Here is a 72,089-nt window from a genome sequence, read left to right on the forward strand (position 1 = left end):
GCTGTTATTACTGTGTTTGTTTTACTTGTATTTTTCAATTTATATCTCTCATGTATTTTTCGTAAACGTATTCAAAAAATTATTTCACATGCTCAGTCTGAACAACTTAAGCTTATTTATGCTTCACTTATGTAGTCACTTTTGTGACTAAAAGGGGGATTGATAGGGTTTAAATTGCTTAATGCTGAATTTACACAATTTTGTTTTGTATCATGAAGGCCTGTGAATGTGTTACTTCAATTGTTATGATTATCCTCACTATCTTGTCTTTGTCCAAGTTGCTTTTGGCCTTGATTATCTCAGCTAATATTCAAGGCTAAGAGATCATAATAAAGCTTCAGCAGCTAATTAAATAATTTCTGTATTTCTACTAATAATTGCAATGTACCCACCCATGATACGTAAGCATAATGGGATGTGTTTTTCTATCTACTATATAAGTAATAACAAAACAAAATAAAGTGGTACTTGTTTGCAATACACATACTGGTTGTATCGTTTGTACAAGTTCCCTGATCAGCGCACATGCGCAGACGATATCAGATGTTACGCCGACGCACAGATTAAATCGAACCGGTTCGTGACTGCTTAGATACAGTGCAGAGAAGCACAGACAGAGTTAAAGAGATTAACCCTTACAATCTGACCAGGATAGAGTGTCATCAGGGTGCACCTGTTGAAGTAAGTCTAACAGAGGTCTGGTTAATTCAGAGTAATTAGCAATCCACTGTCTACAATATTCTAGCATACTTAGGAAAGTGCGTAATTGGGAAGCTTGTTAAGAAAGGGGTAAATAACGAATGGCTTGTACACACATGGGATTTAAATGACGTAATCCAGCAGAAATGCAATATCCTAGGTAATGGACCTTAGGCTTACAATCCTGTCATTTTTGGAAAGATACTTTATGGCCTAGTGCAGCCAACTGTAAGTAACAAGTAAGGCATGAGTGTCAATTTTGCAAGCCTGTTCTGTGGGGGAGGCAATCAAAATGTCATCTACATATTGGATTACAGCAGAGCCTCCCGGCAGTGTTAGAGAGTCTAAATCATTCTTAAGAGCACACGAGTGGCCATACTCTCAATATAGCCTTGTGGGCATCGTGTGAATTTATATTGGCGGTGGTCAAAGGTGAAGGCAAATAACCACTGCAAATCTTTATCAACCTCTATACTAAAAAATGCTGAACTTAAATCAACTACTGTGAAGTACGTTGCTGTAGGAGGCATCTGACTGAGTATAGTAGCTGGATTTGGTACTACTGGGAACCGTGGAATGACAATATTATTGATGGCTCTCAGGTCTTGAACAAACCGATAGGTATTTTTACCAGGCTTTTTGACAGGTAAAATTGAAGCTCCAGTGTCTACAAGGCAGGAAACAAGTGAACCATTAATAACACAATTAATGACAGATTCAGTAGTTGAATTTACATACTTTGAAAGGCATTTGCATGAATAAGTATAAAGCATCTGCTTCAGTTCACTGCGCAGCTCCCTGCTCATCAGGCTCATCAGTATTGCTCTTAGAGATGTAGCGAACTGTTCGCCGGAGAACTAATTCGCACGAAAATCGGGTGTTCGCAAGTTTGCGAACTTTTAGCGATGTTCGCAATTTTGGGTTCGCCTTAGCTGGAGCCAAATTTTGACCTCTCACCCCAGAGCCAGCAGATACATGGCAGCCAATCAGGCAGCTCTCCCTCCTGGACCACCCCTGGACCACTCCCTTCCATATATAAACCGAAGCCCAGCAGCCATTTTACATTCTGCCTGTGTGTGCTTGATGAGTTAGCATAGGGAGAGAGCTTTGCAGGGATTTGAGGGAGAGTTTAGGTAGCTTTGCTGACTAGTAATCTACTTTCTACTGCTCTGTATATAGCTGCTGTGGGCAGCTGTCCTGCTGATCTCATCTGCTGTAACCCAATAGTCCTTGTAAGGACTGCTTTTATTTTCTGATTACTGTTACTCTTCTTTTCATTGTGTACTGCAGCTCCATCTGTGTGTGTTGGAGACAGGTGTGCTGCTCATAGTAGTGCACTAAGCACCAACAAGAGATCACTTTTTTTTTATTATTAATTTTTTTTAAATTTAACTTACTGTTCTTTAATCTGTCCAGTGCTGTTTGCTGTTATTCATAGTAGTGCACCAAACACGTTACACATAGTAGTGACATTGCTGTCATAGTAGTGCATTGCAATAAAATCACCTGAGCGACGTTTTTCCACCAGCAATAATATATTCCGTATCCACTACTGCGGTGTTTTGTCTTTGCGTGTGAACCGGCGGTAACCTTTACATGACTTGATTGGCATGTAGACACCGGACGTTTTAAAGCAGTTTATTACACAAGTTTAGAAATGTAGTGTGCTTTACAGCACAAAACGCAATGCTGTGTCAACAACGTATTTTATCAGAGAAATTTTTGCCCTTGATCCCCCTCCTGCATGCCACTGTCCAGGTCGTGGCACCCTTTAAACAACTTTAAAATCAATTTTCTGGCCAGAATTGGCTTTTCTAGTTTTTAAAGTTCGCCTTCTCATTGAAGTCTATGGGGTTCGCAAAGTTCGCAAAAGTTCGCACTTTTTGGCAGAAGTTTGCGAACGGGTTCGCGAACTTTATTTTTGAGGTTCGCTACATCTCTAATTGCTCTAGCCCTGATACCCTGTCAGTTGTGGACAGCTACACTTAAGGTGTCCCACTGAGGAGGAAGCTGAGGAGGTAAATTGGTAGGCTGATCTAATGTAGGAGGTGGTGGGTGGGAATGCTGGTTGTGCAGGGATCACTGTTTGAGGAGCTTGTGAAACTGGAGCAGGAATGGAATTTGGTATTTGTTGCAAGGGGCCACTCCAATTGTTATAATAACCCCCGCCCTCTTTCTCTACTCTTCCCACAATATTAATGTCCTGGCTTATAGCCAAAGTACTGGCAAGGGTTAATTTGGGCAGGCGCAGTAAATTGAAACTGGGGACTAGGGACATGGGAGTAATGGCATTGGCTGCAAGTTAAGGGTAGTAGACAAAGCATTCATCATTAATTGCATGCTTTGTTTAAGTCTTTCAGGTCTCTTTCCAGTCTGTCCCTGATCTTTCCCTGAATAAGGAGGAAAATTTGGATCTCTTTGCACAAGGTGAACATTGCCCATTCACTATCATAGGGAACCTTACATTGCATTAACAGAGTTTCTAGAAACCTTATACAAGCTACATTATACATTATGGCCAAATCATATCTGGGTCATTGGTAGCCCATGTTGTCTGCTTATGCCATGCTGACATAAACGGTTGCAACCTCATGTTTCTTAACCTCTCGGGACCGTATTTACTACTTGGGCAGGAAACTAATGCCATTCCTTTATAGTTAACTTTTTGCCATCTGGGTATTCAGCAACCCTAGATCTATTGTTCCCCATAGTTGTCCCTGCGTAACTACCTTCTAGGCTCTGTTACTTTCTCTCTTATTAGAAGATAGTTCAGTTCAACCACCTGACCCTCTAATTTTCTCTTTATAGTGGTTGATCAAATTCTCTTTTCATTTCTCTTTTTCTTCTTATACTCTTTAACACTTCTTTTTCTCTTATTCTCTTTAACACTTTACTCAGATCATTAAAGGTGGCATTAATCCACTTCAAAACACACCACCTTTCCTGTTACTCTTCCGTCAGTGCGGTTGCAAAAACCGCCGAACCAATAGTTATAATAACTTTAGGCAAATGCCTCTGACCAATAGTGACGGGTGCAAGCAACAGGTCTGTCTGCAGCAACTATAATTTGGTGTAACTCAAGACAGTGTTATAGCCTAGGGTGAAATTCACACCAATAATTTGGGAAAAACTTTCAATTTTAAGGCTTTATAATTAACACTTTACAGTCCTTTGCTACACCCTAATGCAATTACCGAGCTGGCCTAGCAACACATAAGTTTCAAACAGGACTTCAGAAGACACCAACCGTAACAATCAGACAAAGCACAAATATAGGGTCATATACAGACAGTATACACAGAGCCGCTTATTTTCACTTTTTCACTTCTTTTTTTTAATTTTTTTATTTTCTCTCAAGCAGCAGATGATCTTTCCCTTCCTATTCTCATGAGGCAACTTAATCCAGAATCTCAAAATACCCAGGGGGCAAAGATTACATGTAAATTATTCAATAAAGTTGCATTTTCTGAGAGTAGCGATTAGGATGCAGCCTTACCCAAGGACAGAAAGAATAGTGAACAACTGAGGACAAATATAGGTAAAAGCTTACCTTTTGGGCCCGGTTTGTACACAGTTATGGTCAATAATTCCAGGTTCCGTCCCAAGGTATGGTGCATCCCATCCTCGTCGCCAACTGAAAGGTCTAAGGTCATTTCCAAGGAATGACAGAACAGGAGATTTTAAAATGCTCACTCAGAAAAGGAAATTTATTGATGCGGTGCACCAAGCATAGAATAGCAGTACAGCATTCATCAGCTTCTCACAAATTTGTGTGTGACCTACCCTGTGACATAATTTTTTATACCTTTGAATAAACATCATTAGCATAAGTAATTACGTATTATTACCTTTGTAATTTCATTGGTTAACACATTAATATACAGAATAAGACAATTATTTTATTGGATTAGGTAGTTAAGCGTCACCTGTGGTAAGGCAAGATGCCTAGAGAAACAGGACTATATCTTGTCCATTTTCACTTCACTACCTACTGTACCTAAAGCTGTTGGACCACATCCTGGCCATCAGACATGATTTCCTGATGAGCAGAACATTTGCAGAAACGTTCCAGACATGGAAGTCTGCCAGGTATATTATTATGTAGGTAAAAGTTTATCTGAGCCAATCTTCTGAGCAATGCAAGCTCAGGTCTAAGAAGCAAAGCAAAAATCAGATCTAACACTTATATTTGCTAAAAATTAATTTAAACATTAAATAGACCCAATAGGATTGTTTTGCCAATAAGGATTAATTATATCTTAGTTGGGATCAAGTACAAGGCACTGTTTTATTTTTACAAAGAAAAAGGAAATCTTTGAATTATTTGATTAAAATGGAGTCTATGGGAGATGGTTTTCCCGTAATTTTGAGTACTTTAGTACTGCTCTTATAGGGTTCAAGTAGATTCTATTATTTGGCACCACAATGAAATCACACAGGGGGACATAAATGTGTATTTAATTAAACACCAAAAGAGAGTAAAATCTAGGATAACATTTATCACATTTCGACATCAAACTTTCTTTAGGCAAAAATTCTGTGTATAAAAACTTTGGGTGTGCTTTTTATAAAAGTACATACATCAGAATTAGACAGGGGTTAATGCTAATTTACACTAACTGAATTAGCAAAGTGTTTTCATGCATGTATCAAAAACTTGAGTACAGTCTGCCATAATTATTATTTATGGATGACTACTAATTATTACACTAGATTTAACTTACATTATTTGTTGTTCCTACATAACAAAAAAACACTAATTTAGTTTGTAGGCAAAATCAAATAATTGTTACTTGCCTTTGGCACTGACATAAATGGAAAGCACTGCAGGTCCCCCTAGAACTTGGTGCACCTCTGAAAATGTGACAACTACCTAGTTAACCAGTTGGGTTGTATGATGTTTTGATCACTTCTAATATTACTGCCATAGCTCTAACTTCTTATCATTATGAGAAGAGTTTCATGGGTTCATTAACAGATGTAAGTCATAAATAAATCAATTTCATTCTGGATGTATTCTGGAGGAGGATGAACATCTTTTGCATCAAATGCAGCAGTCATGTCCCATCCATTTACAAATCCAACATTTAGATCTTTAAAGATGAGTTCAAATACAAAGTAGTGAATGAGACCATGGAAATCTGAATTTGTTTCATGAGTAGTACTTGTAGCCACAAGGTTCTCTGTTTTAAGTATAACCTTAGTTTCAGGGCTTCGTCGAAAAAGACGCACCAATGCCCTTCGTATGTTGATGAGTCTCCTGATGAAGTGGTGAACTGGATAAGGCCTAAAATGATAACCTACATTAAGGACAACCACAGTTTTATCATGCCCCCCAATCAAGTCGATTTCTCGTGGAATGGTGCGATCCTCTCTGCAAGACTGGTATGAACTGCTAATAAATGGGTTGCCATGTCTTTTCCAACTTACTCTCATATTCCTCTTTAGGTCAATGCCCCAAATCTTTTGTGCCCAGCCACTTTCATAAAGGTTCAAAACTGTCATTTCTAAAAAAAAAAAAAAAATAGGTGTTGTTAAAGGAGAAAGAAAGGTAAAAACTAAGTAAGCTTTATCAGAAAGGTCTATGTAAATACATTCATAAGCACTCACAGAAATACTGCACTGACAAAATATTTGTTGTGTCTGTAATTCATGTGCCAGAGACACGCAGCTCTCTGCTCTCTCCCCTCTCCTGCTCCCCCCTCCTTCAAGAATGCTAAGAACTCACTCCCCCCCTTAGGAATGTGGATCTGAGCCAATCAGTAGGAAGCTGACTTATAGTCTTACAAACTGAGCATGTACACTTGGTGCAGGAGTGAGGCATTATAGTTACATAGTTACATAGGGTTGAAAAAAGACCAGAGTCCATCAAGTTCAACCCATCCAAGTAAACCCAGCACACACAACCCACACCTACCAATCTATACACTCACATACATAAACTATATATACAACCACTAATACTAACTGTAGATATTAGTATCACAATAGCCTTGGATATTCTGATTGTTCAAGAACTCATTCAGCCCCTTCTTAAAGGCATTAACAGAATCTGCCATTACCACATCACATCATTATGGGAACTTTCTTTACACAGCTTAGCTTCCTGTTTGGCTTCTGATCATCTGAACGGGAGAAATATGGGGAGACTTAAGGGCACTATTGAGACAACTGAAGGTATGCCTGCAGCTTGAGATTAACTCTTTATTAGCCTTTCCTTCTCCTTTAATGCATACACTTACCAGGGGAAATTGCTAAATGGCTTACTGTCTCTGAAATATCATCAGGTAATCTATAAAACATTATATAGCAATCATTATATAGCAATATAGCATCATTTAGCTTCTAATGAGAAGCAGGCTGCTGGTCACAAAATGGATTGAGGGTTGCCACCATTACATTTATTACATTTACATGACATGGTCTATCAGCAATTAAATTAGATGCCTGTTACAGATGATATTGGTTTTTATGCAGGTGTTTATCTGAACTGTGAATTAACTATCTTTCAGTATGAGGATATTATATGGGTGCAGTTTTAAAGGGGTTAGGTAAGAAAAAAACAAATAAGAAGCCTGTTGTGTCTCATTGGGCAGGATAAGAGAGTATTCTATGTGTACCATAGAACCTGAAATCAACTCTTTTAGGAGCCCATTAGTAATTGCTTTATAAATAAAATACTGGCATTGGATCTCTCATGTGGAAACTCAATATTCACAAAGCTCCATGTTACAGGAACTTCATATACCACAGAGTTTAAGTGCATAATTTTAGTTTAAAAAATATATATTTTTATCAGTACTACAACAGTGTCTGTATGTGTTTGAACTAAGCCACATGAGTCCATATTTATAGCAAAATATTCCTATTGGGTTTATATAATGTTAAAATATTTTGAAGAAAAAAAAATCCCTTATCTTGAAAATCCTCGGTCTCAAGCATTCTGAATAATAGATCCCATACATGCACTATGTATTGTTTGTGTATTGTTTGTATTATAGATACTGTACCACTAAATTTAAGAACAAAAGCACCTTCTACCCTACTTATTTTAGAAGGCCTCTGGTAGAGGTTTACCAACAGAGGGTGGAGGAGGGCCTTTGGTTACGACATGATGAGGGAATATGGTTGGGCCACATTAGATGTGACCTCCCTGTATTCCTCTATCCCACATGGGAAAGGTTTAGAGGCCATTAATTATTATCTAGAGAAATATAGTCAATATCCTAGAAATTTAAAGGATTTTATCCTTAAGGCAATTCAGTATCTTTTTGAACATAACTATTCCATATTTGATTCAGAATTTGATCTGCAGAGGTGTGGGACCACTATGAGAGCAAAATTAGCTCCCTCCTTTGCCAACCTTTACATGGGTTGGTGGGAGGAGTCCCACCTCTGCAGATTTGAGAATCTATCTAGTGCTATATGTTCTTTACATTGATGGCCTGCAGTGTATTTGGCAGGGTGTAACTGAAAGGTTCCAGAATTTTGTCCGTTTGATTAACAATAATAATCTGAATCTACATTTTACAGATACATTCTCATATAAGGACATTTAGTATTTGGATTTACAATTGATAGCCAATAACAGTGGTATTCAAACCACAATTTATAGAAAGCCATGTAGTGGCAATACACTCATACATGCCCGCTCATGTCATCCAAGGAATTTGATTAGAAGTATAATGGTTGGACAATTCCTGAGACTCAGGAGGAATAGTTCCACCGATATGGAATATTCCACATTGGCAGAGGATATTAAGGATCACTTTAGAGAATGAGGATATAGATAAACTGATGTGGATAATGCATGTGTGAGAGCAGCAAAAACTCAGAGAAAGAAGTTGTTAAATTTAAAATCCAAAGGACAGGATAAGAGTTGGGAGAATAAGATATCCTTTATTACAAGATACAGTAGGCAATATAAGAGGATAGTGCAGTTAAAAAAAATAAATAAAAAAAAAAATAGTTAAAAAAGATTTTGCCAATACTATATGCTGACCGTGATTTCTTTGAGACTCTGAGAGGAGGAGGAGATACCCTTACTCTTCTACATCAATGTGAAGTGTTTTGGATTTTTTACCACCATAAATGTATATCTTTGGGGTTGAATTTTACTTTTGATGTGGCTTGTTTTGTGTGAAGTATTAGCTGTTTAACTGTAAATATTCTAGTTTAACTGCTTAACTAGCTTAACTAACTGACTGTTAAGGTTTAATCCTGTGATCTGTATGGTTTAATCTGGAAAAGTTAAAACCTCACTAGATACGGTTAATTTAACAATTTGATTCACTTCAAACAAGATCAGTGAGGTGTAACTTAGTGATTGGTTTTAATTTGGGGTGTGTTTAAACTATATATATTATATTTATATATAGTTCCAGGACAGGTAGCACTCCCCAAACAATAGAAAATGCCCGGGTGCTTATGCCAGTAAAAAATGAATCTAGGTGCAGGGAAAGGCCAGCACTCACGGGACTTTTAGCAAAAGTAACAAATAAAAGATTTTACCAAAGCAAAGTGTCACAGCATGGTTTCTTTATTCATCCGACGTTTCAGTTCCAGCAGGAACTTTCATCAGGGAGACTCTGAACTGAAACGTCGGATGAATAAAGAAACCATGCTGTGACACTTTGCTTTGGTAAAATCTTTTATTTGTTACTGTTGCTAAAAGTCCCGTGAGTGCTGGCCTTTCCCTGCACTTATATTTATATATATATTTATATATATATATATATATATATATATAGCAAGTGAAGATGTCCCGCACTCACAGGTCTTAGGTGAAATAAAGGTGTTTATTCAATCCACATCTAACGTTTCGGCTGCCTCCGCAGCCTTTCTCAAAGACAAAGTGAGAACACAAACAGTGCACTGAAAAAAGGTGCCTTTGAAGTCACAGTAACGCTCCCACACTGCCATATCACTATCTCAGCGCGATCCTCCGACAGTAAGATAACCTTTTGCCTTTTCTTTCACTTAATATCTTTGTCCTTCACGTGCCTCTACTACTCGGCAACTTATGCTTATCTAGAACATATGTGTGTTGCAGTTCAGCACTACTGTCGGTATGGGTTTTGTGTGTGTATATATATTTCCTATTTTTGTTTCTTATTTGTATTTATTTTACTGTTTTCCTGCCCCCATTGTATGCTAATTTCCGGTATTATGTATACTCGTTATTTGACATTTGTTTTTGACTCTTATGTATATGTTTGTTCTTTTGGACTCGTATAGGCTAATTAGATGTATCACACATCTTGTGACGTCATAGTTTTGGCGCCAAACTGTGGTTTTTTCAGTGCACTGTTTGTGTTCTCACTTTGTCTTTGAGAAAGGCTGCGGAGGCAGCCGAAACGTTAGATGTGGATTGAATAAACACCTTTATTTCACCTAAGACCTGTGAGTGCGGGACATCTTCACTTGCTATTATTCCTAAATCCATTGGGACTGCACCCAGGCATCGCTATTCTATCTTTGACGTGAGTGCCTGTTTACAAGCAAATATATATATATATATATATATATGTGTGTGTGTAAATGACCATTTTTTCTTGAGCCTATGGTTAAGTGCTTTGTAAGCATGTAACACGTCAGGCTTTGTACATGGGGTTTATGGAGTGTAATAAAGTTTATATTTTTTTAACTTTTTGCATTGGTGCGGATTTATATTTGGTAGTTGTTTCCCTCTTTGGCCACTAGAAGGCCACAGAATTTGCACCTTTAATAGCTTGGATCAATATTTACAACAATGACTATACCATATTTTGGCTTTTGAAGTTTTATAAAGTCATTAAAATATAATGTACTGTTGCCCTGCAATGGTAAAAGTTGTGTGTTTGCTACAGTAACATTACTATAGTTTTTATAAATAAGCTGCTGTGTAGCCACGGAGGCAGCCATTTAAGCTGGAAAAAGGAGAAAAGGCACAGGTTACATAGCAGATAATAGTTACATAGTTACATAGGGTTAAAAAAAAGACCAGAGTCCATCAAGTTCAACCCATCCAAGTAAACCTAGCACACACAACCCACGCCTACCAATCTATACACTCACATACATAAACTATATATACAACCACTAATAATAACTGTAGATATTAGTATCACAATAGCCTTGGATATTCTGATTGTTCAAGAACTCATCCAGGCCCCTCTTAAAGGCATTAAGAGAATCTGCCATTACCACATCTCTAGGAAGGGCATTCCACAACCTCACTGCCCTCACCATGAAAAAACACCTACGCTGCTTCAAATGGAAGCTCCGTTCCTCTAATCTAAAGGGGTGACCTCTGGTGCGTTGATTGTTTTTATGGGAAAAAAGATCACCCCCCCATCTTGCCTATAATCCCCTCTAATGTACTTGTACAGAGTAATCATGTCCCCTTGAAAGCGTCTCTTTTCCAGAGAAAACAACCCCAACCTCGACAGTCTAACCTCATAGTTTAAATCTTCCATCCCCTTTACCAGTTTAGTTGCACGTCTCTGCACTCTCTCCAGCTCATTAATATCCTTCTTAAGGACTGGAGCCCAAAACTGCACTGCATACTCAAGGTGAGCCCTTACCAAGGACATATAAAGGGGCAAAATTATGTTCTCATCCCTTGAATCAATGCCCTTTTTTATACAAGACAGCACTTTATTTGCTTTAGTAGCCACAGAATGACACTGCCTGGAATTAGACAACTTGTTATCAACAAAAACCCCTAGATCCTTCTCCATTAAGGATACCCCCAACACACTACCATTCAGTAGATAGTTCGCGTTTATATTATTTCTACCAAAGTGCATAACTTTGCACTTCATTTTCCAGTTTGCTGCCCAGTTTTCCAATTTTTTCAAATCGCTCTGCAAAGCGGCAGCATCCTGCATGGAACTTATAGTTTTGCACAATTTAGTGTCATCAGCAAAAATAGAAACAGTACTGTCTATGCCCACCTCCAGGTCATTAATAAACAAGTTAAAAAGCAAAGGACCAAGGACTGACCCCTGCGGTACTCCACTAACCACACTGGTCCAATTAGAAAATGTTCCATTTACCACCACTCTTTGTAATCTATCCTTCAGTCAGTTCTCTATCCAATTACAAATATTATGTTCTAGGCCAACATTCCTCAATTTGATCATTAACCTTCTGTGAGGTACTTTATCAAATGCTTTAGCAAAGTCCAAGTAGATGACATCAACTGCCATTCCAGCATCGAGGTTCCTACTCACCTCCTCATAAAAGGCGACTAAATTAGTCTGGCAAGATCTGTTATGCATATTACCATGCTGGCACAAACTTATAGTATTGTGAACTGCAATGTATTCAAGTACCCGATCCCTTATTACCCCTTCCAAAAGTTTTCCTACTACTGATGTCAGACTAACAGGCCTAAAGTTTTCAGGCTGAGAACGGGATACCTTTTTAAATAACGGCACCACATTAGCAATTCACCAGTCTCTAAGCACCATGCCAGACCTCAACGAATCCTGAAAAATTATGAGAAGAGGCTTGGCAATCACAGCGCTCAGCTCATTTAATACCCTGGGATGAATCCCATCTGGTCCTGGACCTTTGTTTACCTTTACATGTTCAAGTCTTTTTTGAATTTCCTCCCGAGTGACCCATGCGTCAGTAGCTAAATTACTAGAACTGGGCATATTAAAAGGGAAGCCTTCATTAGCTGGCTCCTCAGATGTATAGACTGATGAAAAATAAGAGTTCAAAATTTTTCCCCATTCTCATCAACCAAATTACCCCTCCGTGATAATAAGGTTCCCACCCCTTCTTGCTTCATTTTTTTTACTATTCACATAATTAAAAAATAATTTTTACTCCTAGCTGCAATATCCCTTTCCATCTCTATTTTAGCTTGCCTGATAGGTTTTTTACATGCTTTATTTGCTTCCTTGTACCTGATAACAGTTTCTGCTGTCCCAGCTAACTTGAATGCTTTAAAAGCATGTTTTTTCTTACGAACCTCAACACTAACACTTTTATTCAGCCATAAATGTTTTGCTTTGCGATGCCTCTCCTTGCTTACAAGGGGAATATACTGTTGTGTATACCTGCATAGCAATGTTTTAAAGATGTTCCATTTTCCTTCTGTGTCTAACCCTATGAAAAGCCTTTCCCAGTTGACACATTGCAGAGATGCCCTTATACTGGCAAAGTCTACACGTCTAAAATCGAGCATTTTAGTTACTCCCTTATAGAGCTGTCTCTGCAGCATTATCTCAAAGGAGACCATGTTGTGATCACTGTTCCCCAAATGCTCACCCACACAAATGTTAGAGATGAGTTCAGTATTATTAGATATTACCAGGTTCAAAATAGAGTCATTCCTAGTAGGTCCTTGAACCGCCTGAAATAAAAGTTGTCATTTAGCATATTTAAAAAACTACTAGCTTTTTCTGACTTAGCCACCCCATTACTCTAGTCAATGTCTGGATAATTAAATTCCCCCATAATAACAACTTGACCCAGTTGTGAAGCCTCCTCCATTTGCAATAATAGCTGGGTCTCATCCCCCTTATCTATACGGGGTGGTTTATAGCATACACCAATGATTTTCCTTCTGACCTTCAGCCCTACTGAAATTTCTACCCAAAGAGATTCAATGTTTTCATTGGTAATGTCTTTATTACATGGCTTTAAATCTAACTAAGACAAACCCCTCCACCCTTTTTAATCTCTCTGTCCCTCCTAAAAAGTGTATAACCATTTAAATTCACAGCCCAGTCACATTTTTCATCCCACCAGGTCTCAGTGATACCAATTAAATCATAATTTTCAATACATGCAATAGCCTGCAGCTCCCCTAATTTACCCGACAAGCTTCGCGCAGATTACTACTTCTCCCTCTGATATTTACATTAGCTAACGGAGAGTTAGAGCTAAGGCAAATATTAGACTGTTTTCCTTGTAACAGAAGCTCCTTATCTGATAAACTATATGCCCCCTCACTCCTCCCCCACAACCCTTTGCTAGTCCCACTGCCCCAGCTACACTAGCTTTCCTATAGAACTCTAGCTCACACACACCCCTTGTCTAATTTAAACACTCCTCCAGCCTCTTAACCATTCTCTCCCCTAGCACAGCGGACCCCCTTCCATAGAGTTGCAATCCATCATGGTGTATAGATTGTACCCCAAAGAAAAGTCAGCCCAGTGCTCTAGGAACCCAAACCCTTCCTTCCTACACCAAGACTTTAGCCACACATTTAGCCCCCTAAGCTCCCGCTTTCTCCCTAAACTTGCACATGGCACCGGCAAAATTTCCAATTAAATGACATTGGAGGACCTTTCCTTAATCTTAGAGCCTAGATCCCTGAACTCACTCTTTAAGGTCCTCCACCTACTGTTCATTTTGTTGTTATTACCAATATGTACCAAGACAGCCGAGTCATGCCCAGCCCCTCCCAATAATTTGTCAACCTGATCAACCACATGCCAAACCCTGGCACCAGGAAGACAGCAAACTTTTTGGTTGAAGCGATCCACTCGACAGATTACCCTGTCCACTTTTCTAATGATTGAATCCCCTAGAACCACCATCTGTTTAGGCCTAGCTCTGCTCTCCTCCCCACCACTACTAGAGAAACTGGTCTCCCGGTTGTTAGAGAGATCAGCCTCATCTAGAACCGCCAGTCCAGAGTTCACACTCCCATCTTCTTCACACAATCTGGCAAATCTGTTGGGATGCGCAAACCCTGGAGCAGCCTCCCTTTTCCTTTTCCCCACTTGTCACTTGGCAACTGTCACCCAGCTTACTGCCCTATGATTCTTTAGTTGCTCCCCTCCCCCCATACTATCTGACCCCGCTAGCTCTTGTTCTAGTAATCTTGACTTCTCTCAAGATTGTCAATCGAACGCAGTGTTGCAACTTGTCCCTCTAGTGCTCTAATGTGAGCCTCTAAAGTGGCAATTCGCTCACATAAGCCAACAGAGGTATGCACTTTGGAACTGTTGTTCCACAACTGCATACATGTGGAAGGCTGTGCACTGTGTCAGACCTTTAATGTTGCTGCCACTCATTCACCCAGTTACAGGAACAGTTAAACAGAAATAGGTGAAAATGCAAACTTTGTACCTTGGAGACCAAACATGGAAAGACTTTAGTGCTTTGTCTGTATATAAGATAATAAAACTTAACCTTTAATAAATATTGTTAAAAGTATATATACAAAATTGAATAAATAAAGAATAATCATTAAACCAGTATCTAGTGCTCAATTCATTATACCAATCATATGGCTAGAGTGAATAATAAACACGCTCGTTGATTTATTACTCACATTTAATCAGTGTCAATGATCCACAAAATCCATTTATTTGCATCCAAAACAATATAATATATATCATTATACCAGCTAGTACACTGTTGGTAGTCAGTGCATATACACAGTGTAAATATTCATGATTTTTTATCAAGTGCAATTAATCTATATACATTTTAAAAATTTCACTTATTTACACCAAATGGCAAAAGTGTTGCTAGTGGAAAAAATGCTCAAGGGAGGGGTAGGTGCATGCACAGCCAGTGTTATAGTAAGGATAAATTAAATTAATAGCGGGGTATGTGCAAGTAGTGCTTTTTCAGGGGGGCAGGACAGCAGTCACTTGATTAATTTCTAGCTTGTAGGGGCAACATATAGCATGAGGGCATTTTGCCGTTATGAAAATATAATCAGGACCATCATGGGGTCAGTTCAATTGCAAATCAAAACTACTGAGTCTTAGTATCCTCTAGATGGCCCACTTTCGTGTATTCACGGTGAGGCACTCTCTCAACTCCAACCACCATCCCCAATTAAAAGGAAGCCGCAGATAACAACAGCGGCCGTACTATGACCGTTTTAGCAATGTCAGCCGTTCCCCCAACAAACGCTACTGCAAATTTCTTAAAGAGGATAACTGTTTAGAGACGCCAATTGAAAAGTAACCAAGCTTGAGTCCCCTGTATGCTCCCTCCCATTAGAGATGCACCTTCCCCCTCTGCTAACTGCGACTATCATGAGCCGCCTAATCGCCGGATCAATCTCCTACACTAGCTACACAAGCACCCAGCCCTTCCCGCCCGACGCGGGCCCTTGAGAAAGTCACTTTGTGTGACAAAACGCGTCGGGTGGGAGGGGCTGGGTGCTTGTGTAGCTAGTGTAGGAGATTGATTCGGCAATTAAGCGGCTCATGATAGTCGCAGTTAGCAGAGGGGGAAGGTGCATCTCTAATGGGAGGGAGCGTACAGAGGACTGAAGCTTGGTTACTTTTCAATTGGCGTAATCATTGACACTGATTAAATGTGAGTAATAAATCAACGAGCGTGTTGATTATTCACTCTAGCCATATGATTGGTATAATGAATTGAGCACTAGATACTGGTTTAATGATTATTCTTTATTTATTCAATTTTGTATATATACTTTTAACAATATTTATTAAAGGTTAAGTTTTATTATCTTATATACAGACAAAGCACTAAAGTCTTTCCATGTTTGGTCTCCAAGTAGTTGTGGGTGGCAAACACCCAGTGTAGTCTGTTCTGTAGCAATAGTGGAGGGGTAGTCCCACCTTCTTCTTCTTCATTTTGAGCAACTTTGTACCTTGTTTTAAACTCCTTTAGTTTGTAACTCCTGTGTTTATAACTCCACTTACAGAGCCCCCACTAACTCCTGTGTTTATAACTCCACTTACAGAGCCCCCACTAACTCCTGTGTTTATAACTTGTGTTTATAACTCCACTTACAGAGCCCCCACTTAAAGAGCAATCACTTACAAAGCACCTACCACCAGAGCAAGCTCCACTGGAGTGCCAGTGGTTCTATTTCTACAGTTTGTCCAGGTGAACTAATCAAACCCCACCCACCTCAAACTGAGGGTAATTACAAAGGAATGTAACTTCTGGCAAACCTGCTGTAAGCCTTATAATTCACCAAACTTTGTAAAATAGCACCAAAAACAACAATTACAAAAATGAAACCCAACAGTTAAAAAATACAATGATTTTGAATAAAGTTAATAAAGTATACTTATCCCTTTTTTGTTGAATTGAAAAGCAAGTTGATTCAACCAGCCACCAGCCTGTTAGTAAGCCAATCATCATATAACTGCTATATGCCTGTGCCTTTTCTCCTTTGAATGGCTGGCCCCATGGCTAAAGAGCAGCTTTGTTTGTAGAAACTTTCTGAGGAAAACACACCAGTTGTACAAGTGCAGGGCTGCAGTACATAATATTCTAATTACTTTTATACACTTTTAAATTTGGATGTTACTGTTCTTTTAAGAAGACATAAGAGGGCTGATTCACTAAAGTGCGTTAATTTTTATCGCACGCTTTTTGCGTTAAAATAGACGCGAAAATTAACGTGCGATTTGCAACTGCATTACCACGTGCGTTAAGTCGCACATCGCATGCGTTAATTCACGCACAACCGCGTGTGTTAATTTTAGCACAATATGGTTGATTCACTAAAAGTCGATAAGTTTTATCGCACTTTTTTTGCGTTAAAATAGACGCGACAATTAGATTCACAACAGTATTACCGCATGTGTTAAGTCGCATATCGCATGCTCTAATTTGCACGCAACCACATGCGTTAATTTTATCGCGATGCGGTAATTAGAGAATGAAAAGAATGCGAATAAATGATTCACAAAAGCACATAAAGGTGCCTTTGAAGTCACAGTAACGCTCCCACACTGCCATATCACTATCTCAGCGCGATCCTCCGACAGTAAGATAACCTTTTGCCTTTTCTTTCACTTAATATCTTTGTCCTTCACGTGCCTCTACTACTCGGCAACTTATGCTTATCTAGAACATATGTGTGTTGCAGTTCAGCACTACTGTCGGTATGGGTTTTGTGTGTATATATATTTCCTATTTTTGTTTCTTATTTGTATTTATTTTACTGTTTTCCTGCCCCCATTGTATGCTAATTTCCGGTATTATGTATACTCGTTATTTGACATTTGTTTTTGACTCTTATGTATATGTTTGTTCTTTTGGACTCGTATAGGCTAATTAGATGTATCACACATCTTGTGACGTCATAGTTTTGGCGCCAAACTGTGGTTTTTTCAGTGCACTGTTTGTGTTCTCACTTTGTCTTTGAGAAAGGCTGCGGAGGCAGCCGAAACGTTAGATGTGGATTGAATAAACACCTTTATTTCACCTAAGACCTGTGAGTGCGGGACATCTTCACTTGCTATTATTCCTAAATCCATTGGGACTGCACCCAGGCATCGCTATTCTATCTTTGACGTGAGTGCCTGTTTACAAGCAAATATATATATATATATATATGTGTGTGTGTGTAAATGACCATTTTTTCTTGAGCCTATGGTTAAGTGCTTTGTAAGCATGTAACACGTCAGGCTTTGTACATGGGGTTTATGGAGTGTAATAAAGTTTATATTTTTTTAACTTTTTGCATTGGTGCGGATTTATATTTGGTAGTTGTTTCCCTCTTTGGCCACTAGAAGGCCACAGAATTTGCACCTTTAATAGCTTGGATCAATATTTACAACAATGACTATACCATATTTTGGCTTTTGAAGTTTTATAAAGTCATTAAAATATAATGTACTGTTGCCCTGCAATGGTAAAAGTTGTGTGTTTGCTACAGTAACATTACTATAGTTTTTATAAATAAGCTGCTGTGTAGCCACGGAGGCAGCCATTTAAGCTGGAAAAAGGAGAAAAGGCACAGGTTACATAGCAGATAATAGTTACATAGTTACATAGGGTTAAAAAAAAGACCAGAGTCCATCAAGTTCAACCCATCCAAGTAAACCCAGCACACACAACCCACGCCTACCAATCTATACACTCACATACATAAACTATATATACAACCACTAATAATAACTGTAGATATTAGTATCACAATAGCCTTGGATATTCTGATTGTTCAAGAACTCATCCAGGCCCCTCTTAAAGGCATTAAGAGAATCTGCCATTACCACATCTCTAGGAAGGGCATTCCACAACCTCACTGCCCTCACCATGAAAAAACACCTACGCTGCTTCAAATGGAAGCTCCGTTCCTCTAATCTAAAGGGGTGACCTCTGGTGCGTTGATTGTTTTTATGGGAAAAAAGATCACCCCCCCTATCTTGCCTATAATCCCCTCTAATGTACTTGTACAGAGTAATCATGTCCCCTTGAAAGCGTCTCTTTTCCAGAGAAAACAACCCCAACCTCGACAGTCTAACCTCATAGTTTAAATCTTCCATCCCCTTTACCAGTTTAGTTGCACGTCTCTGCACTCTCTCCAGCTCATTAATATCCTTCTTAAGGACTGGAGCCCAAAACTGCACTGCATACTCAAGGTGAGCCCTTACCAAGGACATATAAAGGGGCAAAATTATGTTCTCATCCCTTGAATCAATGCCCTTTTTTATACAAGACAGCACTTTATTTGCTTTAGTAGCCACAGAATGACACTGCCTGGAATTAGACAACTTGTTATCAACAAAAACCCCTAGATCCTTCTCCATTAAGGATACCCCCAACACACTACCATTCAGTAGATAGTTCGCGTTTATATTATTTCTACCAAAGTGCATAACTTTGCACTTCATTTTCCAGTTTGCTGCCCAGTTTTCCAATTTTTTCAAATCGCTCTGCAAAGCGGCAGCATCCTGCATGGAACTTATAGTTTTGCACAATTTAGTGTCATCAGCAAAAATAGAAACAGTACTGTCTATGCCCACCTCCAGGTCATTAATAAACAAGTTAAAAAGCAAAGGACCAAGGACTGACCCCTGCGGTACTCCACTAACCACACTGGTCCAATTAGAAAATGTTCCATTTACCACCACTCTTTGTAATCTATCCTTCAGTCAGTTCTCTATCCAATTACAAATATTATGTTCTAGGCCAACATTCCTCAATTTGATCATTAACCTTCTGTGAGGTACTTTATCAAATGCTTTAGCAAAGTCCAAGTAGATGACATCAACTGCCATTCCAGCATCGAGGTTCCTACTCACCTCCTCATAAAAGGCGACTAAATTAGTCTGGCAAGATCTGTTATGCATATTACCATGCTGGCACAAACTTATAGTATTGTGAACTGCAATGTATTCAAGTACCCGATCCCTTATTACCCCTTCCAAAAGTTTTCCTACTACTGATGTCAGACTAACAGACCTAAAGTTTTCAGGCTGAGAACGGGATACCTTTTTAAATAACGGCACCACATTAGCAATTCACCAGTCTCTAAGCACCATGCCAGACCTCAACGAATCCTGAAAAATTATGAGAAGAGGCTTGGCAATCACAGCGCTCAGCTCATTTAATACCCTGGGATGAATCCCATCTGGTCTTGGACCTTTGTTTACCTTTACATGTTCAAGTCTTTTTGAATTTCCTCCCGAGTGACCCATGCGTCAGTAGCTAAATTACTAGAACTGGGCATATTAAAAGGGAAGCCTTCATTAGCTGGCTCCTCAGATGTATAGACTGATGAAAAATAAGAGTTCAAAATTTTTCCCCATTCTCATCAACCAAATTACCCCTCCGTGATAATAAGGTTCCCACCCCTTCTTGCTTCATTTTTTTTACTATTCACATAATTAAAAAATAATTTTTACTTCTAGCTGCAATATCCCTTTCCATCTCTATTTTAGCTTGCCTGATAGGTTTTTTACATGCTTTATTTGCTTCCTTGTACCTGATAACAGTTTCTGCTGTCCCAGCTAACTTGAATGCTTTAAAAGCATGTTTTTTCTTACGAACCTCAACACTAACACTTTTATTCAGCCATAAAGGTTTTGCTTTGCGATGCCTCTCCTTGCTTACAAGGGGAATATACTGTTGTGTATACCTGCATAGCAATGTTTTAAAGATGTTCCATTTTCCTTCTGTGTCTAACCCTATGAAAAGCCTTTCCCAGTTGACACATTGCAGAGATGCCCTTATACTGGCAAAGTCTACACGTCTAAAATCGAGCATTTTAGTTACTCCCTTATAGAGCTGTCTCTGCAGCATTATCTCAAAGGAGACCATGTTGTGATCACTGTTCCCCAAATGCTCACCCACACAAATGTTAGAGATGAGTTCAGTATTATTAGATATTACCAGGTTCAAAATAGAGTCATTCCTAGTAGGTCCTTGAACCGCCTGAAATAAAAGTTGTCATTTAGCATATTTAAAAAACTACTAGCTTTTTCTGACTTAGCCACCCCATTACTCTAGTCAATGTCTGGATAATTAAATTCCCCCATAATAACAACTTGACCCAGTTGTGAAGCCTCCTCCATTTGCAATAATAGCTGGGTCTCATCCCCCTTATCTATACGGGGTGGTTTATAGCATACACCAATGATTTTCCTTCTGACCTTCAGCCCTACTGAAATTTCTACCCAAAGAGATTCAATGTTTTCATTGGTAATGTCTTTATTACATGGCTTTAAATCTAACTAAGACAAACCCCTCCACCCTTTTTAATCTCTCTGTCCCTCCTAAAAAGTGTATAACCATTTAAATTCACAGCCCAGTCACATTTTTCATCCCACCAGGTCTCAGTGATACCAATTAAATCATAATTTTCAATACATGCAATAGCCTGCAGCTCCCCTAATTTACCCGACAAGCTTCGCGCAGATTACTACTTCTCCCTCTGATATTTACATTAGCTAACGGAGAGTTAGAGCTAAGGCAAATATTAGACTGTTTTCCTTGTAACAGAAGCTCCTTATCTGATAAACTATATGCCCCCTCACTCCTCCCCCACAACCCTTTGCTAGTCCCACTGCCCCAGCTACACTAGCTTTCCTATAGAACTCTAGCTCACACACACCCCTTGTCTAATTTAAACACTCCTCCAGCCTCTTAACCATTCTCTCCCCTAGCACAGCGGACCCCCTTCCATAGAGTTGCAATCCATCATGGTGTATAGATTGTACCCCAAAGAAAAGTCAGCCCAGTGCTCTAGGAACCCAAACCCTTCCTTCCTACACCAAGACTTTAGCCACGCATTTAGCCCCCTAAGCTCCCGCTTTCTCCCTAAACTTGCACATGGCACCGGCAAAATTTCCAATTAAATGACATTGGAGGACCTTTCCTTAATCTTAGAGCCTAGATCCCAGAACTCACTCTTTAAGGTCCTCCACCTACTGTTCATTTTGTTGTTATTACCAATATGTACCAAGACAGCCGAGTCATGCCCAGCCCCTCCCAATAATTTGTCAACCTGATCAACCACATGCCAAACCCTGGCACCAGGAAGACAGCAAACTGTTTGGTTGAAGCGATCCACTCGACAGATTACCCTGTCCACTTTTCTAATGATTGAATCCCCTAGAACCACCATCTGTTTAGGCCTAGCTCTGCTCTCCTCCCCACCACTACTAGAGAAACTGGTCTCCCGGTTGTTAGAGAGATCAGCCTCATCTAGAACCGCCAGTCCAGAGTTCACAGAGTCCATCTTCTTCACACAATCTGGCAAATCTGTTGGGATGCGCAAACCCTGGAGCAGCCTCCCTTTTCCTTTTCCCCACTTGTCACTTGGCAACTGTCACCCAGCTTACTGCCCTATGATTCTTTAGTTGCTCCCCTCCCCCCATACTATCTGACCCCGCTAGCTCTTGTTCTAGTAATCTTGACTTCTCTCAAGATTGTCAATCGAACGCAGTGTTGCAACTTGTCCCTCTAGTGCTCTAATGTGAGCCTCTAAAGTGGCAATTCGCTCACATAAGCCAACAGAGGTATGCACTTTGGAACTGTTGTTCCACAACTGCATACATGTGGAAGGCTGTGCACTGTGTCAGACCTTTAATGTTGCTGCCACTCATTCACCCAGTTACAGGAACAGTTAAACAGAAATAGGTGAAAATGCAAACTTTGTACCTTGGAGACCAAACATGGAAAGACTTTAGTGCTTTGTCTGTATATAAGATAATAAAACTTAACCTTTAATAAATATTGTTAAAAGTATATATACAAAATTGAATAAATAAAGATTAATCATTAAACCAGTATCTAGTGCTCAATTCATTATACCAATCATATGGCTAGAGTGAATAATCAACACACTCGTTGATTTATTACTCACATTTAATCAGTGTCAATGATCCACAAAATCCATTTATTTGCATCCAAAACAATATAATATATATCATTATACCAGCTAGTACACTGTTGGTAGTCAGTGCATATACACAGTGTAAATATTCATGATTTTTTATCAAGTGCAATTAATCTATATACATTTTAAAAATTTCACTTATTTACACCAAATGGCAAAAGTGTTGCTAGTGGAAAAAATGCTCAAGGGAGGGGTAGGTGCATGCACAGCCAGTGTTATAGTAAGGATAAATTAAATTAATAGCGGGGTATGTGCAAGTAGTGCTTTTTCAGGGGGGCAGGACAGCAGTCACTTGATTAATTTCTAGCTTGTAGGGGCAACATATAGCATGAGGGCATTTTGCCGTTATGAAAATATAATCAGGACCATCATGGGGTCAGTTCAATTGCAAATCAAAACTACTGAGTCTTAGTATCCTCTAGATGGCCCACTTTCGTGTATTCACGGTGAGGCACTCTCTCAACTCCAACCACCATCCCCAATTAAAAGGAAGCCGCAGATAACAACAGCGGCCGTACTATGACCGTTTTAGCAATGTCAGCCGTTCCCCCAACAAACGCTACTGCAAATTTCTTAAAGAGGATAACTGTTTAGAGACGCCAATTGAAAAGTAACCAAGCTTGAGTCCCCTGTATGCTCCCTCCCATTAGAGATGCACCTTCCCCCTCTGCTAACTGCGACTATCATGAGCCGCCTAATCGCCGAATCAATCTCCTACACTAGCTACACAAGCACCCAGCCCTTCCCGCCCGACGCGGGCCCTTGAGAAAGTCACTTTGTGTGACAAAACGCGTCGGGCGGGAGGGGCTGGGTGCTTGTGTAGCTAGTGTAGGAGATTGATTCGGCAATTAAGCGGCTCATGATAGTCGCAGTTAGCAGAGGGGGAAGGTGCATCTCTAATGGGAGGGAGCGTACAGAGGACTGAAGCTTGGTTACTTTTCAATTGGCGTAATCATTGACACTGATTAAATGTGAGTAATAAATCAACGAGCGTGTTGATTATTCACTCTAGCCATATGATTGGTATAATGAATTGAGCACTAGATACTGGTTTAATGATTATTCTTTATTTATTCAATTTTGTATATATACTTTTAACAATATTTATTAAAGGTTAAGTTTTATTATCTTATATACAGACAAAGCACTAAAGTCTTTCCATGTTTGGTCTCCAAGTAGTTGTGGGTGGCAAACACCCAGTGTAGTCTGTTCTGTAGCAATAGTGGAGGGGTAGTCCCACCTTCTTCTTCTTCATTTTGAGCAACTTTGTACCTTGTTTTAAACTCCTTTAGTTTGTAACTCCTGTGTTTATAACTCCACTTACAGAGCCCCCACTAACTCCTGTGTTTATAACTCCACTTACAGAGCCCCCACTAACTCCTGTGTTTATAACTCCACTTACAGAGCCCCCACTTAAAGAGCAATCACTTACAAAGCACCTACCACCAGAGCAAGCTCCACTGGAGTGCCAGTGGTTCTATTTCTACAGTCTGTCCAGGTGAACTAATCAAACCCCACCCACCTCAAACTGAGGGTAATTACAAAGGAATGTAACTTCTGGCAAACCTGCTGTAAGCCTTATAATTCACCAAACTTTGTAAAATAGCACCAAAAACAACAATTACAAAAATGAAACCCAACAGTTAAAAAATACAATGATTTTGAATAAAGTTAATAAAGAATACTTATCCCTTTTTTGTTGAATTGAAAAGCAAGTTGATTCAACCAGCCACCAGCCTGTTAGTAAGCCAATCATCATATAACTGCTATATGCCTGTGCCTTTTCTCCTTTGAATGGCTGGCCCCATGGCTAAAGAGCAGCTTTGTTTGTAGAAACTTTCTGAGGAAAACACACCAGTTGTACAAGTGCAGGGCTGCAGTACATAATATTCTAATTACTTTTATACACTTTTAAATTTGGATGTTACTGTTCTTTTAAGAAGACATAAGAGGGCTGATTCACTAAAGTGCGTTAATTTTTATCGCACGCTTTTTGCGTTAAAATAGACGCGAAAATTAACGTGCGATTTGCAACTGCATTACCACGTGCGTTAAGTCGCACATCGCATGCGTTAATTCACGCACAACCGCGTGTGTTAATTTTAGCACAATATGGTTGATTCACTAAAAGTCGATAAGTTTTATCGCACTTTTTTTGCGTTAAAATAGACGCGACAATTAGATTCACAACAGTATTACCGCATGTGTTAAGTCGCATATCGCATGCTCTAATTTGCACGCAACCACATGCGTTAATTTTATCGCAATGCGGTAATTAGAGAATGAAAAGAATGCGAATAAATGATTCACAAAAGCACATAAAGCATTAAGTGCGTTAATTAGCGCGCAAATGTGTGCGTATTTTAGCGCCTGATTGGGGGAGGCGTTGGGCAGAGCGACCTCGGCTTTTTCGCCAAAGGGCCACATTAGAGGGCTTAAGCGAGGATGAAGTGGTCAGGCGGTACAGGCTCAATAGGGCAGCAATATCCAGCTTGTATGAGCTGCTTGAGCCTTCCCTTGAACCAGTGACTCGCCGAAGCCGTGCTGTGCCCGGGATAGTCAAACTGCTGTGCTCCCTGCGACTGGAAGTTTCCAGAGGGTCGGGGGGGTTTATGGGGGTGTCACAGCCCACCTTTTCATGGTGCCTTGGCCAGGTCCTGGACGCCATCCGCTCAGTGTCCAGGAATTTCATCTCGTTCCCACAACATCGGAAGCTGCCTCGTTGAACCTGCAGGAGGGGGAGCTGCGCTCTCACCAGCAGCTCCACTGGTAGAGCTTGTTGGCTCTGTTGGCTGCAGGCTTAACATGGCAGCCTCGTGTTGGGCCTTATGGGCCCTGTCTGCCTCATGTAGCCTCAACATGTTGGCCTCATGTTGGGCCTTACGGCCATGTCTGCCTCATGGAGGCTTAGCATTGCCGACTCGTGTGTGGCCTGGCTTGCCTGACCTTCATTGTGGCCTGAGTGGCCACACACAAGTCGTTATGCAATAGATTGAGTGTGTGCATCATCGCTTTGTGGTTCTTTATTAGGGTTTGGTGAAACCTATGTTTTAGCTGTTCTCATGTGGCCTGGGGTTGGAGCTGCTGCTGCTGGGGAATGTTGGCCGGCTCCTCATCGTAGAAGAAGGCCTTGTCGCTGCCACCGACGTGTGACCCTCTCTCACTTTCCTCCCCTCTAAAAGTTTTGCTTTGTATTGCAGGATGGTGCTGTGGGGAGTGGAGCCCCGATGAGGAGCGTCCACCTTTGGGAAAAAAAGAAGAAAAAAATGTATTTAATTTTTTGTTATCTTCATGATGCAAAACCAACTTCATGGACACGGATTGTCAGTTTTGTTCAAACATGACCAAGTTTATTTGTACCCAAAAATTTGTGGACATTGATTCATTCCAAATGAGGCAAAAAGGTTAAATCAAGTTGAAAAGATTGACTGTCCAAAAGTCAAAGATGAACTGACTGCACCTAACCCAGCAAGACACACTTGGCAAATAACACCCCTATCTTATTAGCAATACACTGCACTTCTGGAATTGAAACAGCTGCAATATACACAGACACAATTCATTATTATGCCACTGCACAAGCCTAAAACAAAACACAGGTCGAACCAAATTTGTTAAGAATAATACCTGGAATGGGAGCAGATGCCATTTGTCTGCGTCTGCTCGGGCCAGGTGGAGATAAAGAGGAATCTGTTGGAGAAAAGATTGTTTAACCTTAAAAAGATACTGACACCAGAAATTAAACCTTTTTTACATCTATCATAACATTGTCTTTGCATGAGCTTTATAATTTGGCCAAAAAAGTATTTTCTGGTGCTTTCCCATTCTTTATCTAATCCCCCATGTTCTTCTATGAGGGGGCGGCCATATTTGTGCAGCAGAAGCCCATTAGCATTAGAAGATATAACTGACAGGTTGAGAAGGGACAGTCAGGTTGGCAAAACAGTCAGGTTTAGGAACTTCAAGCAACAATTACATACAAAACCTGCCCTAATAGTGAAAAAAGATCAACATGACCTATAGGTAACTTTTTATGTAGATTCATAATTTGAAAAGTCATTTTTTCGTGTCAGTGTCACTTTAATCTTAAGCTTCTCTGCAAGAGTAAATACACTTGGATTACTGTCATTACACCTACCTTGGCCAACATTCCTGTGAAATCAAATATTGATAATGGTTTACTTTCAACTTTTTCGCATTTTGCTCTAAAAGAAAGAAAATTTGGGATTTTCATCAGAGAGAATAAAGTTATCATCTAGAACAATGCAATATTATATAAAATAATAAAAAGATTAATAAGGGCAATGAGAGGTTATTAGGGTAGTGCATTATCAACTCCTATACTGCAAATATGAGACTAATTTGTGAGCGTATAATTTAACGCACCCTTACAATAAATGCAAGTATATTTGGTGACTATTCTGATACACAAATAAATTACAAGGTATATCTTGGCGACTATTTGGTCGTGAAGTGACGTCATTGTAATCACACGACAGGTGGTCATTTTGACTCAGAGAGCCTACAGAGCACAGAGAGCAACATGCCTGGGGTATCAGAGCTCCATCTGGAGGAGAGGTGTTACATTGTCCGCTTCCTCCTGTGCTCCTCTTATGACACACAGTCGCTGGGGACCATAGGGGTCCATGAGAAGAAACGGGCTATCCTCCACAAGCTGATGCGGAGAATGCGGAGGAAGTTCACCCTTGAGATGGACCTGCGAGATCTTCAGCAGCTGTGGTCCGACATGAAGCGCAGGAACCGCAATTTACTTGCGGACATTGCGGGCGGTAATTATTGTACTTTATTAATGTTTTAAATTAAAATAATTTAAAATTAATTTTACCTAAAAGTAAAAAATGTAAGAAATGTATATTCTATATATATATATATATATATGTATATATGCATGTTTTTTCAAAAACCACACACAATAAAGTTCACAATAAAGAGGTAATTTTAAATGTGTTGTGCCAGTTTGAAAAAATAATACATATACACATATATATACATCTATATACTGTATATATATATATATATATAGGAGATGCAGGGGAGCTGGAGGAAGCAGGAGGACGTGGGGAGGGGGGCACTGGAGGATGCTTGGGGGGCCCTGTGGGAAGCAGGAGTATGCAGGGGGGAAGCACCAGGGAGCGGCCCATAGTATGAGTAATTTGGGGAAGGACCACAAATGTTTTAGGGGGCCCTGGCTAACAATGTCTGCGTGTCCTTTGTATTGATGTGAGGGGTCACAGGGGGAGGGGCCATTGGGGGTGTGGGAGGAGGGGGGCCCAAAAAATGTTGTTGTGAAGGTCCCTGTGATTTCTGATGGTGGCCCTCTGTGTATGAATGTATATATATATATATGTATAATATATTTAAACAAAATCTTGCAATATTATGTCACAGAACTTGAACATCTTGTAGCACCTCAAGACCCTCCAGAGGCCCAAGCTGATCCCCAGGCCCCTGAGGCTCCCGAGGCCCCTGATGCACCCGAGGCCCCAAACGCTCCCCAAGCCGAAGACTGGGAACAGGCAAGTCCTCCTGAAGATCCAGATGAGGGACCCTCACATCAGACCGAAGATGTGGGGACCCAAACGACACCTGGTTGGACTAACCCCACACTTCGGTCCATTCAGGAGGACATTGCCTCCATGAAGGCCCAGTTGGCCAGAATGGAGCAGGCCTCAAGGAGCTTAAGGCCAGCAAGGCCTAAACAGTTTTTTTACTAATCTTATTGTAGTAATAAAAGTTTGTATTTTTGTACTTTTGAACTGGGTAATGTCTAATTATTTGGCGTTCATTCATGGTATTCTATACTTTCATTTAGTTTCTCCTCCACTCTTACATTTATCAGTAACAGCATCAATATGCCTTATTTATCATCTCAACACATATTTTGCAATTATCAGTACATCAGTACTACATACAGTGAGGTTAAATTTTGCAAATATTCTGGCTACAATTTTGTCTTTAGGCCATTTTGCTGAATAGTAAAGCTTGCCCTAATTAGTATGTAGCGTATTTTCTGGCGAGTGTGATAACTGCCAACCAAATGTTTTGGCGCCAGAATAATTGCAATATTATATTTGTCCCAGTTTACTAAACTGTCCATAACATATTTGGCGTTTATTCTGGGTATAAATTGTGCCACTAAATTTAACCCACTTTAGTAAACGGATCCCTAAGTATTTTGTCAAATAGTTCTTAAATGCCCCCCCCCCCCATTTACTGGCCTAATTTGTTGTTGTTTTCCACAGCTTTGAGGACATAAGTTGCGCATATAATAGGCGTGCCATACATACATTAGATACAAGTAAAGTAAGTAGGAAAGAAGCCAAAAAGGAAGGAAAGACAGTAAGCCTAAAGGAAAAGCCAGTTGAGTAGAAAAGCAGATGAGCAAGTGTTAAATAGAAAGATGAATGTAAGATATTTACCTGTATCTGGAGCTTTTTTTTCAGGACCCTCTTTATGTCCTGGTACCGCTTCTTGCAGTGTTGGACACTGCGGAGACACACCCCCATGCTATTACCGTGCTCTGCAATGTCCCTCCAGGCCTGATTATACTGCAGTGGGTGTCTTAGTGGCATATTTGCAGATGACCTTGTGGTACACCAGCACGAGCCCCTCCACCAGCGCCTCATTTTCAAACTCGCTGAATTTGATATTCCAGAGCCTGCTCTCCTGCTGCTGCCTCTTCCTTTTGCCAGATGAGGGGGGGGAGCTCCTCGCTCTCTCCACTGGCTTTCTCCGGATGGTAATCCCTGTCTGTGCCCTCAGCGTCAGACACATCAGGGCTACCAAGGTAAAGAGGCCTCTCTTCTGTGTCACTGCCGGAGCTGGGTGACACGGCAGTTGGAAGGTGCTCCCTCTTCTTGGCCACCTTTTTACCACCCACACTGCTCTCCATCATTTTTTTCTCTATCTCTATCTCTCTCTCACAATAGCACTTCTGTGCTCTACCAGCGCAAATGCGCAAAATGGCGCTAGTTTTATGTGCTACCGCGCACGCGAAAAGTACCGAACATGCGTTAAAAACCGTGCATGAGAAAAGTACCGCACGTGCGCTAATTAGCATGAATGCGAAAAGTACCGTGCATGCGAAAAGTAGCGCACACATGTTAGTTACCGCACGTTGCGTCTAATACCGCATGAAAATAGTCTTCGTGACTAAAATAATGCAAGCAGCATCTCGCATAAATTAATGCATATATGGTTTTAGTGAATCGTGTGTTATGTACCGAAAAATTAGACACGCTAAAAATTTTACCGCATGCTATAAATAGCGCTTGTTCTAACACACTTTAGTGAATCGCCCTATTGTTCTTTTTCTTCCTGAAAAAAAGCCAGTCACTTACTATGGTTCTTAACAATGCAGCACTCACCATTCAGTTTACTCCTAAAGTACAACATCCACTGTCGCAGGGTCGAATCTCCAAATATGTATATAACCTTTCCTTGCATGCATGTATTAAGTTCTTCCAAGTTGTGGTTAGTCTTCATGCTACATGCATGAGGTATCCAAAAATTATTCATAAAATGACCACTGGGATATTCTAATTTCATTCCAATTCTACATCTTTCCTTGTTTATGGTGTCTGAATTATCTTAGAGAAAAAGGAATTATATTAAAGTAGAAGCAATTAAGAAATAAAATGTATACTAAAAATGAAAACTTTTTACAGTATATGAGTGTTATATTTGACAGTTTCATTTCATAATAATATACTTACCATCTGAACAGCGATCAGTAAAATAAACAGTCTAGAATTTTCTGGTAAGTAAACACAAAGTATAAAATAGGACTTGTCATCCACATGAAGATTATATAATAACTGAGTAGCAATAATCAGTACTTCAGGGAGCTGATACACAAGGCCTTGAGAAAAATTCACCATTTATTTTTATTGTTCTCTATATTGAAATTTCGAACAAGCACTTAGGTACTATGTACTTGCAGGAAAAGGCTATTATTGCCAAGCACTTAATTCTTTGCCATATAGAGCTTACTCTCTGCATTGGTGGCTTTGGCTGCTTCTGCAGAGAGCCAGGAGTGATGACAGCACTCTGGGCAATGAGGCTATGAGGCTTTCATGTAGGTCCTGCAACATGATCGTCATAGGGCTGACCTCCAAGCAGCAGATGTGGCCAGATTGCATCTGCTTCTTTGCCTGCCTCCTTCTCCCCCAAGCACTGCCCACTCACGTTCTATTGTGCAGCACTCTGCAGAGGACCAGGAATGTCAGCACCCCTTCTGCTCCACAAATGGTAAGTGGCCTTTATTTACACCCTTACATACAAGATTGCTTTTTTATTTTGCACACTTACATATACACTTCCACACTGTCACACATCTTTTAGAATTGTACAAACATGTTTTTAGCATTGCTTTGCAGTTTTGTAGTTTGGTGTAGAAAGACATGTTTACCCATGTTTGATTTGTCAAACATAGGTGTACTTTCCAAAAGCATTTGGTTTTCTGGGGCTTTTTGTACAGTTATGGGGTCTTACAGTGCATAATGCGCAGTCAGGAGGCTCTGTTTCCAGAAAAGAAAATGAATATGCTCTTTTTTCATTTGGTGTCTGTACGTGTCACATACTTTGATATATCTTTGCATATTGAACATCAAACTGTTCAGTAAACCTCTGGCATTCACATTTAGGGGGATATGCCTTTGTATGTAAAAAAATTGTGCAATATAAATTGCAACATCAGAATGTGTACATTGAAAAAAATATATGTTTTTTAGGGTTACCATGCAAAAATATATGGTTTTCAGCGTCACCATACTTTTTTGCAGGTATTACCACATATAAAACTGGCGGTGTGTTTATTAATTAGCCATGCAATTAGAATGCACTAGATATTTTACAGTCTCTACATGCCATGTACTTTGATAAACCTATGTACATTGGGCATCAAACTGTTCAGTGGACCCCTGGCATTCATATTTAGGGTGTTTTATCTGTTACCTTATGACGTGTAGGAGATACGATTCTACAAAGTTTAAGTTTTGAGGTGATTGTTGAAAATGTCATGAAAATAAACACATTTAGGAAAGCTTTGTGGCTTGGTACTTTAGAGTGGAAATACATTTGTACTGATTTCGGATTCAGGGGAATGTGTACTTTCCAAAAATATGTGACTTTTTTTAGGGTGAACTTACTTTTTTGTAGTTTTATCTTACATAACATGCAGTAAAAGTGATTTTGCAGTAGCTGAAATGACAGAAATGATCATATGGGGTATCTTTGAGCCCCTATATGCCACACGGTGGACATGAAACTGTTCAGTGGGTCCCTATTATATTTAGGATGTTTGGTATGGTTACTTAATGACCTGTAGGAGGTACAATGCTATAGATGTGATGCTTTTTCATTTTCAAAAATTTCATAAATGTTTGTAAAAACTGATAACTTTAGGAAAGCATTGGTAGCAGGAAAGACATATTTACCTATTTTGTATTCATAAAAATCTGTTCTATCCAAAAAATGTATGGTTTACTAAGGCAAACCTGCTGTTTGTGGAATTTTTGGCCTTGAAATCTGAAGTATGCAGATTTATAGAGCAGTGCTTTAGTGTACTACTGGGAGTTACCTATGCAAGTGAGCAATGTCCATAAAACTATACCTATTGGACATTTGCGCATTCAGAAGACATCGGACTTTCCAAATCAGTTGTTTTTTGGTGCGTACAATAAATTATGTTTCTGATATAAGTTTATATTATTGAAAATAATCCATAAACCTATTCTGATGACAAATTGGTTTAGTTACCTCATTGTAATTACTATTGTAGTAAGAACATTACATTATTAAAACGGATTATGGGAACCTGCAATAAACAGCACGCTGACCTGATAACGGGTTCCATCTCATATGTTAAGAATCCCTGTTAAAAAGGGAGAGTGCAACAAACTATTGTTAGTTTACATATATAGACATGCTCTATGTGTGTGGGTTAAGGTCACTATTTACTTACTATTACAGGTTGTTACAATAACACTTTCAAAGTCCTTTGGTATTTCCACTCTGAGGCTGGACCTTTAAATGGGAAAAGATATTTAAATAATATGAATAATGAACAAGAACCTTTTGTTAAATAAAGTACAACATTATTTCCTAGCTAAAAAAAACTAGGAAAGTGTCTGTTAAGGTTAAAAAGACAAACAAATCGATGAATGGACAAACAACATAGAATTTATGTAAATTAATGACAAATATTTAAAAAAAAACAGAAAAGTTGGAGTTACTCCAGATCCACTGGATAAACTCTAATAAGAGATCTTTTTCTATTGGACTATTGGACAATATAAGGAACTGACCTAACAATAGTAATGGTTATGGCTACAAAATAACAATTAAATATTAATAGTTCAATGGATATAACTATATAGCTAGGTAGGCTCTTGTGGTATTCCCAGGCTAGATAACATCCTATGCTTCTAAAAATCCCATAGGAATGAATAAAAAGTAGATAAATCTTTTTCTGAACACATTTTGCTGAATGTGCTAATAGATCGCTAAGCTTTGTTGCACTGGTTCACATTGAAATAATTATCCAACACTAGCAAAGGGGAACATTCTGGAGAGATTGGTAAGAAATAAAGTAAAATGGATTTTTCATTTAGGTATGAATTTTTAGTATAATGTATCATGCTATGTTTGATATGCTAACAATATATACTGTTTAGTGTAATATGCCCACTGTTTCCTGATTTTATTTATTTATACCTAAACATTGTAATTAACTTTGAAAAATTGGTTTTAGCCTTAAATACTGTAACAGCTTTGTGATTCTTTCTCCTATGATTAAGTGTCCCTTTTGAAAGGAGACATGTAAGACATTTTCCTTGTCGAGATGCTTTTTCTTTAAATAAACATTTTTTAACTGAACCACTTTGGTCTCAATAGTCCTGTCTTGTGCCAGCCTGCCAATCATGAAGAGAAAAGTTTCTTACAAATATGTCATTAAGTTCTACATGAACTTGCCAGCTTTTAGATCCCAATTTTTTCATTTGAATTTTTTTTTTGAACTTAAGAAATCTTGAGCATTTTTGGAAACTTGAATTAGCTTTTTTTGCCTTAAAAAAAACCCGATCACACCACAATTTAAATTTCAATGTTAATAATTCTGCCCCATAGTGATGACCCAGATCCGTTATTGTGAATCTGTGTAAATACTCTGTCCTGCAGAATTACTGCACCCAGGCAAACATTTTGCTTTTTATTAAAAATAGGGGTATATTAGCTATGTAACAATCTGCATGCTGTTGGTTGGCATGCACTAGCAGTGAGCCTAGGCATCAGATGTGATGTGTCAAACATTTGGCTTAATCCGGAACTGAATCTTGGATTAATGCATCCCTACTATATACTGCTGCTAGCATTAAATAGGAAAAAATATACAGCTTTTGATAAAATGGCCATTAAAATGCTGCATAACCAAGGTCACTAGCTGTAAAGGCAGCTCTGAACTAAAGAAACAGTTTTGATTAAAAAAAAAAAACCTCTAATGGAAAAGCTATTTTATATTAGCTAGCAACTGAAAATGAACTCTGTTTGTCACTGACCCTGGCAACCAAAAAACAGATCAGCTTTAGCTAAAAATACACTTCAGTTTTGTTATTCATGTTCTTTGTGGCTTATCTTTCTGTCCAGAGCCTCCCTTATTTATGTTACATTTCAACTCCCTACTTGCTGCCTGGTTACTTAAATGTTGATATATTCTGTAGTTATTCTGTGGTAGAAAGAGAATGAAGATTATACAAAATGTCACTAACAACAAATGGTAAAAGAAATGCAACAGCATATACAATTTCATGATGAGAGAAACTACCAGTCAAGAGAATAAATCTCCCAGGTAGATTTAGCCATTTTCTTACGAACATTTGGGAAATAAATGATAATGCATTTTATTGTAATAGTAAAAGAAAACAAGTTATTATCAAGTTTTTGGCTTACTTGTCAAAGAGGCTTGCTTCAAGCTCTGTAAATTTTGAACGTCCAGTAAACCAGCTTTTTGTCTCTGTAAGCATGTCACACTCATAGTTCGGAGGTTTCATACAGTAAAAATATTCTTCATCTCTCTGGTCATTATATTCACACAGTTCCTCTGATTTATTGAGATCAAATCCACACTTGGTTTCAGTTTGCTTATTTTGATATGTAAATTTGCCACTGTAATCTATATTACCATACCACAAGTTTCGTATATTCCAAAGTACAGAAACTGCTTCACTTGGGTGTATGAGAAGAATAGACAAATCAATTTTACCTTCCCAATAGAGAGTGAAATGAACATGGTAAGTTCCATTATGAAAATCTTCAATTCTTCCACTTGCTCCTGCATTAAGTTCTTTTGTAAAGATTCTTGCTCTTAGGTAGTCTCCTCCATATGTTTTTCTGTTACCCAAATAGTCAAACATGTCAACTTGTACAACCAAATGGTCTCCGACACAGTAAATGTTTTTAGGATTTACTATGGTGGCTTTGCTTTTTTCAGAACAGGTGGTGTTGTCCTTATGCAATAGAGCAACCTTTGTTATTACCCTTTCTATTTGGCTTAAGATTTCATCAACGTTCTTTTGGATTTCTGAAGGTTTTATTTTATCCTCTATTGGGATCTTCAAGTTCATTATCTTTCAAACATAAAGTAGAGTTATAATTATTTTGTGTGTTTATATGAGACCACCTTAACTAATGTACTAAAATCAATATAATTTATGTATTATTTACCCTGACATTTATTGATGTAGTCATACACAATTAAAAGCTAGACTTAAAGGACAAGTAAACCCTGAAAAGCAAGTCTAAGGTGTGTTATTTTTGCCTCCAATAGGTTTTATCTATTATCAAAGTCTCCTTTAAATTCACGTGTTTGCTGCTGCCATTTAGTGCTGTCTGTGACTAAGAAGCAGCATACAGCACCTTGATGTCTCCATTATAAAGGCTTTATTAGATACACATGGCTTTAACCTTGGATATAGCGACATTTCAGGCCTAACATGGCCTTTTCTCAACCTTACCAACCACTAGTGAGCAAGCCTTTTATACATGACATTGTCTCACCATCTACTGGTCATTTTACATATATACTTTGCAACATATTGGTAGAGAACAACTTGTTGCAATGTCACATTTTATAAACAATAATCTGTTACTTCTTTTTAATTTACCCGGATTTATACAAAACATAATATCTGTAAAACACAAACGATTAAAAACCCATTAAAATCAATTACACTTGAAAGATAGCTTGCAAGACCGTACTCCCTGTTCAGTCCTTCAGGGGGTTAGGGTCTCTAATCTCCTTATCCACATTGCTTCTTTTCTCAACAACATTTTAGTCCTGTTTCCACCTCGTTGTAACCTTGGGACATTATCCACTACCTGGAATTTTAATTGTTGTGGCGCATTTCCACAAAGTGAGCCGTAACTACTTGTTCCACTTTCCCTGTCTTTACAGCTGACTTATGTTCTCTGATTCTTTCACATACCGGGAGGCATGTCTGCCCCACATAGAGCAAACCACAAGGGAATTTAACCACGTATACTGCAAATGTTGTGGCACATGTATAATATCCCCTTATTTTTATAGAGGTGCCCTTACATGGGTGATACACCACCTCTCCTTTTTGGCAATTTGAACAGCAGCTGCAGCTCAAACATGAAAATGTACCATGTCTCACCGTACGTGAAAGAATAGCACTATAATTAAAAAATGCACCGTATTGTAAATTATGATCTTATAAATAGTTCTCATTTCATAAAGTGCCATTTATAAATTAAAGGGTCAGGCACCAATCCTTGTGTTCCTGAAATATGGTCCAATTTATTAATTGCTTCCCACCTACTATATGTTTAAGCCATGCTCTCCCTTCCAACTTCTGCTGCTTCTGACTCCTCTAAACCCTGCCTTGTCTCAAGTTGCAATATTAGCCTGGTACAGTTATGCAAAGTTATGCACTTTGGTAGAAATAATATAAACGCAAACTATCTACTGAATGGTAGTGTGTTGGGGGCATCCTTAATGGAGAAGGATCTAGGGGTTTTTGTAGATCACAAGTTGTCTAATTCCAGGCAGTGTCATTCTGTGGCTACTACAGCAAATAAAGTGCTGTCTTGTATAAAAAAGGGCATTGACTCAAGGGATGAGAACATATTTTTGCCTCTTTATAGGTCCCTGGTAAGGCCTCACCTTGAGTATGCAGTGCAGTTTTGGGCTCCAGTCCTTAAGAAGGATATTAATGAGCTGGAGAGAGTGCAGAGACGTGCAACTAAACTGGTAAAGGGGATGGAAGATTTAAGCTATGAGGTTAGACTGTCGAGGTTGGGGTTGTTTTCTCTGGAAAAGAGGCGCTTGCGAGGGGACATGATTACTCTGTACAAGTACATTAGAGGGGATTATAGGCAGTTGGGGGATGTTCTTTTTTTCCCATAAAAACAATCAGCACACCAGAGATCACCCCTATAGATTAGAGGAACAGAGCTTCCATTTGAAGCAGCGTAGGTGGTTTTTCACGGTGAGGGCAGTGAGGCTGTGGAATGCCCTTCCTAGTGATGTGGTAATGGCAGACTCTGTTAATGCCTTTAAGAGGGGCCTGGATGAGTTTTTGAACAAGCAGAATATCTAAGGCTATTGTGATACTAATATCTACAGTTAGTATTACTGGTTGTATATATATAGTTTATGTATGTGAGTGTATAGATTGGTTAGTATAGGTTGTGTGCTGGGTTTACTCGGATGGGTTGAACTTGATTGACAATGGTCTTTTTTCAACCCTATGTAACTATGTAACTATGTAACTATGGGGATCCATTATGTGGAAATCCATAATCCAGAAAGCTCCGAATTAAGTGAAGGCCATCTTCCATAAACTTAATTTTCTTAAAAAAAATTATTTTTTAAAAAAAGATTTATTTTTTTCTCTGTAATGATCAAACAGTAGCTTGTACTTGATCCTAACTAATATATATTGAATTATTTTGGTCAGTTGCATTCCTGCTACATACTGTTGCACAAATAAACTATTACTTAATCAGACTGTTAATTTGTTGATTCCCCATCGGACTGTGTCTTTAAGATATTCTAGAGTGTCTCCATTTGCCTTTTTCCATTATTGAGAGGTCTCTTGACCTTTCTAAATGCACTTTTAATTCAGTCTCATGTTTTTATGTTATACCAGAACTCCCCAGTCAATTCTAGGGGCTCATTTACTAACCATCAATTTTTCATTTTAAACTTGATTTGGATTTTTTGAAAAAGGTCAGCTGTGACTTTTCCTAGGTTAAAGGTGGCCATACACGGGCCGACTATAGCTGCCGATATCGGTCCCTTGGACCGATTCGGCAGCTAATCGGCCCGTGTATGGGGAGAGCAGAGCGGCCTGGCCGACCGATATCTGGCCTGAAATTGGCCAGATCTCGATCAGCCAGGTTAGAAAATCTGGTCGGATTGGGGACCGCATCGGCTCGTTGATGCGGTCCCCGATCCGACTGCCCCATTGCCGCCCACATAATCCGATCGTTTGGCCCCAGGGCCAAACGATCGGATTATTATTTTTTTTACCTAAATGGTCCCCGATTTTGCCCTCCCGTAGGTGGGGATATCGGGGGAAGATCCGCTCGCTTGGCGACATCGCCAAGCGAGCGGATCTGCTCGTGTATGGCCACCTTTACTAAACTGCGAAATTCACCAGATTAAACTTGCAGAGTTTATGTAGAATTCAATGACAGAGGTTCTTTTCCTTGAAGTTCTGTATTTGTCTCAAAACTTTAGAGGTTTTGTTGACTTTTTCGAATTGTCACAGCAACAATTCAATAAAGTTGGGATTTTCATGGTGACAATTCGGAAAAGTTTAGCCTTTTTGTAATTTTCTTGCAGCGACTATTCCTTGCAACTTTTTAAAGTAAATATTAAACATTTGGGAAAACAAGTTTCGTCGAAATTGTAAATAAAAAAATGTGAAATTATGGAGTTTTTGTAATCTGCCCCCCTAGTGACATCTAATAACCTAATATTTTATGCAGTATATTTTGCTTTGTTACACACAAAAAGATTGGCAACTTCGCCAATTTCCGCAAATCACCACACCGCACTAATCTCCCCATCTGTCACGGCCCTAAGAAAGGGAGGATGAGTTTTCTGTGTATGTTTTTTAATCTCTTAAAGAAATACTGTGATCTAAACCGTGAGCACAAGTGCCATGACCTGGAAGCCCTTTCTCTCCAAATGCAATAGACTAGAATGATGTTGGACTATTGAAAGTAGCCAGGCATATTTTGATGAACTGACACAGGTTTGAGGTTTTATAAATGTTTCAATTTGTTAAAAAATTTCCTGACTGTTAGGAAAACTTTCCTTACATTCAAAAAAGTAAAATGGTAAACATATAGAACAGCTGGGATAGCAGGATATTTGATAATGCAGACCCATAAACATTATTGGGGTGGGTTTTGCATTTTCTTTTCTGAGACTGCATATTAAAAAGCACTCCAAGTGATTGTAATCAATTCCCCAGGCCACCTTCTCAGCGGACAACACACAACAATCATCTTCTTGCTTCCTTCCTTCTTTGTGTGCATGCACAGTAGAGCAAAAAGATGATGTTTAACCAAAATCTGAGTTTTTTTACTCTAATTTGACGTGGCTATGCCTATTTTGATGTGACCACGCTCATCTTGACACGACCGAACCTAATTTGTCATGGCTGCACCCATATTGACGTGACCTGCCCAATTTGATGCCTGCACCTATTTTGACAAATTTTTTTTGCAGCACATTTTTCCAAAATGCAGAAATTTGAAAAAATTCTCTCATCACTAAACAGGAGTACTGGCCAGGGGTATCAGGTAAGTGATTACAATCACTGGGGGTGCCTAAGTTTTGGCACCCTCCAGTAATTTAGACTTTCCTTTCCCTTTAAAAGTTGACTATAAATATATATTTTTTATTAATAAAACTAGATCAAGAAATGTTTTACTCTTTTAATTTAGTATGATCATGTGACTTTGGAAGGATCAATATAGTATGATAACATTACTTTGAAATGATTGATTTTATTAGATCTTTCTGACACTTAGAAAAATACACCTAAATTAAACAAAGTATGCATACCTTGTTTGAAAATGAGTAGTACCAGAAGCTTAAACAAAAGAAAACTGTAATTGTCCCAGCAAAGGCCAATCCTCTCTTAAGTTTATAACTTGCCATAGGTATCTGTATGGGTAAACAAAAATAAATAAATATAATAATAAATAATACAATGTAATAATAATAAGCTAATATAAAATATTTATGGTGTTTTTTTCAATACAAAATTGGGGATAGAGAAAAAGTGCACTAAGTGGACCACCATAAAATAGATGATAGTTTTATAATTTTGTCCCCCTGTATTCTGGTTTATAGAATGACCACATGTAAAACCCTATAAAAGCCTTTGTGTGGTTAGTTAGTATTAGTATTTTTTACATAATCGTATGTCTTTGTGTAATCATTTTTGCTTTATTTGTATATTAAAGTTAAACTTCAATATAATTATCCTTGATGCTTTAAATGAATTTTCTTGCCTGAGTAAGAATGCGTGTTGTTCGAATATAGTTCTACTTTGTTCTACTTTGACTGCTTAATGGCATGTTACATTAAACCTGTTTTGAATAGAGTGCTGTTAAATGTGTGAAAGGTATCACTGATGGTGTCAATTTTATTTTTAAAGTGCTCTGCAATAACTTGAGCAGTGACTAAAGCACCCGAAGGTGGTGAAGGAGGGGACAGCATAGAGTTAAAGGTAGAGAAGAGTTGTGCAGGTTTTTTAAAGAGGGAGTAAATGAGTGCAGTGAAGAAGGTTTGTTTAGCTTGGCTGAGGGTGGTATTATAGGAGAGCAGAGCAGATTTGTATAGTGCGGTATATACAATACCAAATCCTCAGCGCTCTTTAACTGATAGTGTTCAATAAATCGAAGTGATAAATGTGTGATCTTGCTGCTCCTCCTCAAGTCACCCCTTTGACTGGGTCCCAAATGTTCGTAGAAAATTATGGCAGGATCACATAAGAAGAATAAAATACAAATAATAGTGTAATATTGCTTAAACAATAAAAAGGTTGAGCAATAAGGAAACACAATCCCCAAAGCAAATTAGCCTTTCACGTTTTCACTTGGGGATTGTGTTTCCTTATTGCTCAACCTTTTTATTGTTTAAGCAATATTACACTTACACATTATTTGTTTTTTATTATTCTTATGCGCTCCTGCCATAATTTTCTACAAGCAGATTTGTAGCTGCAGAAATCTGATTCTGACCTTGATTTGCGCCAGCGGTGCTCAAGTGTATGTGACTGTTTTTGGAGGGATTTGTTGTGAGCAGTGTGCCAGGGTTGGAGTGGTTTGGGCCTCATGTGTTTTGTCTTGGCAGGAGAAAATTTGTAAAGAAGTGTGAGGTTGGTCCATGAGGTCGGTATATGACCGCAATGCGAAGCAAACCAGGGGAGAAGAGCCTAATAGAGTGAACCTCAAATGAGGAAAATCAAAGAGAAGGAGGAGGTGGAAGGACTTTAAATGAATAGCAGGGGGAGAGAAGGAGTCCTACCCCACCCCTTCGCCCTGTTTCCAGGTCTGGGACTGTGAGTGAGGTGTAACCCCCCAAAGGACAGCACAGCAGGTGAGGCAGTATCAGGAGGAAAAAGCCAGGTCTCAGTTATTGCAAATAAGTTAAGCAATTTAGTGATGAAAAGCTCATGGATGGAGGTAAATTTGTTGCAGATGGAGCGGGAATTCCAGAGGGCACAGGAAATTTGAACAGAGGCTTTGGGTATAAGGATAAAGTTTCTGTACTTTAAAGGGGTACAAGGTGGGTTTGGAGATCGTGGCCCTAACAAAACAGGGATGGGGTAAGGGCCAGAAATGTCACCAGCAGCAAGTAACAGGAGAGAGAGGAATGCAAGGTGAGAGCGGGCTTTGTATATTCTTGTTTTATGTGAGGAGGAAGAGTTAACTGGGGATATGGAGCAAAGCACTTTAAAGACTTCATGTGCTGAGAGGGAAGGAGAGGAGAGAGGCAGTGATTGCTATACTTTTGTAAACACTTGTATGTTAGCACCAGTGCCTGCCCCTGACACTAGTGCCATCCCCATGGCTGCATCTGAATTTATAGTCAGCTGATTGGGGAAAGGCAGAGCCTGATTGACTAATTAATCAATCAATCAGGGATCAAAGTAAATAGGCTGTGTGGGAAGGGGGAGACTTTTACAAGCACCAGAACCAAGTTTTGGGGCTGTAAAAATATCTCTTGTTCACTGAGGAGTGGACACAGATGTGAGTTTGACACAGCTATCACAAGTACTCAATGTTACAAGTCTCTATTAGAATTCTAAAAAATTCTTAGTGCTTTTTTTAGTATGATGCTGTCAATCTTCTCATTGGGTGTAATAATTAACACTAGTGATGAGCGAAACAATTTGCGAAATTACAGGAAAATTTGCAGAATGACAAAAAATCAGAGACTTTTTTGTCACGTGCGTCTTTTTTTTTTACCCCTGCATGTTTTTTTATGCGACTGTGCCCATTTTGACACAGCTGTGCCTATTTTGAACCAACCGTGTCCATTTTGACAGGACGGCGCCCAATTTGACATGACCACGCCTATTCTGACGCAACTGCAACTATTTTTGATGCGCGCCCAATTTTTCCGCGCCAATTTTTGCGGGAGTTTCATTAAATAATTTGGCAATGGCGCAATGCGGAAATTCGCTGCAAATCCATGCCTGGTGAAAAAATTTGCTCATCACTAATTAACACAACCTCAAGACAAGCAAACACTTTTAGGTATAAAACTCCATGTAGAAATCTCTACAATATATTATACTGTATTTATGTGTTAGAAGTAAGAAGCAGGAAAAACAGGTGTTATATTGGACAATGTTCATTGAATAATATTGGTCAAAAAGACATTGATAGGTATCCAAGCAATCTTTGGAAATCAGCTGTCACTGTCACAAACAATAGACAAAGAAGAGAGTCACCTTCTCCAACTGAATCCATGTAAACAATACTGACCATCTCCCAGAAAACTGGTTTAACAAGAATATGGTAACCTTGGAAATCCCATGGGACAGTGACAGCTATGTGTGACAGGTGATTGGAAATGAATGGAGACCTATGGCAAGGGAAATATCCCTTGGTCTACAGTGACTACTACTGGACAGTGTTTAATCCTAGTTAAACAAAGCCTGACAGGTTAAAGTCGCTAACCCGGTACTTAGGGGGGCTTATATACATATATATAGTTGTTCAGAGTCAAGGAAAGCCTGACAAGTTATAGTCAATAACCCGGTATTTAGGGGGGCTTTTTACAACAGGAAAACTGGTTATTAAAAGTAAATATTTTAACCACAGTCAATTTTTAATAAATAGGACAAACACACAAAACAGTGGGAAAAAAACAATTTTGCTACTCAGATACCCAGATACTAGAAAGATGGTCTGTTATGTCTGTTTACCTAGTTAAATAATTACAATAGCCCCTTTGAAGCAGTAAATGGATAAAAAACAGAACTTTAGGTGTTTTACGTCTGCTTCCTTTCCTTAAGGCTTCCTTTTGTACAGAATTTATATTAAACTTAACTCCCAACTATGTGCAAACCAGTACATCAAGAAGGTTATATACATTCAAAAACTGTAAAATTTTTTCCAATTTATTTAAGAGTCATCAGTTAACTGTTAAAGTAATAGTGATGAGTAAATCTGGCCTGTTTTGCTTTGCCTAAAAATTCACAAAACTGTTAAAAAAATTGAGAAATGAATCCAGGTTCAAAGTGCATTACTGTGGGGACAATGTAGCCCTGTATTTACCGCATGCCATATGGGGTCCAAACAAGTCAGAAATATCGCTAACACTATAAAATTTGGTATTCGCATGGGAAAAATATAGTTTTTCTAGCTAAAATCAAAGAAAGCACTGGAAATGCTTATAAAGTTAAAGAGCACAAAGTGTTTACAAATCAGCTTAATTAAACACAAAAAAGTGTGGAAATCTGCCGACAGTGAAGGGAACAGAAGAGAAATGCAAAAAATATGTTTACTAAATCTCTTTACTCACATTTAAAATTATTCTCTCTCTCTTCTAAGATGTTGTCGTCAGGCTGTGTCTTTACGAAGCTCTGGCTTTCTCCCAAGTTATACTAGAAAGACTCATTCAGACTAGAAGTGATCAGACTTGTTTAGCAAGAAGTGTTAAGCCTCCGCCTAGTTTAAAGTGATACTGACACGAAAAAAGCTACTTTTCAAAATATGAATATACATAAAAAGTTATCTATAGGTCGTGTTGACGGTTTTTCGCTGAGAGGTTTGGTTTTGTAAGTAATTGTTACTTGAAGTTCCTAAACCTGACTGTTTTGCCAACCTGACTGCCGCTTCCCAACCTGTCAGTTATAGCTTCTAATGCTAATGGACAAATATGGCCACCCCCTCATAGAGGAACACAGGGGATCGGAGGTAATGAAAATGCATCAGGCAAATATTTTTATGCCAAAATTATAAAGTTCTTGCAAAGACAATGTTATGATTGATGTAAAAAAAGATTTACTTTCTGGTGTCAGTATCTCTTTAAAATATAAAGAAAATATATCAAATAACAATCTGCATACAACCACACAATTAAATTATTGTATCCCTTTCATGATAGTGATTGCAAAAGAAAGGAGCTGGAGTGAGGTGGAAAGGTCATAAACAGCAATCACTATCAAGGAAGGGAGAATATTGGCATTTACAAGTTCATGGGCAGTTGTATGCAGAGCGGTGTGGCAAGTATACTGCACACATTGACATTCTCGGTACAAGTAATGGCACAAAAGTGTGCGTAGGAACATTGTGTTTAGAGATGTAGCGAACTGTTCGCCGGCGAAACATCGGGTGTTCGCGAACGCGCAAGTTCGCGAACTTTTTGCGTATGTTCGCAATTTGGGTTCGCGTGGCGTTTTTCCGCTGCATTTTTTCTCGGCCTAAAAATGCTGCGCAAGCCACACATGGCATTTTTCAGCAAATCCAGTTTCCATGGTGGTAATAGCGCGAAATAGCAAAAAACGCCTCGTATTTCCGCTCGGTCTGCCAGCTGCCTTTGCGATTTTACGCAACGCTGTGTCAACAAAGTATTTTTCAGAGAAATTTTTGCCCTTGATCCCCCTCCTGCATGCCACTGTCCAGGTCGTGGCACCCTTTAAACAACTTTAAAATTAGTTTTGTGGCCAGAAATGACTTTTCTAGGTTTTAAAGTTTGCCTTCCCATTGAAGTCTATTGGGTTCGCAAAGTTCACGAATATTCGCGCTTTTTGGCGTAAGTTCGCGAACGCGTTCGTGTACTTTTTTTTTGAGGTTCGCTACATCCCTAATTGTGTTTTATGTGGTGCATGAGGAGCATGTTTCCCCGCTGATGGCACTGTAGACTGACAATTACAGTGGTATGTGATAATATATGATCCAGCTCCAATCAAGGGAAACTGAAAACCAAGTAAGGGGCCTCTATCTATGTACAGGGCACCCTTTAATCTTATGCCCTCCAAATTTTATAACATATTGGACACAATTTAAGGAGGGTGTTGTTAACACATTATGGTGAATGACAATAAAGGGAATTATTATACCAAATTCAATTTGACTTTAAGAACTTCACTAATGCATAGTCTGCAACATCCTACCAATGCAAAGTTGTGTTGTTTAGTATGTTTGGAAAGCTCCAAATCCATGCTAAGATACATATGTGATCAAGGTGGGACGCTAACTGTTGTCAGCTTTTATATTTTATTTTATTGTATTGAATGTTGTGATGTGATATACAGTGCTGGGAAGGCTATGGTATAAATAAAGGATACTTTTTCTACTTTTCTTAATATTAATGTGCCCCAAGTCTTTCTATTCTTCTAAGTTTTTTTTAGAATATATCAAATAATTATGCTAATAAAATAACTGTGTTTCCTTATCTGCTTCAAATCTAAAGTACTTGTTTTGTGCTGAAAAAAAGTTCAGAATGAGTATGTATAAATGCAGTACAGGTATGGGACCCGTTATCCAGAATGCTTGGGACCCGGGGTATTCTAGATAAGGGATCTTTCCATAATCTCTATAACTTAGGTCTGCTAAAAATCATTTAAATATTGAATAAACCCAATAGGCTTGTTTTGCCTCCAATAAGGACTAATTATAACTTAGTTGGGATCAAGTAAAAGGTTCTGTTTTATAATTACAGAGAAAAATGAAATCATTTTTAAAAATTAGAATCTCCCCATGAGTCTATGGGAGATGGCCTTTCTGTAATTTGTAACTTTCTGGATAATGGGTTTCTGGATAAGGGATCCCATACCTGTACAACAGAACCTTTGAACCATAATTAAAAAGAAATATTTAATTATTTGTTCATACCTAAAAGTTCTTACACAGGCTCAATTTAATTCCCATTCAGTGGCTTTTTTTTTTACGTTCTACCAAATGGGAGGACAAAACAAAGCCTATTTATTTCTACTGGGTCTCTACCCACGACACAACATTAAGGAGCCAATTTATTATGCTGTGTATATCAAAATTTGCTCAAAAAAATATGTAAAAAGCTGTGTAAAATAATTGGCGAATTTTGCCTTCTGAGCACTGATTTTATGCCGTTATTTTATGTAAGTTCCAGCCAAAGAAAAACGTGTAAAAAAAAATCTGCTCTTTTTATGCAGCAAAGCCTGGAGATATGTGGCAAATTTTTCCACCGTTTTTTTACACAGTATAATAAATAGCCCTCTAGACATTCAAACACAGGTGAGATGCAACAAATAGCATTCCATTTGGTGGTTCAGTGTGGTGCATATAGGTGCAATAGAAACAGATGGGTTTGTTAAATCATGCATGCATTCCTGAGTGGTAGAAAGCAAAAATAAAGGCAGAAACACATATTAAAATACCCATATGTAAAAGACCTAAGAGTATGAGCTAATTGTTTCCATATTATTCTACCTGGCATTCAGATATGTGCATTTCATTTTTCATACTATTTTAACATCTGGTGGGAAGAGTAATGTCACTTCCGCTAGACATCATACTCTGCACCCTCTCACCGGATTTGCCCAGGTATCATCTGGGGGAGTTTTATCGATTTTTTTTTAATTTACCGATTATATAGGCATCAAAACAATGCCCCTCCAAAGCTGCCGCCCTAGGCACAGGTCCTTGGGTGCCTATATTTAAATACAGCTCTGGGTGTAGGAATGGGCAAGTTAGCAAGGTAAGAGATGTAGCACAGGGTATTGCATTTTGCAGCACACTAAAATTATGCTAAACTAAATGAGGGTATATCTAGTATAAATAAATTTAAAGCAACTGGACTTGTTTGGTAATCATTGAAGACGTTTCACTACTCATCCGAGCAGCTTGAACTGAAGAAGCTGCTCGGATGAGTAGTGAAACATCTTCAATGATTACCAAACAAGTCCAGTTGCTTTAAAATTATTTATACTAGATATACCATGACCTGGATGAATGAAAATCTTCATAGACATAAATGAGGGTAAGTGTCTCTGAATAAATGTGTTTTAAGAGATCTTTTGAAGGCAGAAAAATTGAGACAAAGTTAGCCAGACCATTGGAGAGACATCCAGAGAATGGGTGCAGCTCATGTAAAGTCTTGAATTTGAGTGTGTAACAAGGTAATAAAAGAGGTATTAAGTGGCAGGTCAGTAGAGGAGCATAACAATTGGTTTAGTATTAACTAGAGATAAATTTAGAGATGTAGGGCAGAGTTGTGAACTGTTTTAAATGTCACGGTCATTAGTTTGAATTTTTTTCTGAATGGTAGCAGAAGCCAGGGATTGGTAGCGTGCATAGTGCAGCGGTCGCTGATGTGTGTGTGAGCCTGGCAGCAGTATTTATTATGGTCTGGAGAAGAGACAGTCTCTGGAGGGAAAGGACAATTAATGGAGAGTTACAGTAATCAATGTTATATGAAAGAGTAAATCTGAATTTTGGCAGCATCTTGGGTGATAAATTACCCGATTTTGGAAATACTTCTTAGGTGAAAGTGACATGATTTAATAAGTGACTGGATATGAGGAATGAAGGTCAGGGCAGAATCAAGGATAACTGCAAAGGCACTGGGCCTGGGAAGATGGGGTTATAGTGGAATTGTTAACTGTGATAGACACTTCTAGAATGTTTTGGGTGTTGGATGGGGAAAAAAACAATTCTGTCTAATTTTAATTAGGTTTAATTTAAGGTAGAGTTCGGACATCCAAGTAGATACAGCATATAGTCAGGAAGAGAACTGAGTTAATATCTCTTGGTTGAGTGTCAAGTGAGTCAAGTGAGTGAACATGTAGAGGAGGAAAGCCCTATGCTTATCAGCAGAACACTACCAGAGTGTAAAGGCAGCAGCCAGCTACTATGGCATGGGGGGCCCAGGCAGGCAGGTGCCCTCCACCCCAGGTGTAAAGCTGGGTATAGCTGCCCAAGGTCTCCTGGGAGGGATGCTGGGTATGGCTGCCCAGGTGTAACACAGAGGACTTCCAGGCATGGAAGGGGGGATGCCGTATATGGCCGGCCTGGTCTAACATGGAGGACTTCCAGGCGCACAGGGTGCGGGGTGCCATGTATGGTCGCCCAGGTGTAATGTGGAGGACTTCCTGGCTTGTAAGGGGGAAATGCCATTTATGGCCACCCAGTGGGAATGCCATGTATGGCGGCCCAGGTCTAATGTCTAATGTCTAATGACTTCCAGGCTCTCAGGGGAGAATGCTGTGTATGGCTGACCAGGTCTAACACAGGAGACTTCCAGGCACCCAGTGGGGGATGCTGTATATAGAGGTCTAGGTCTAATGTAGAGGACTTCCAGGCACCCAGGGGGGAAAGCCAAGTATGGATGCCCAGGTCTGGGCAGAAGGAGGGTGTAGTTACACAATTTGGCTGGGTATAGGTGCCCAGGATGTCTCACCAAGGTGTCAGGCAAGTTGTTCCACCACTGTGCAGTGCCTACTTGCCTGTTATGTTGTATGGATTCCTCACAAGGGAGTCTTAACTAGACCCAGGGGATAACTCCCTCTCCTAGGACACAGTGCGGCTCTCTTTGCTTTTGGCTTCATGCACTTTGGACACTCAAGTAGTTACTGCTCAGTCAGTGAACCACTTCCCCGTCATCTTGGTGAGCTGGCCCAAAGTGGAGGGTCTTGACAGATCATGGATGGTTCCTCCTTGCTCATTCTGCCCCCCTTATACACCGTAGCTTGCAGCTGCTGAGATGGTGATGGTTCTCTACCCTGTGGCTTTGGTCATCTTTTCTGAACCTATTCACCCCTGAAAGTTGTACATACCTACAAAGGGGGGTTAGGGTGAAGGCGCCTTCAGCCCCCCTTCATGAGTTTTCTAGTGGGTGTACCCACCTCCCTTACAGAAAGGGAGGTCAAGGGAGGATCAGACATCATAGCCAATAGAGGCACCACACTGGAGGTGGGACAACCCTCCAACAGGCATCTGCCTCCACTTTCCTCCCCCCACAGAAAGGGAGGTCAAGGGAGGAAAGGAAACACAGACACCTGTTGTGCTTGTCTCAAGGCATGACGTTTATTGATAACCGAAGATAGTTGCTCTCAAAACATTCCAACGGAATCAAGTAAAATGTGCATTCAGGCGGTTCAAGAACCTACTAGGAATGACTCTATTTTGGACCTGGTGATTTCTAATAATAATGAACTCATCTCTAACATTTGTGTGGGTGAGCATTTGGGGAACAGTGATCACAACATGGTCTCCTTTGAGATAATGCTGCAGAGACAGCTCTATAAGGGAGTAACTAAAACGCTCAATTTTAGACGTGCAGACTTTGCCAGTATAAGGGCATCTCTGCAATGTGTCAACTGGGAACGGCTTTTCATGGGGTTAGACACAGAAGGAATATGGAACATCTTTAAAACATTGCTTTGCAGGTATACACAACAGTATATCCCCCTTGTAAGCAAGGAGAGGCATCGCAAAGCAAAACCTTTATGGCTGAATAAAGGTGTTAGTGTCGAGGTTGGTAAGAAAAGACGTGCTTTTAGGGCATTCAAGTTAGCTGGGACAGCAGAAACTTTCATCAGGTACAAGGAAGCAAATAAAGCATGCAAAAAAGCTATCAAGCAAGCTAAAATAGAAATGGAAAGGGATATTGCAGCTAGGAGTAAAAAGAATCCAAAATTATTTTATAATTATGTGAATAGTAAAAAAATGAAGCAAGAAGGGGTGGGAACCTTATTATCACGGGGGGGTAAGTTGGTTGATGAGAATGGGGAAAAAGCTGAAATTTTGAACACTTATTTTTCATCTGTCTATACATCTGAGGAGCCAGATAATGAAGGCTTCCCTTTTAATATGCCCAGTTCTAGTAATTTAGCTACTGACACATGGGTCACTCGGGAGGAAATTCAAAAGAGACTTGAACATGTAAAGGTAAACAAAGGTCCAGGGCCGGATGGGATTCATCCCAGGGTATTAAATGAGCTGAGCGCTGTGATTGCCAAACCTCTTCACTTAATTTTTCAGGATTCATTGAGGTCTGGCATGGTGCCGAGAGACTGGCGGATTGCTAATGTGGTGCCGTTATTTAAAAAGGGATCCCGTTCTCAGCCTGAAAACTATAGGCCTGTTAGTCTGACATCAGTAGTAGGAAAAATTTTGGAAGGGGTAATAAGGGATAGGGTACTTGAATACATTGCAGTTCACAATACCATTAGTTTGTACCAGCATGGTTTTATGCATAACAGATCTTGCCAGACTAATTTAGTTGCCTTTTATAAGGAGGTGAGTAGGAACCTCGATGCTGGAATGGCAGTTGATGTCATCTACTTGGACTTTGCTAAAGCGTTTGATACAGTACCTCACAGAAGGTTAATGATCAAATTAAAGAATACTGGCCTAGATAGAACATAATATTTGTAATTGGATAGAGAACTGGCTGAAGGATAGAGTACAAAGAGTGGTGGTAAATGGAACATTTTCTAATTGGACCAGTGTGGTTAGTGGAGTACCGCAGGGGTCAGTCCTAGGTCCTTTGCTTTTTAACTTGTTTATTAATGACCTGGAGGAGGGCATAGAGAGTACTGTTTCTATTTTTGCTGATGACACAAAATTGTGCAAAACTATAAGTTCCATGCAGGATGCTGCGGCTTTGCAGAGCGATTTGACAAAATTAGAAAACTGGGCAGCAAACTGGAAAATGAGGTTCAATGTTGATAAGTGCAAAGTTATGCATTTTGGTAGGAATAATATAAACGCGAACTATCTACTGAATGGTAGTGTGTTGGGGGTATCCTTAATGGAGAAGGATCGAGGGGTTTTTGTTGATAACAAGTTGTCTAATTCCAGGCAGTGTCATTCTGTGGCTACTAAAGCAAATAAAGTGCTGTCTTGTATAAAAAAGGGCATTGACTCTAGGGATGAGAACATAATTTTGCCCCTTTATAGGTCCCTGGTAAGGCCTCACCTTGAGTATGCAGTGCAGTTTTGGGCTCCAGTCCTTAAGAGGGATATTAATGAGCTGGAGAGAGTGCAGAGACGTGCAACTAAACTGGTTAAGGGGATGGAAGATTTAAACTATGAGGTGAGACTGTCGAGGTTGAGGTTGTTTTCTCTGGAAAAGAGGCGCTTGCGAGGGGACATGATTACTCTGTACAAGTACATTAGAGGTGATTATAGGCAGATGGGGGATGTTCTTTTTTTCCCATAAAAACAATCAACGCACCAGAGGTCACCCCTTTAGATTAGAGGAACGGAGCTTCCATTTGAAGCAGCGTAGGTGAGTTCTTGAACAATCAGAATATCCAAGGCTATTGTGATACTAATATCTACAGTTAGTACTAGTGGTTGTATTTATAGTTTATGTATGTGAGTGTATAGATTGGTAGGTGTGGGTTAGGTGTGCTGGGTTTACTTGGATGGGTTGAACTTGATGGACACTGGTCTTTTTTCAACCCTATGTAACTATGTAACTATGTAACCGAAGATAGTTGCTCTCAAAACATTCCAACAGAATCAAGTAAAATATGCATTATTTGAACCAAGTTCCCCACAAACACTTGGTGCACACACAAGTAAGTTAGGCTGCCCTCTTTTGACCACAGTCTAGTTTCTAGGCATTTTGGCTATGGACACCAGCACCCACCACAGGGAGGGGCACATCTTATCCAAGGCAACAGTAGGACTTCACAGGACTGCAAACAGAGTTTTTACAAGCATTGCCCTGCCTTACATGCTTCACCAACCTTCAGGGATGATCACGTGAGCTCATGCTCCATCAACCCCACAGAATAGGGGAGACAGACTGGCGGTGTACCCACTGACAAACCCTATTGGAAGGGTGCAGCAGGTTCCCACAACAAGCCAGGACACCCCAGCTATCGTGCCATAGGGTTTAACATTCCCTCCAACTTGCACATGGCAGACTCCTTGGTACACATTTCAAAACATCACACGCCCTTCCCCACAGTGTGTCTAGCACTTGTCATGAACTGCAACTGTGAAAGGTCCACAAACAGCCATATCAATACAAGCCTTACACACATATATGTAAGGAGGAAGGGGACAAGGGAAGGATGGTCAACAGTCTGGCCTTTGGGGTACAAAGGAAAAAAGGCTCCCTGTGACAGCCCCAGCTGCACCACAACCAGTGAGGACCCAGCAGTGATGATCGATATATGGAAACCCTGAGACAGGGATAGCCATAAGAGGAGCTAGGAGCATTCATGTGGTGATGATCGATGTGTCCTTGTAACATTCTGCCTGGAATTGAACCAGTGACCTGAAGGCTATTGTGCAGTAGCTTTACCACTTCTCTATATGAGCAGATAGCTAAGGCCCTGGTTCCCTGCTAAGGTAAACCTTGTATATTCATGTAGGCAGGGTTAGTTTCACCTGTTCTTAATCTGGTCTCAGGTGCTCTGTGTTAACAACCAACATGCCTATATAACCCTCTGCTCTGCACTTAGTCATTGCCTTTTAGGTCTTAGGTCTTGCTAGTGAAGTTCCTGGGTCATCTCCTGTTTTGTCCTGTTCTGTGTATTTGGTTCTGACCCATGCCTGTATCCTGACTTTGTGTGAACTCCCTCGCCTGTTTGACTACTCTTCTGGATCCTGATCTTGTACTGCGCTTCTGTTCTGGTTTTGACCTGGCCTGCCTGACACAGACTTTAGTAAGCTCCTCCAGTCCATTTCAAATGATCTGGTACCCTTGTTTGCCCAGAACCTTTGCCTTCGTCCTCTCACTTTAAGACCTGGCGGTACCCGAGTAGTGGAGGGCTCCACCCAAAGTGAAAGGTGGTTGTTATAAGCAGAAGTGTGAGCCGTGACCAGGACCTTGGCAATTGTTCTGGGTTTTGGGTTACCAATCATAACAGTCATGTAACTAACACTAATTCAACAACTAGCTGTGTTCTTCAACACATGAGCAAAGTGATCCATAAACTTGTGGTGTTTTTGGCATTTCTCACGTTGTCAGCAGACTACTTTGCTAATTAGCCTCATAAAAGGGTTATGGGCCCTACACCTGGAAACTCAGCACCACAGTGGGCAGCCAGTTGTGCAAGAAAGGATGACAGCCAGTGGCCAGTCTGATCTGCCACATCCTCCTACCACACACTTTGGCTTCCCATACAGCAGACAGAGTCTTGAAGCCACCCAGGGTGGTGATTAAGGGGGTGGGCACAGGTGTTCCTCCTTCCCTTTCCCCCTCCCCAGCTAGGCACCCAGTTTGGCCCGTGGCAGGGGCCAGAAAGTGGAGTCATGGAGCATGCTCACTCCCGTCTCACCCCACACCATTTTGGGTTCTCCTCGTGGAGCTAAGGCAGCATCCCCAAGAGAGTAAGGGGGGCCCACACAGACTCAAGGGTACTCTCATAGAGAGGCCTAATGTTTACTTTAGGTAGCTACATTTGTGGGTCTTGTCAGCACTCAGCCAGGGACATAACTAACCTCAGCTGTGCCTTCCAAAGGTCCTCACAAACCCTACAATCGGTGGAAACAAGGGCCAGTGTATACAAAGGGAAGGGAGATCTTCAATGTGAGCTTATGATACACTTTCTGGGATTAATCACAATCCCTCATTACTATCACAAACAGGATCCAGCAGGCTACCCTCCTGCCCCTGTGGACATAGGATAAACACACATTCATCTGTTTAGCGTAGCACACGCAGCACCAGACATCCAAGGATATCAGTTGTTATTGCGCAGTCTCATGTGGCTGGATGTCACTTGCCCCTCAAAGAAGTTGGACACCAGCTGTCATGGGTCACTCAACTAGTTAGCACATAGGAGTTACCTGGAGTAGAGAATGAGCCATCTGTCAATCCTTTTAATGTCCAGTCAGGGTGAGGTTTCCCATGTTGTGTCAAATTAAGTCAAAGAGTCAAAGACTCCACTCCTGGCAGTGGCCTTTCATGAGTCCCTTTAAGTTTCAGCTTTGCAACCGGAACCCAAAGGTGTGTTGGAAGGATGCCAACACACCTCTACAGGTAAAAGAGGGTGTTCTTGGAACAACCCACAGATGCTCGGACTGGAAGTGTTTCAAGGACAATGAACAAGAAACCTCCCTGCCATTATGCAGTCAACTGACCAGGGAGTTAACAGGCAGAGGACCCTCCACTCCTGGACACAGTATATAAAATTGATCATGGGGAATGTGACACAATACCAGGGAACCCTCCGGTTTGTGGAACTTATACGCATAGTTCGCATTCATTGACCAAAGTGTTAGTGTCAAACCTTCCCTGTTAAATTGCCGGCACATGCAGGCCCGGATTTGTGGCAAGGCCACAAAGGCCCGGGCCTATGGTGGCCGCAGGCAAATTTTCACATTTTTCTTCCATACGGAGCAATGGGGACCTCTCCCCACTGCTCTGTGCAGGAGTTTTAACTTTGGCACATGCACGTGGGGGTATTTGCACGGCGGGGGGGATAGGGGGGCACTGAATGGGGGTGGCCTTGGGGCGCCCCCAGTAGAAATCCTGCGCTGGGCACATGCCTAAAATATGTAGCATTAGAGTGCCATGCAGGGGGCCCAAGAGGCTGGTATACCTCAGCTGTGTCTGTGCCATATGTGAAATAAAGGCGGTTTTATGAATATGAAATGGGAGTGCTGAAATTTCGATATACCTTACCTCTTTCCCAAGGTCATGGATCTGCCATCACTATAAGACAGGCATCTGTTCTCATCAGGACTTCCACAATAGCCATCACCATGGATGTGTCAGCCTCAATGGACAACGTGCAAGTTGTTACTCAATCATCATGTAACAACTTATACGTCATGGTCGATAGAAGCTCCATTTCAGAGAGCCTCTATGGACCATGGTGATGGAAAGGGGACTCATGAGTGTCAAGGGGTGGGAGAGGAGTCCTTTGAGGGGCTGCCTGGTGCTAGATCCATGGCTGAGGTAGCTCTTGTTTTGAAGTCCCTTGCTGGTGCCTAGGAGCAACCATACATTACCATGTTCTCACCTGGAAGTCCCATGTGGGGAGCCTCTGGGCATCCATACAGGGGTTTTCCCACTGATGCATATGGATGTCTCATGCGTGGGCCCTCAGGGCATCAACTCTAGCCTTTCCCTCCTTATGCGTCTGGTAGTCCAATACGGCAGCCTCTGATCATCCATACCCGGATTTCCCCTACTTACACACCTGGAAGTCTCATGTGGGGAGCCTCTGGATGTCCATAAATGGGTTTTTTACCCCCTGACATGCCTGGAAGTCTCATGCAGTGGCCCTTTGGGCGTCCATACTCAGCTTTCCCCCTGACATGCCTAGAAGTCTCACAGGGAAAGGGAAAGCCTCTGGGTGTCCACCTGGCTTTTTCCCCTTACACACCTGCAAGTCACATGCGGGGGCCCTCTGGGCGTCCATATCTGGCTTTCCCTCCTGACGCATGTGCTAGTGCAATGCGGGGAGCCTCTAAGCATCCATACCCAGCTTTCCCCCCTTACACACCTGGAAGTCTCCTGCAGGGAGCCTCTGGGTGTCCATAACCGTTCTCATAGGGGGGCCTGGGTAGCCATACCTGCCTTTCCCCCCTGTGTGCCTGAATGTCCGCATTAGACTGGGGAGATTGTAACTGGCTTTCCCCCCCCAGATTTTCCTTGCTCCCCTGTGGCTAAATTGTGGAACTGCACTCTCCTGCTGCCCAGGAGAACTGGGTGGCTATACCTGGCTTTCCCTCCAGATTGACCTGCTCCCTTCCCCTGTGGTCAAATTGTGGAGCTGCACCCTCCTACTGCCCAGGAGACCTGGGTGGCTATATGCGGCTTTCCCTCTGGACTAGCCTAGCCCTCCAGTGGTCAAATTGTGAGACAGCACCCTCCTGCTGCACAGAAGACCTGGAAAGGAGGGCCTTGCCAGGCCATGGGAGCGGAAGGGGGCTTTCTTGCTAGTTCCTGGGCATGAGTGAGGGCTTTAGGTGGGCATCCTGTGGCTTAGTGGTTGGGCTGGATGTCATCTCCACGGGGCTTAACAGTCAGGCTGGATGTCTTCTCCGTGGGGCTTGATGGTCAGGCTGTATGTCATCTCCCTGTGGCTCGATGGTTGGGATAAATGTTATCTTCCCTGTGCTCGATGCAGGGTTGGACTGGGGAGTGAAGGGTTGGGCCTGATGGCAGCTCCACTGGGCTTGAGGGTTGGGCCTGATGGCGGCTCCCCTTGGCAACTGGCTCCTCAGAGCTTGATGGTTGGGCCAGATTGTGGCTCCCCTGGGCTTGAGGGTAAGGCCAGGTGGCAGCTGGCTTCTCAGGGCTTGAGGGTTGGGCAGGATGGTGGGTCCCTTGGGTTTGAGGGTTGGGCCAGGTGGCGGTTCTTCAGGAGCATGAGGTTTGGGTTGGGTGATGGCTGGCTACTCGGGGCTTGATGGTTGGGCTGGATGGTGGCTCCCATGGGCTTGAGGGTCAGGCTAGGTGGTGGTTCCCTTGGGCTTGAGGGTTGGGCATACTTTGCAAGCCCTCTGGGGATACTGTTTATTAGGTGTTGGCAGGATCTTGTTAATAAATTGTTTCCCCATGAGCTAAGCAACATTGGGCCAGGTGGTGGCTCTTCAGGGGCTTGAGGTTTGGGTTGGGTGGTGGCTGGCTACTCGGGGCTTGATGGTTGGGCAGCATGGTGGCTCCCCTGGGCTTGAGGGTTGGGCCTGATGGCAGCTCCCCTTGGCAACTGGTTGGGCAGGATAGTGGGTCCCCTGGTTTTGAGGGCAGAGCTTGATGGTAGCTCCCCTGGGCTTGAGGGTCGGGCCTGATGGCGGCTCCCCTTGGCAACTGGCTCCCCTGGGCTTGAGGGTTGGGCTGGGTGGCGGCTTTCTTCTCAGGGCTTGATCGTTGAGTCAGATGGTGGCTCCCCTGGGCTTGAGGGTTAGACCAGATAGCAGCTCCCCTGGGATTGAGGGTCAGGCTGGGTGGTGGCTGGCTCCTTGGGACTGGATGGTTGGGCCGGATGGGGGCTCCCCTGGACTTAAGGGTCTGGCCTGATGGTAGCTCCCCTGGGCTTGAGGGTCAGGCCTGATGGCAGCTCCCCTTGGCAACTGGCTCCTCTGGGCTTGATGGTTTGGCTGGATGGTGGCTCCCCTGGGCTTGAGGGTCAGGCTAAGTGGTGGTTCCCTTGGGCTTGAGGGTTGGGCTGAGTGGCGGCTGGCTCCTTGGGGCTGGATGATTGGGCAGGATGGTGGGTCCCCTGGTTTTGAGGGCAGAGCTTGATGGCAGCTCCCCTGGGCTTGAGGGTCGGCCTGATGGTGGCTTCCCTTGGCAACTGGCTCCCCTGGGCTTGCTGGTTAGGCTGGGTGGTGGCTGGCTTCTCAGGGCATGATCATTGAGTCAGACGGTGGCTTGAGGCTTAGGTCAGGTGGCAGCTCCCCTGGGCTTGAGGGTCGGCTGGGTGGTGGCTGGTTTCTTGGGGCTGGATGGTTGGGCCGGATGGTGGCTCCCCTGGGCTTGAGGATTGGGACTGATGGTAGCTCCCTTGGGCTTGATGGTTGGGCCTGATGGCAGCTTTCCTTGGCAACTGGCTCCTCTGTGCTTAATGGATGGGCTGGATTGTGTCTCCCCTGGGCTTGAGGGAAGGGCTGCATGGTGGCTGGCTTCTCGGGGCTTGATGGTTGGGCTGGATGGTGACTTCCCTAGGCTTGAGAGTCACGCCTGATGGCAGCTCTTCTGAGGCTTGAGGGTTGGGCCAGGTGGGCGGCTGGCTACTCGGGGCTTGATGGTTGGGCTGTATGGTGGCTCCCCTGGGCTTGAGGGTTGGGCCTAATGGCGGCTCCCCTGGGGCTGAAGGGTTGGACTGGGTGGTGGCTGACTCCTCGGGGCTTGATGGTTGGGACAGATGGTGGCTCCAACAGCAAGCTTCTAGGCTGGGGCACTTCGGCAGTAGTACCGGACATCCCATGTAACCCCCTTTTTCCAGCATACTTTGCAAGCCCTCTAGGGATACTGTTTATTAGGTGTGGGCAGAATCTTGTTAATAAAGTGTTTCTCCATCAGCCGAGCAACATTCTCTCGAGCAGGCATCTCCGGTGCCTCCTCCACATCCCCAAATAGCAAGGGAACAACTGCAGCTGGTACTTGTAAAAGGGCAATTTGGAGACTGGTGCTGCTGCCTAGTAGATAATGTAGGAATTGTAAAGGGCCATTTGTATCGGGTAAATTGCAGCTTTTTTACACCAGAACTTTGTTTTTTTGGGTGGCATTATAATAATGTTGCATTTGATCTGTTTTATCTATGCCACCCATGTGTTTGCTGTACTCTTGGCTATGCAGCGGCTTTGATTTAGGGGCCCTAACACTGCTTCTGTGTTGCACAATGATGCTTCCATCGTGGATGGTAGTAAGCCAATATACTGCTCAGCATATAAATTGGTGTAGATAGCCATATCCTCTAGAATGGTCTCTGTAACAAATAAATGGAAGAAATCTAGAAGGCCAAAGTTAGCTGTTTCAACCTTAACTCCAGGGAGCAGTTTCCAGGAGGCCCCCACGCAGGCTCTCCACCAACTGAAGTGGACTCCTCTGCCACTGTACTCCTACTCTATCTCCATAGGCATTTTAGGGGCGCTCAGAGTGGTACTGATGCCAACACCTTTTGACGCATCAGTAGATGAGCCAGGTTCTAGTTGACTCGGCACATACTTTGGATCGGAATAACTAAATTCCATCAAACTAGAGGCCTCAGTGGCTGTGCTAAGCCTTTTGACCATAACCACCTTCCTACCAAATAATACAAGATAAGAAAAAAAAATACAACCTTCTTCTCAGGCAGGCAGGATCAACCATCTTCCCAGGTAGTCAGGATGGATCAGCTGTCTTCCAAGGCAGGCAGGATTGACAGTCTTCCCAGGCAGGCGGGATCAACCATCTTCCCAGGCATTCAGAATCAACCGTCTTCCTAGGCAGGTGGGCAGGCAGGTAGGTAGGATTGACCATTTTCCCAGGCATGCAGGATCAACTGTCCTCCAAGGCAGGTAGGATTGGCCATCTTCTGTGAGCAGGATGGCAGGATCAATCATCTTCCCAGACAGGCAGGATGGCAGAATCAATTGTCTTTCCAGACAGGCAGGATGGTAGAATCAATCGTCTTTCCAGGCAGGCAGTCTTCCAAACTGCAAGTAGGCATCAGGAGAGCTCCAAGATGCAGAGGATGCAGCAAGGAGTGAGGCCTGAGAATGTGGACACGATCTTATATAGGGGAACAACAGTCACTCAAACTTACGCAAGATTACCCATTGAACCCTGGACCCCATTGACTACAAGTATGTCAGTCAGGTTCCAAACTGAGTGCTAACATGACCCAGATGTCAGGTGCCTAGTGGCATGCACCTCTACCCAATTATAGGGCTGATTCACTAAAGTGCGTTAATTTTTATCGCACTTTTTTTGCATTAAAATTGACGCACGATTCGCTACAGTATTACCACATGCGTTAAGTCACATGCGTTAAATTTCGCGCTACCGCATGCGTTAATTTGCGCACCAAAATAACACTAACGCATGATTCACAAACACTTAGAAGCACTAAATATCGCATTTGTGCGAAAATTAACACCTACTTGACGCAGGCGGTAATTATAGAAAAGTACAGTTAATGAGCTTTTGGCAATAAAATATGGACTTTGCAGTGTGATTTATTCAAGTATGTGTTGGCCCTAGAGAGATGCAGCCTCCAGTTTGCAGGGAAATGGTTGTTTTCAGTACAGTAATTTTCCAAAAGTAATGGCGTGTATGGCTAACATGGCATGCGTTTTTTCGCACGCAGCAAATATTTGTACGCTGTATGTTGATTAGCGCTCGTTGCGTCAAATACCGCACGAAAATAGTCTTGGTGACTAACGCAAGCAGCATCGCAAGTAAATTAACGCAAGTATGCTTTTAGTGAATCGTGCGTTAAGACGCGAAAAATTAGACGCAATCAAAATTTTAACGCATGCTATAAATAACGCACGTTTTAACACACTTTAGTGAATCAGCCCTTATGGCTTGATTGTGGTTCCCCATTGGCTCCAAAGATGTCAGTCAAGTTCTAAACCCAGACATGAGAGGGCCGATTCACTAAAGTGCATTAAAACGTGCGTTATTGATAGCGTCTAATTTTTCGCGTCTTAACGCATGATTCACTAAAAGCATACTTGCATTAATTTATGCATGATGCTGCTTGCGTTATTTTAGTTGCCAAGACTATTGTTGTGCGGTATTTGATGGAACAAGCGCTAATCAACGCACCGTGACAAATATTTGCCGCGTGCAAAAAAAACGCACGCTATGTTAGCCATACATGCAATTACCTTCAGAAAATGAATGTACTCAAAATGACCATTTCCCTGCAAACTGGAGGCTACATCACTCTAGGGCCAACACATACTTGAATACATCACACTGCAAAGTCCATATTGTGTTGCCAAAAGCTCATTAACTGTACTTTTCTATAATTACCGCCTGCCTCAAGTAGGTGTTAATTTTCGCATAGACTAATGCGATATTTAGTGTGTCTAAGTGTTTGTGAATCATGCGTTAGTGTTATTTCGGCGCGCAAATTATCGCATGCATTAAAATTAATGCATGCGGTAGAGCATAAATTAACGCATGCAATATGCGACTTAACGCATGCGGTAATACTGTAGCGAATCGCGCGTTAATTTTCTTGTCTATTTTAATGCAAAAAAGCATGCGATAAAACTTATCGACCTTTAGTGAATCAGCCCTATGATGTGTATTACAACATATGTCACTACCAGTAGGTGGAGCATTTTTGATGGGATTTTAAATTTTACGATCTGTGGCATAGAAACGGTTAATAGTGAAAAGTGGTATTTGGCTTTAGCTGATAAGAGGTTATTAGTCAGGTTAGAGCAGTTTGTATGCAGTGTTATTGTCTAAAACGAGATTGTAGTGGGTCCAGCTGGTTATTGTCAGAGAGAAATAACATTGGTTGTAAACTAAGTGCTCAAGTAGTTTAGAGATGAAAAGGAGCGGAGAGATAGGTTGGAGGTTACCAAGACTGGAGGGATCAAGAACAGGTTTTTTAACAACAGGGATGACAAGTGCATCTGCATAATAATAAGACATGGGTTGCTGCCACTTGTTTCTACCACTAAGTAGAGCATGGGAGTATTTTTAACAAAAAAATGTCACTGTATTTTACTTAGATAAGGGCTTGCACTCAAATAATCACTGGCACAGTAGTATTATTAAAAGGTAATTGTCTTTTATGTAAGATATACAAAAAGATTACAATCAATATAATACAGTCAATTTCCCATGATTATATAAAATACATACCACAAAAATGTGCACCATTTTTGTGGATTCCCCTTGAGAAAGGCTTTCTTTGCTGAAACGTTGGGGTAATTCTCATTCTTGAGGATTCCCCTTGAGAAAGGCTTGAGGGTATGCACCAACCGGTACAAGACCGGTATTACAAATTTACACATTAGTAATGTTGCGGGTAAATTTGTAATATCCTGGCCACATAGGCCCACCTCCCACCCCAGTCCTATCTTTTCTTTTCTTTTCCTAGTGCCTACAATGAAACTGAGGAGGGTGTTCTAGCCATGTACCTCTTCTGTCTGTCTACCTCAAGTTCTGTCCCATCTGTGACTGGTGCCTTAACAGCGAGGTGGAAGCAGGGGGTGGGGGAAGGGGTTGGATGAAAAGTGGCAAAGTGGTTGGTTACTACCACATGGATTTTGGAACTGCATACTCAAGAGATTCCACATTGAAATCTGCTCTGATGATTTTTTTTATTGCATCTGTCTGCATGCCAAGAATCCACCACATATGGCATTACCCTTAAAGCTACTGCCACTGTAGTGGATTTCATAAAAACAAGTATGATTTTTTGTGCTGAAATCTGTCTATAAAAATCTGATAATATTTATTAAGTATATGCATGCAGTGGCACAATTAAAGGTACAGTATATGACCCCATGCATTTTTGCCTCAGGGCCTTCCTGATCTTGTTGCAAGTCCTGCAGGGCTAACTGGGCTTTATTGTATTCTTAAATTCCCACTTTTTTTGCATGCTTCCTTTGTTTTATATTTGTATAAAATCCCAATTATTTTTCCCCTTTGCAATTTTACCCTAACAACCACATGTTCCTTTTTACCAGTGGTAGTACCACTGGTTGCTGTAGTCTTCCTTCTTTGTGTGTGGACTCTGAATGGTGTGGACTCCTCACTAAGTTAGGGTTAGGGTCCTAGTGGCAGATGGGGGCTCTGAGAATAAAATGGGCCACAAAGAGGGCTTGTTTAGGAGGGGCAGAGTTTGGCATAATTAGGGGATGGTCAGGGTGGATCAGAGTTGTGTCCATGCAAGGGGCACCTTGTTTTCATTGGGGCCCTATTTTACTTTGCAGGGTTCATCACCAGGCGGTCCAGGTGACCATGGTCTAATAATTAGAAGTTCTAGAAGGGACTAGGCCCCATGATTAATGAGGGCAGCCTTGCTTGCTCCTGTCAAATACAAAGAGTAAGTTAATAATAATTAAACAACACGCAAAGAGTGTGGTTTCATGGAGAATCAGCAAAAAAAACCATATAGCTATATTTTCTTAGTTGCAGTGATAACTTATTTAGTGGTGACCTTATTTTGGGAAGGTGAGTGCTTCTTTCAACAGAAATCAATTCGGTGTTTTGTGCTCCAGGGATGTGTATAGGTAAGTGCACAGCCATAGATCAAACAGTTGCAGGTAAAAGTCTTCTAATATTCCCTGCTTTAGCACAGGCAGTATTATAACTGAACGGATCAGACTGCTGAGCCTGTGCTGAATATCAGCAAACTTTTATATATACACTTATATATATATATATATACATCCCTGGAGCAGAGTGGGCAGTTTAAAACTATGCAAAAAAAAGAAAGAAGAAAAAAACATTGTAAAAAAAAAAAAAAACTTTATCAAGTCGTAACCGTACCTTTAAGGATAGGCGTGTCATTTCCGGGGGCGCTGAAGATAGCTAGTCTCACCTATACCTTCCACAGGGAAGAAGAGTCACTGAGGGTAGGAACAGGACTGGCATAGTCAGGCAGGTAAGGAGGTCAGTCCAGGAAGCAGGATACAGGATCAGAAGTCAGGCAAGGTCAGGAACACAGAAAATCAGGCAGATAGTTACATAGTTACATAGTTACATAGGGTTGAAAAAAGACCAGTGTCCATCAAGTTCAACCCATCCAAGTAAACCCAGCACACTTAACCCACACCTACCAATCTATACACTCACATACATAAACTATATATACAACCACTAATACTAACTGTAGATATTAGTATCACAATAGCCTTGGATATTCTGATTGATCAAGAACTCATCCAGGCCCCTCTTAAAGGCATTAACAGAATCTGCCATTACCACATCACTAGGAAGGGCATTCCATAACCTCACTGCCCTCACCGTGAAAAACCACCTACGCTGCTTCAAATGGAAGCTCCTTTCCTCTAATCTAAAGGGGTGACCTCTGGTGCGCTGATTGTTTTTATGGGAAAAAAGAACATCCCCCATCTGCCTATAATCCCCTCTAATGTACTTGTACAGAGTAATCATGTCCCCTCGCAAGCGCCTCTTTTCCAGAGAGAACAACCCCAACCTCGACAGTCTCACCTCATAGTTTAAATCTTCCATCCCCTTTACCAGTTTAGTTGCACGTCTCTGCACTCTCTCCAGCTCATTAATATCCTTCTTAAGGACTGGAGCCCAAAACTGCACTGCATACTCAAGGTGAGGCCTTACCAGGGACCTATAAAGAGGCAAAATTATGTTCTCATCCCTTGAGTCAATGCCCTTTTTTATACAAGACAGCACTTTATTTGCTTTAGTAGCCACAGAATGACACTGCCTGGCATTAGACAACTTGTTATCAACAAAAACCCCTAGATCCTTCTCCATTAAGGAAACCCCCAACACACTACCATTCAGTAGATAGTTTGCGTTTATATTATTTCTACCAAAGTGCATAACTTTGCACTTATCAACATTGAACCTCATTTTCCAGTTTGCTGCCCAGTTATCTAATTTTGTCAAATCGCTCTGCAAAGCGGCAGCATCCTGCATGGAACTTATAGTTTTGCACAATTTAGTGTCATCAGCAAAAATAGAAACAGTACTGTCTATGCCCTCCTCCAGGTCATTAATAAACAAGTTAAAAAGCAAAGGCCCAAGGACTGACCCCTGCGGTACTCCACTAACCACACTGGTCCAAGATAATAATGCTTAGAGTCAAAGGCAATGCACAGTGATCACTTCGCAAAGTAACTAAGCCACAGCTGCCTTATATTGTCAATGTGCATGCGCACTGCATCAACTTGGTTTTCACTTCAACAAAAAAGTATTTTTTATTAACTATATTCAAAATCTTTGTGTTTTTTAACTGTTGGGTTTAATATTTTCAAAAGTATTTGCTGTTTTTGGTGATAATTTACAAAGTTTGGTGAACTATAAGGCTTACAGCAGGTTTGCCAGAAGTTATATTCCTTTGTAATTACCCTCAGTTTGAGGTGGGTGGGGTTTGATTAGTTCACCTGGACAGACTGTAGAAATAGACCTACTGGCACTTCAGTGGAGCTTGCTCTGGTGGTAGGTGCTCTGTAAGTGATTGCTCTTTAAGTGAGGGCTCTGTAAGTGCAGTTATAAACACAGGAGTTAGTGGGTGCTCTGTAAGTGGAGTTATAAACACAGGAGTTAGTGGGTGCTCTGTAAGTGGAGTTATAAACAGGAGTTACAAACTAAGGGAGTTTAAAACAAGGTACTAAGTTTGCATTTATTTCAAGTCTTTTCACCTATTTTTTTTTAACTGTTTCTGTAACTGGGAGAATGAGTGGCAGCAACATTGAAGGTCTGACACAGTGCACAGCCTGCCACATGTATGCGGCTGTGGAACAACAGTTCCAAAGTGCATACCTCTGTTGTGGTTGTGAGCGAATTGCCACTTTAGAAGCTCGCATTAGAGCCCTAGAGGAACAAGTTGCAACACTACATTCTATTGACAATCTTGAGAGAAGTCTCTTGCTTACTGAGCAAGAGCTAGCGGGGTCAGATAGTTTTGGGGAGGGGAGCAGCAAAAGGATGATAAGGCAGTAAGCTGGGTGACAGTTAGACAATCTAGTGTGGGGAAAAGGAAGAGGGAGGCTGCGCCAGGGTTTGCACATCCCAACAGATTTGCCAGATTGTGTGAAGAAGATGGGAGTGTGAACTGTTGTCTGGTTGTTCCACATGAGGCTGATCTCTCTAACAGCTGGGAGGCCAGTTTCTCTAGTAGTGGTGGGGAGGAGAGCAGAGCTAGGCCTAAACAGATGGTGGTTATAGGGGATTCGATCATTAGGAAAGTGGACAGGGTAATCTGTCAAGTGGATCGCTTCAACCAAACAGTTTGCTGTCTTCCTGGTGCCAGGGTTCGGCATGTGATTGATCGGGTTGACAAATTATTGGGAGGGGCTGGGCATGACCCGGCTGTCTTGGTACATATCGGTACTAACAACAAAATGAACGGTAGGTGAAGGACCATAAAGAGTGAGTTCAGGGATCTAGGCTCTAAGATTAAGGAAAGGTGCTCCAATGACGTTTTTTCTGAAATTTTGCAGGTGCCACGTGGAAGTTTAGGGAGACAGCGGGAGCTTAGGGAGCTAAATGCGAGGCTAAAGTCTTGGTGTAGGAAGGAAGGGTTTGGGTTCCTAGAGCACTGGGCTGACTTTTCTTTGGGGTACAATCTATACAGCTGTGACGGATTGCACCTCAATGGAAGGGGGTCTGCTGTGCTAGGGGAGAGAATGGGTAAGAGGCTGGAGGAGTGTTTAAACTAGACAAGGGGGGGTGGGTGAGCTAGAGTTTTATGGGAAAGCTAGTGTAGACGGGGCAGTGGGACTAGCAAAGGGTTGTGGGGGAGGAGTGTGGGGGGCATATAGTATATCAGATAAGGAGCTTCCATTGTTACAAGTGAAACAGACTAATTTTCACCTTAGCTCTAACTCTCCATTAGCTAATGTAAACATCAGAGGAAGAAGTAATAATGCGCAAAGCTTGTCGGGTAAATTAGGGGAGCTGCAGGCTATTGCATGTATTGAAAATTATGATTTCATTGGTATCTCTGGTGGGATGAAAGATGAAAAATGCGACTGGGCCGTGAATTTAAGTGGTTATACACTTTTTAGGAGGGACAGGGAGATTAAAAAGGGTGGAGGGGTTTGTCTTTATATAAAGTCAGATTTAAAGCCATGTAATAAAGACATTACCAATGAAAACATTGAATCTCTTTGGGTAGAAATTTCAGTAGGGCAGAAGGTCACAAAGAAAATGATCATTAATAGCCACATTGGCACGCATACACATATTTGGTTAAAATGTCCAGAGTTACAACAGTTTTGGTCAGACATATTACACACTATAAATAAAGTTACAGATTTCAACTTTACCATAGAAGAACCGGCCCCAATATTACTGAATATATATCCAGGTAAAAACGTTCTAGTATCAGATCCACTTACCCTTCATCTATTGCAATCAGCCAAATCCCTAATCCCAAGAAAGTGGAAATCCACAGAGGCACCCACCTTTACCGAATGGCTAAATAACACAAATGACATTAGACAAATGGAGGAAATAACATGTATGATACATAATAAAAGTGCACACTACTGGAATATTTGGACACCGTGGTTAAATTATCTAAATTCTTTATAATGGTTAATCTCGGTCATTCAGATCAGCTCCTGACTTTACAGAAAATTGCATACAGAATTCTTACTGTATAAATGAATACGTAGATATGACTTGTTGAATGCTATTGCTAAAAACTCAATTGTTAGAAACGAAAAAGATGTACAATAACATTGTTCCCCTCCCCATACCCTCCCCTTTTCCTTCTGTACCCTTTCCCGTATACAAAAATTGGCAAATAAAGAATTGAAAAAAAAAAAAGAAAATGATCATTGGTGTATGCTATAAACCACCCCGTATAGATGAGAAGGATGAGACCCAGCTACTGTTGCAAATGGAGGAGGCTTTACAACTGGGTCAAGTTGTTATTATGGGGGACTTTAATTATCCAGACATTGACTGGAGTAATGGGGTGGCTAAGTCAGAAAAAGCTAGTAGGTTTGTAAATATGCTAACTGACAACTTTTTATTTCAGGCGGTTCAAGAACCTACTAGGAATGACTGGTAATATCTAATAACACTGAACTCATCTCTAACATTTGTGTGGGTGAGCATTTGGGGAACAGTGAAAAATATTTTTTTATTATGTGAATAGTAAAAAAATGAAGCAAGAAGGGGTGGGAATCTTATTATCACGGGGGAGGTAACTAAGTTGATAAGAACGGGAAAAAAGCCGAAATTTTGAAATCTATCTTTACATCTGAGGAGTCAGCTAATGAAGGCTTCACTTTTAATATGCCCAGTTCTAGTAATTTAGCTATTGACGCATGGGTCACTCGGGAGGAAATTCAAAAGAGACTTGAACATGTAAAAGTAAACAAAGATCCAGGACTGGATGGGATTCATCCCAGGGTATTAAATGAGCTGAGCGCTGTGATTGCCAAGCATCTTCACTTAATTTTTCAGAATTCGTTGAGGTCTGGCATGGTGCCGAGAGACTATCGAATTGCTAATGTGGTGCCGTTATTTAAATAGGGATCCCGTTCTCAGCCTGAAAACTATAGGCCTGTTAGTCTGACATCAGTAGTTGGAAAGATTTTGGAAGGGGTAATAAGGGATAGGGTACTTGAATACATTGCAGTTCACAAAACTATAAGTTTGTGCCAGCATGGTTTTATGGGTAACAGATCTTGCCAGACTAATTTAGTTGCCTTTTATGAGGAGGTGAGCAGGAACCTTGATGCTGGAATGGCAGTTAATGTCATCTACTTGGATTTTGCTAAAGCATTTGATACTGTACCTCACAGAAGGTTAATGATCAAATTGAGGAATATTGGCCTAGAACATAATATTTGTAATTGGATAGCGAATTGGCTGAAGGATTGATCACAAAGAGTGATGGAACATTTTCTAATTGGACCAGTGTGATTAGTGGAGTACCGCAGGGGTCAATACTTGGTCCTTTGCTTTTTAACTTGTTTATTAATGACCTGGAGGTGGGCATAGAGAGTACTGTATGTATTTTTTCTGATGACACTAAATTGTGCAAAACTATAAGTTCCATGCAGGATGCTGCCACTTTGCAGAGCGATTTGACAAAATTGGAAAACTGGGCAGCAAACTGGAAAATGAGGTTCAATGCAAAGGTAGCACTTTGGTAGAAATAATAAAAACACAAACTATCTACTGAATTGTAGTGTTGGGGGTATCCTTAATGGAGAAGGATCTAGGGGTGTTTGTAGATAACACGTTGTCTAATTCAAGGCAGTGTCATTCTGTGGCTACTAAAGCAAATAAAGTGCTGTCTTGTATAAAAAAAAGGGCATTGACTCAAGGGATGAAAACATAATTTTGCCTCTTTATAGGTCCCTGGTAAGGCCTCACCTTGAGTATGCAGTGCAGTTTTAGGCTCCAGTACTTAAGAAGGATATTAATGAGCTGGAGAGAGTGCAGAGATGTGCAACTAAACTGGTAAAGGGGATGGAAGATTTAAGCTATGAGGTTAGACTGTCGAGGCTGGGGTTGTTTTCTCTGTAAAAGAGGCCCTTGTGAGGGGACATGATTACTCTGTACAAGTACTTTAGAGGGGATTATAGGCAGATGGGAAATGTTCTTTTTTCCCATAAAAAGATCAACAAACCAGAGGTCACCCCTTTAGATTAGAGGAACGGAGCTTCCATTTGAAGCAGCGTAGGTAGTTTTTCATGGTGAGGGCAGTGAGGTTGTGGAATACCCTTCCTAGTGATGTGGTGATGGCAGATTCTGTTAATGCCTTTAAGAGGGGCCTTGATAAGTTTTTGAACAAGCAGAATATCCAAGGCTATTGTGATACTAATATCTACAGTTAGTATTAGTGGTTGTATTTATAGTTTATATATGTGAGTGTATAGATTGATAAGTATAGGTTGTGTGTGCTGGGTTTACTTGGATGGGTTGAACTTGATGGACTCTGGGCTTTTTTCAACCCTATGTAACTATGTAAAATGCGCACACATGCAGCGTCAGCTTAGAGGCATGGCATCAGTCCGGACATGCACCCGCACCGTTGCATTTAGTGCAACGGAACTGATGCGCCGATGGACTCGCACTTGTTTAGATGCCGTCGGGAGCTGCGGGTGGAGCGGGCTAGCCTGACAAAGGTTGGGAAGGCAGGGGCAAAGAGGAAGCCATGGAGAAGACATAATGGGGGACTGGGAGAACAAAATACTGAATATAGATGTAGACATCAAAGAGAGCATAGAAAGATGGAGAAAGGTAGTTAACTGCTGCAATTAACTCTGATTTCCAGCTTCTGTGAAGAAGAGTGACCCAGCTTGGTCTCCCTATATCTCATCATACATCATTTGAGAAAGCAGCTCAAGAGGTAGCAGCACAAAAGTGATTCATTCACAAGTGAACTGAAATGGAGTTCAACAAGAGGAGCAACTAGGGAGCAGCAACAGAAGATTCGGCAGCCATTGTACATGTGGATTGGGACCTAATTTCCCATGTGAAAGCAGACTTCCTCCACTATAAATTTCATATGACTTGCCTGTCATATGGCCTGTCTTGTCTTTTCTCATGTCACTAACTTCCTTTGCACCCATTATCTGCTGGACCCTATGCAGTCTGATTTTCAGCCTGCACACTCCACTGAGACAGCTTTATGTAGAATTGCAAATGATCTCCAGACTGCCAATGCCTAAGGACACTACTCAGTTCTCATTCTCCTGTACCTACAGTATCCTCTGCTTTTGATACTGTCAATCATTCTGTCCTTATGCAAATTCTCTATTCTCTGGGTATCCAGGATCAAGCTGCATCCTGGTTCTCTTCCTATCTTTCTAACCGCTCCTTCTCTGTTGCTTTTGCTCCCCAGTTCAGCTTAGTGTGGGGTTGCCTTAAGGTTCTGTACTTTGCTGTTCTCTCTGTACACTTTCTCTTTAGGAGACATTGAGGCTGATTCACTAAAGGTTGATAGCGTTTATCGCGTTTTTTTGCGTTAAAAAACATGCAATAAATAAGTACCGATCAAAGTCTTTTTGCATGCATTAATCTGCATTTCGCATGTGTTAAATAGCGCATTAACGCAATGAGTTAATTATTGAATGGAAAGAATACTAACGCATAATTAACAAAAGCACATGAAGCGTTAAACGCACTAAATATCATGATAATCTGTGCAAATATTAACACCTAATTGGGGGAAGCATTAGTCAGAGCAAATTGCAATTTTTGAGCGTTTGTGAAGACAAGATGGAGTTTGCACTGGGATTTTTGATGGATTTGGAAGAGGATCAGCAAGTCTGTGAATGTCCCAGAGTGATGCATCCTCGACTTTTCAGGGAAAAGTCCACTCTAGAGGGCTTAACTGAGGATGAAGTAGTCAGGCACTACAGGCTAAATAGAGCTGCAATATACAGCCTGTATTGTACTGGAGCCTTACCTGCAGCCACTGACATGCAGAAGCCATGCTATTCCTGGCATGGTTAAACTTCTGTGCTTCCTGCATTTTTTGGCCACAGGAAGTTTTCAGAGGGTTGGAGGGGTCTACAGGGGGGGGGGGTGTCACAGCCCACTTTTTCACAGTGCCTTGGCCAGGTCCTGGATGCCATATGGTCGGTGTCTGGGAATTACATCTCATTTCCCCTAAATCTAAATGAGTGGAACACCGTGAAAAGGCAGTTTCATGTTTTGGATGCCATTGATTGCACCCACCTGGCATTAAATCCCCCCCAAGACAGGGAGCATATTTTACAGAACAGGAAGAGCTACCACTCCCTGAATATACAAGTGGTGTGTGATGCACGCATGAACATTATGAGCATCTTGTCTGGCTTCCCTGGCACGGTTTTTGGAAGGACCACCTCCAGTTCCAGACCTAAATAAAATATATGAATGCTTTTATTGTGTTGCCTACAATAAGCAAGCCATAACAACGCAGTCACTTTTTGTTACTCATTGTTGCTCCACTCAGTTCCCTTTTCTTTCAAGTGTAACAATACTAAGGCATGACACAAACCCTAATTAAATGCTGAAAGTTGCTACTAAGTGGCCTCGTTAACTCCCACAGCTCTCCCTTTTTATTCTGTATTAAACAATGCTTTCACAATAATCCTCCTTTATAAAGGAGAGTACAGGGCATTAACTATTTTGGGAAATATTATTTTAATTACCCCCCTATTTACTTTGTTAATTTGTTGTTCTACTCCCCAGCTTTTAGGACATAATTTGGGAACATAATGATAGGTGTGCGTATGTATGTATGTATGTATGTATGTATGGACATACATACATACATACATACATACATTGCATACAAGTAAAGAAAGCAGGAAAGAAGCCAAAAAAGGAAAGAAAGACAGTAAGCCAAAAGGAAAAGCAGATTGAGGAGAAAAGCTGATGAGCAAGTGATAAATAGAAAGATGAATGTAAGATATTTACCTGTATCTGGAGTCTTCCGCCAGTTTTTTCTTCAGGGCCCTTTTGATATCCTGATATCTTTTTTTACAATGTTGGACACTCCTCAGACAAACCCCAACACTATTAAAGGACAAGGAAAGGCTAATAAAGAGTTAATCTCAAGCTGCAGGCATACCTTCAGTTGTCTTAATAGTGCCCTTAAGTGTCCCCATATTTCACCTGTTCAGAAGATGTGAAGCCAAACAGGAAGAAAAAATGCTGAGCTATGTAAAGAAAGTTCCCATAATGCCTCACTCCTGCACAGACACGCAG

At 41.0% G+C, this 72,089-nt stretch overlaps 1 protein-coding gene across 4 annotated transcripts; it reads right to left on the reverse strand.

Annotated features, from left to right (window-relative positions):
• Positions 1–5,141: 5,141 nt before the first annotated feature.
• On the reverse strand, positions 5,142–47,088 carry nxpe2 (neurexophilin and PC-esterase domain family member 2). 4 transcript variants are annotated; one of them, XM_031905149.1, is made up of 8 exons: positions 47,077–47,088; positions 44,604–44,606; positions 43,878–44,023; positions 39,900–40,001; positions 34,745–35,421; positions 32,763–32,824; positions 30,166–30,387; positions 5,142–6,206 (listed from the first exon to the last, which is right to left on the reverse strand). In XM_031905149.1, the coding sequence occupies exons 4-8, from the start codon at positions 39,993–39,995 to the stop codon at positions 5,671–5,673; spliced, it is 1,593 nt and encodes a 530-aa protein (XP_031761009.1). In that variant the 5' UTR covers positions 39,996–40,001; positions 43,878–44,023; positions 44,604–44,606; positions 47,077–47,088; the 3' UTR covers positions 5,142–5,670.
• Between the last annotated feature and the right edge of the window lie 25,001 nt (positions 47,089–72,089).

This window comes from Xenopus tropicalis, chromosome 7 (assembly GCF_000004195.4).
Source record: "Xenopus tropicalis strain Nigerian chromosome 7, UCB_Xtro_10.0, whole genome shotgun sequence".
In the NCBI taxonomy this organism is placed as follows: Eukaryota; Metazoa; Chordata; class Amphibia; order Anura; family Pipidae; genus Xenopus; species Xenopus tropicalis.

Coding starts and splice junctions, on each gene's coding strand:
- nxpe2 (XM_031905149.1), bottom strand. CDS start 39,995: ATGGCAAGTTATAAACTTAAGAGAGGATTGGCCTTTGCTGGGACAATT. Junction 32,825..34,744: donor GAAGCAAGCCTCTTTGACAA/GTAAGCCAAAAA, acceptor TCCCATTTAAAG/GTCCAGCCTCAGAGTGGAAA. Junction 30,388..32,762: donor TATTGTAACAACCTGTAATA/GTAAGTAAATAG, acceptor TTTTTCTCTAAG/ATAATTCAGACACCATAAAC.